Raw genomic sequence first — 72,089 nt, forward strand, 5'->3', positions numbered from 1 at the left:
TCATTAAATGACAACCTCAGCTTTTCTTATGTGACTTGGTTTTCTCCTTTTATAGAAAGTATAGGTAGATTGTTGCAACATCGTGAAAAGTTATATGTGTTACCTTCTTTGATGGGAGAGTTGCATTTTAGGTTTGTGGTTTATTTTTATTAACTGTAGTTTAATTTGATTATGAAGAAACAAGTGTTGATAATGTTGATAGTTTTTATTAACAGTCACATTTTAAAGTATGTTAACATCCACATTGATAGTATTAAATTAAATGCATATACACAGAAAGATATAAATGCATAAACTATTACACACTACAGTTAACACTTGTAAGGATTTCGTATACTCTCGCCTTTCTCCATGTGATTTCATTCTCTCTTTTGTTTTTCAGATAGGTTAGCATGTCGCAGATTTTCTGATCCTGTTTTAGTAGTTGTGACAAAAACTCTTCTGCATTCTTCGGGAAATCTGATGGAGGAGAGTGGAGGATTTCATCAAGTAATGCTATGGTATACCAGGTTTTGTTGTAATTAATTTCACTGATTATGCCAACTTTTCTGTTTAGTTCCTCATCTAATCTTTTTTTCTTTGAGTGACCAGATAGAGAATTGTGTTTTAACATCGCTGGTGTCTGACCAGTGGTAGAAGCATCTGTTTGCCATCTATATTTTTGTTGGATTTACTGATTTTGATTTGTTTTTGACAGACAATGATTTGTAAGACAATATATTAATGTTTTGAATCGAACTAATCATCGGTGTTTTATAGTGTATAAAACGCGTCTATGTGGTAAATGAAGAGGTTAACTCTAATTATGATAGCCTGTTTTTTTCTTTGAAGCTTTAAAATTTGTCCCTTAGGTTTCTTGATATTTAATTTTATAGTTTTCCCATAAAAGCTGGGGTTTGAAAAGGTTTTTGCATTAAAAGGCAGGTGTTTTGAAATATAAATTTATATGTTTATATTAAAATTACACGGTTTGCTTGGTTGGATTCTTAAATGTACAATGAGTTTAAATCTGATATCTTGGGCTGTTAGATATTTCACTATATAAACACATTGCCACTTCACCTGTTTTTCATTACGTTTTGCTACGAATATAAAATTCTTTCACATTACTTGAGTAATATATAAGTTAAAATGGAGTTATACGCTTCTGCAGGGTCTGATGATCTAAAGCAGCGCTTTATCAGGCAAATTGAGGAACAGGTGTATGAGGATAGGGCTACTCTTCAAGCGCTGAAGAGATGTTTTGATGGACTGCATGTTGGTCTGTTTACGAGAGAGCAGGTTTCCAGAAACCTGATGCGGATGCCTTCAACTTCCGTTCATGACCTTTGTGTTGTCGGTAATACAGAGTGCAGTGATAGAGACGTGGAGTTCATGGCAATGCTCAAGGATATACATCGAGAGGTTTAGCAATCGATGGAGTTGAAGCTAAAATTTCTTAATTCTTTCTATTATTGTTAGATTTGAAAGTTTCGTTGTTCAGTATGTTATGTAATTGTTGATATTTTAATGTCATGAATAAATGAACGCAATTGTTTTTCCTATTAATCTTTGTTGTTGGTTTTTTACTTTTACTTATTTAGTGTCTGAGTTTGATTTAGATTATGTTGATGTTTAATTGTGTGTGAACAGATGTTTGGTAAGTCAACAGAAGTTTAATAGGATTAAAGGTTGGTTTAAGTTGAACAGATGAGTGCAATGACAAAATAATGTATAAAATTTGATCATCAATAAGAGTTTTTTTTTTTTTTTTAAGAATTTGCTCCTCAAAATTACAAACACATCAGTATTTATTGTTGGAAAAGGTCTGTTGTAGCTATAAAAGGTAAAAGAGAACATTTGTTGATGAAGAAAGTCTGAAGAAGAAAAGGTCTGCTATAGGCCAACAGATGTTAAAGAACAACAGATGATATTCAAATTATGCTGCTCAACAGAGGTCTTTATAGTAACAATGGTTAGGATAATAGCAGATGTTGGGAGTTTGTTAGATTATGTTGATGTTGAATTATGTGTGAACAGATGTTTGGTAAGTCAACAGAGGTTTAATAGGATTAAAGGTTGGTTTAAGGGTGAACAGATGAGTGTAAAGACAAAATAATGTATAAAATTTGATCATCAATAAGAGTTTTTTTTTTTGAAGAATTTGATCCTCCAAATTACAAAGAGTTAATTCTTGCTGTTGTAAAAGGTTTGTTGTAGCTAAAGTCTTGCAAAAGAGAGCATCTGCTGATGAAGAATGTCTGAAGTCGCAAAGGTCTGCTATGGGCCAACAGATGTTAACGAACAACAGATGATATTCAAAATACGCTGCTCAACAGAGGTTATCATACTAGCAGTGGTTAGGCTAATAGCAGATGTTGAGAGTTTGTTAAGCTATTAGATGTTGCTCACTAGGTGAACATTGTAATTATAATCTTTGTATAAGCATGCTGCTGACATCATTCTTCTCATTCTTACGAAACAACTGTTTATCCTAGTGACTTTTGATTTACCACTGCTGAATAAATGAATAAATTTTAATCCTATTAGTCTTTGTTGTTGCATTTTACTTTGTAAGACCCGTCTCATTTTAATACAATTATAATATTAAATACGCATTTTATGTAAAAATGCGACCTTTCAAAAACTTTGACAAGTTAACATTCATACAAAATTAGAGTATTCAAAATATAGTATCAAGTGTTTACAACTTTCATTTATAAACTAAACAAAAGAAAAATATCGCGGAAGCTTCATTAAGTATGTGTTCGGTTCACCTCGTTGCTTGATCGGCATCCGGATGGTAACGGCATTCACCTAAGGTCAAAACCAACTTAAAAGTTAGTTTTGATAATCATAGAAACAAGAATAAACAAGTTCCAATATCAAACAAACGAAATCAAAAATAAAAATTCAGATCTAAGTCTCTCGTGCCACGCGAGAGATTTCTTTAATCCATTCGCGGGCCGCGACAGGCCCCGCGCCAGCATTCACTCATCCCCTCGCGTGCCGCTGGGGAGTCTGTTTTCTAGCGGGTCCATTCTCTGGACCTGCATATTTGCCCAGCTCTATTTTTACAAAAATAACAAACTTCAAATTGTCATAACTTTTTATCTACAAGTCCGTTTTGCGTGATTCTTTTTCCTACGTGTCTGTAATTAAATTATGGATCCGTTTATCACCTCAGTTTGCTAAAAATATGAATTATAAGCTATTGGCTTATAAATCCTTTATATGATTATTCGACCCGTTTGACTATAACATCACACACTTGTTTCTAGTTAATCATAAATCATACACCAAAGTATTTAACTCAAAATCTTTATTTCAGATTTGTAACTTTTGTGAATTACGCAACCAATACCCAGGTTATGCGCGTAATTCGTTTTGACCCGTTTAGAGAATTTAAACTTTTAAATTTAAATTTCGCTTATTCTTTTCACCTATCATTTTGCCAAATTTGAATTATCTACTTACATTTCACCACAATTATACTCGTGGAGGATTTAGTATATTTGACCAATTTTCCCGGATTCTACACTTCGGTTGATTGTTTTACGAAAAGACCCGTTTATAGGCACTTGACCCAAAAAGGCTTATGTCTAAAATGTATAAAACTTACCAAACATTATTTATCTTTTTAAACAACTTCTGGCCAAATATCATGTCAAAACTCGATAGTTAAGACATCGAAATAATTTCTTCAAGTAACGGAACTGTTCCTGTCAACAACTAATTTATTGACAAAACATCCGCAAAAATCTCGTCGAACAACTTTAAAAAATCTATAAAAATTACTAAACATCCTTTATGTTGTAAACCAACTTCTGGTCAAATATCGTGTCGAAAATCGAGTGTTAAGACCTCGACATAATTTATGCAAGTAGCGAAACTGTTGTTGTCAACAACGTACTAATTTATTGACAAAACATCCGCGAAAACCTCGTCATACAACTTTACAAAAATCTATAAAAATTACTAAACATCCTTTTTGTTGTAAACCAACTTCTGGTCAAATATCGTGTCAAAACTCGATGGTTAAGACCTCGAAATAATTATTCAAGTAGCGGAACTGTTGCTGTCAACAACTAATTTATTGACAAAACATCCGCGAAAACCTCGTCATACAACTTTATAAAAATCTATAAAAATTACTAAATATCATTTATGTTGTAAACCAACTTCTGGTCAAATATTGTGTCAAAACTCGATGGTTAAGACCTCGGAATAATTTCTGCAAGTAGCGGAACTGTTGCTGTCAACAACTAATTTATTGACAAAACATCCGCGAAAACCTCGTCATACAACTTTATAAAAATCTATAAAAATTACTAAACATCCTTTATGTTGTAAGCCAATTTCTAGTCAAATATTGTCAAAACTCGATGGTTAAGACCTCGAAATAATTTCTGCAACTAGCGGAACTGTTGCTATCAACAACTAATTTATTGACAAAACATCCACGAAAACCTCGTCAAACAACTTTATAAAAATCTATAAAAATTACTAAACATCCTTTATGTTTTAAACCAACTTCTGATCAAATATTGTGTCAAAACTCGATGGTTAAGACCTCGAAATAATTTCTACAAGTAGCGGAACTGTTGCTGTCAACAACTAATTTATTGACAAAACATCCGCCAAAACCTTGTCGAGCAACTTTAGAAAAATCTATAAAAATTACCAAACATACTTTATGTTGTAATTCTATTCTAAGATTTGTAAGATTTACTTACATTTGTCAACACGTGACTAATTTACTATTTTACCCTTTTTTTACAACCATCATAGTTTTCATCACTTTCACTTGTTCCAACTCATATTATTCACGTCGGAACATCAAAATTCAATTACGGATTTTTCTCTATTCATTTTCAATTCACATACTAAGTATTCTATAAAATAAAAAGGGTGTAAGCAGTTACTTACTTCTCATCCAAATTTCGCTTTTCTTCTCATAATTGTTTCGTTTGACCCGCTTTCTCCCCAAGCTTCCACCTAGCTTTTTAAGCGCCAAACTATCATTCATCATTCACAAGGTGGTTAGATTAATCATAATTCAATACGATTATTCCACCTTACGCATTTCATAATAAAATTATCATTCATCGTATTGTAGGTCAGTTTGACTTTTTAAAAGTCAAATGCCCATTAGTATATAAAATGCACATTCAAGTTCATTAACTAGTTTAGGCATTCACAATTTACCCGGTAGGCGTTCTTTTTAAGCTACCATTTTAACTAATCGTTTAACCCAGTTCATTATATTTCCAATACTTCAATTAGTTCGAGCGATTATTAAAGCTAACTTATTTATTCATTTCACAAGAACTAAGGGTCCTCATCTATTAGTGAGACCCTTTTCGTCATATCATTAGCATTCATCCGAACACCTAATATAATCGAGTTCTACATGTCAACTAGTAGATATTATGACTTCAATCATCCATATTCATGAAATAAATTACTAATTTCGTTACGACATTCAAGACCCATTTCGAATCATGTATGGTCAAGTACTCAAACTTGAAATTCGTTTAAGTACTTTGCCTTTACTATCAAATATAATGATCCTAATCACTAGTTAGGCACTATCATCATCATATTACAAAAACCCATTTAGCTCATACTTGATTAGTTGACTAATCACTAGTTTATGACACAAATTCAACAAGTTTGCACCTAGGGTTTTGTTTCTAGACCTAAATTCACATCAATTTCACTAAAACATTCAAATTTCATACAAGTATTTTGTTCATGCATGATTGTCAAGATTTCAAAATATCACCAAAATATAAATTTTGACATACCTTACGATCCCCTTGACTTGGTGATCGTTTATATATATTCAAATCTGAATTTGGCCTTCGATTGATCCTCCAATTTGAAGATATTGTTGAGCTAGGGTTTATAAACCTTTTCTCCTGGCTCCTCCTGGTCGATTGAACACACACACACACATGTGCGTGTTTTAATTTTTTTTATATAAATGTTTTAATTAAAACACTTTCCTATTTGCCCACATTTAGTCCCTCGTGTTTTAGAGGTTTTTATAAAGAGGGTTATAAGTCTTGATTTTTATTTTTTATTCCTTCACTTAGTTACCCATTAATAACTAAGTTAATTATTCCTAATTAACTTAGTAGGTTCCAGGGTTTATAACCTGTTTTACTTTAAGTCTCGTTAACTCGGGCCCTTTTATAAACTTTGTTTTTCTCAAAGTATTTATCCTCCTTTTAATTAATATTAGGTTTATTTATTTAATTCCTAATATTTATCGGGTTAATTTCACCACTAACGGTATTCTACCCGTTCATAAATGTTAACGTGGTTTGATTACCAAACTCGTTTTCGGGGTATTACATACTTTTACTTATTTTAGCAAGCATAAGTATTATTATATAGTTTTGAATATCATCTGAGGATTGTAGACCGATATTGATGTAGAGGTGTAATTGTGTCTGAGTTAGATTTAGATTATGTGGATGTTGAATTGTGTGTGAACAGATGTTTGGTAAGTCAACAGAGGTTTAATAGGATTAAAGGTTGGTTTAAGGGTGAACAGATGAGTGTAAAGACAAAATAATGTATAAAATTTGATCATCAATAAGAGCTTTTTGAAGAATTTGATCCTCCAAATTACAAAGAGTCAATACTTGCTGTTGTAAAAGGTCTGTTGTAGCTAAAATCTGGCAAAAGAGAGCATTTGCTGATGAAGAATGTCTAAAATAAGCCACAAAGGTCTGCTATGGGTCAACAGATGTTAATGAACAATGGTTTATCCTAACGACTGTTCATCATTCTTTTCATTCTTATGAAACAACTGTTTATCCTAACGACTGTTCATTTACCACTGCTGAAAACAACAGCTGAAAGGTATCATCTGTTGTCATAATTTTTCTTTATCCTAATGACTGTTGATTTACTATTGTTTCCAACCTCTATTGTTGCCCAACAGAGGTTTCCAAACAATTTGTCATCCATTATTAGAAGTGCTTAGGTTAAAAGCATGATCACAAAAGCATGCCTCTCACTCTTATGAGAAAAAAGTTTGTTATTCTGCTGCATATATTTCCAAATATGTTGCTGACATCATTCTTCTCATTCTTACGAAACAACTATTTATCCTAATGACTGTTGATTTACCACTGCTGAATAGATTTTAATCCTATTAATCTTTATTGTCGCATTTTACTTTTACTTATTTTACCAAGTATAAGTATTATTATATAGTTTTGAATATCATCTAAGGATTGCAGACCGATATTGATGTAGATTTCTAATTGTGTCTGAGTTTGATTTAGATTATGTGGATGTTGAATTGTGTGTGAACAGATGTTTGGTAAGTCAACAGAGGTTTACTAGGATTAAAGGTTGGTTTAAGGGTGAACAGATGAGTGTAAAGACAAAATTATGTATAAAATTTGATCATCAATAAGAGTTTTTTGAAGAATTTGATCCTCCAAATTACAAAGACTCAATACTTGCTGTTGTAAAAGGTCTGTTGTAGCTAAAGTCTGGAAAAAGAGAGCATCTGCTGATGAAGAATGTCTGAATAAGCCACAAAGGTCTGCTATGGGTCAACACATGTTAATGAACAACTGTTTATCCTAACGACTGTTTATCCTAACGACTATTCATCATTCTTTTCATTCTTATGAAACAACTGTTTATCCTAACGACTCTTCATTTACCACTGCTGAAAGGTATCGTCTGTTGTCATAACTTTTGTTTATCCTAATGACTGTTGATTTACTATTGTTCATTTACCACTGCCCAACAGAGGTTTCCAAACAATTTGTCATCCATTATTAGAAGTGCTTATGTTAAAATCATGATCATAAAAGCATTCCTCTCATTCTTATGAGAAAAAGTTTGTTATTATGCTGCATATATTACCATTTCTATTTTATCTTCTTCCATTGTGATCATCTTAACTATCACAACAATCACAAATTCTGTTTATGCTAACGACTGTTGACTTATGTTGTTCCTAACTTCTGTTGTTGGCCAACAGAGGTTTCCAAACAACTGTCATCCATTATCACAAGAAAGGTTCTGAATAGGACAGATATTAGCCATCAGATATTTGTAACTACTGCCACGTCAGCATTCACTTAGTTACAAAAGTGTTGGTTATATAATTATTTTAAAAATATTTAATTTTAATATATTTATATATAGTATAAATATTACAATTTTATCCCTTAATTTTAATATATTTAATTGTAATTAACTACACATTATGTTACCCTTATGTAAATATCATAAATCAATGAGGGGTGTTTGTGTACTATATGTTAAATCAGTTGAAATTTGGGGGAACTAACAGTTCTGTGCATACAGACCATCATTACACATCAACAACTATCATCTTTCAAATCTTCATCCAAAAAACTTCTTCATCACCGTGTTCATCTAGGGTTCAACATTCATCGTCTTCTTCTTCTACGACTGACTTCAATCGACAAATTTCATTGTTGATTTACTAAGATCAGGTATGTACATCAACTTATGATGAAGTTTGTAGTCTTTTTTCAATCTTAAATGAATCGAATCATTGTAGATATACCATTATAGACAGTTACGAATACAAATTGAAAAAGGATTTAGTTAAGTAGTTGTATTATTTATGGAGAACATGTCAAATGATCATTATTTGGAAAAAAATTCAGTAGATAATCTCTATTTCAGGCATAGATATTAACCGATGTTAGTGTTTATCATAAAATCCAGATTCTCAGTTATATAGTATTTTTAAGGTTTATTCAATGCAGTTTTAGAAGTTTTCTTTTTGTGCGAGTAATATACTCTGTTTTAATAGATATTCTCTGTTTCAGGGATATATAGAATCCCGATTTTATGTACTTTGTTTTCAAAATTTACTGAGTAATACTTACAAGGAATTCTTGGTACTGTTTTAATGTTTATGCTTTAAATTCATGTTTAATTTGTCTGACGAATACATTAGTGAAGAAACAGTAGTTCAAATGACCAGAATCAATTGGACCAGGGGTTTAGTTCTGCATAAAAGGAGTTGGTCCTCTCGCTCGATTCGGGGTTTAACTGAACTTCTTCTCCGGTGATTTCTGCAAAACAGAAAGCCATTAGACTCGCCATGGGGAGAATGGGGGTTCTCTCCGTGACCACCCTCCGGCGTGAGAATAAGTACAGATCTTGATGAAGAAGAAGAAGTAGTAAAAGTGAAGTGAGTGTAACTTGTGAGATGATACCTGGCCTGACTTATTTATAACTGGATTTGGGCGGGAAAACTTGTTGACGGAGATAGCAACGGAAAGTATTTTTCGTGAGCGGTTACGGCCTTTTCCGTCAATCACTAACGTCACATCCATGCACACGGATCATGAGCGTGATCGATGGCTGGGGAGATGCCACGTGGAAAGTGGGTTTGTGTGGATCCTTCTCCAAGTTAGTGCCATCATTGTGACTTAGATGAGCGTCCAAGATGATGCCACGTCACCATTCGGTTATAACCGAATGATTGTGCACGATGAAGTCTTCCAGAAGGTTTACAGCTGTAACCCTTTAGGCCCTTGCCACGTGTCAATTCTGTTACAACAAAAAGGAACACTTTTGTTTAAGTCTTGGTTCCAGGTGCGTGGAGATGTTTAGGTTCTTGACTTCAAGTCTAACTGTACCCTTGCGCAAGCCCGCGCAGGGGAGTTAGTTGAATGTTGGTTTTATCCTTCCTCTGGTGCACGGTTATCGAAGATTGTTTTCTTCTATATCTTTGTTTAGAACCAGTGCATAGCCGCACAGGGTTCTGTTAAAGATGTTTATGTGATGAGGTTATGGTATGGTCCAATACGCCTGCGCAAGGTTTTTGGGACCATACCCCTTCAAGTCCCCCTAGTCCAGTGTTGCTCTTATGCAAGTAAGTGGAGCACTAGACTATATAAAATGAAGTGTGCGCTTTTTGATTTGAGAAGTTTTGGTGCGAAATATGGAGAATCTTCATGTGGAAGATACTTTTTCTTCAAGTTGAAATGCTCATGATTTCAATTTTTGAAAAAGTTGACTCCTGGCAGGTGAAAGGTACTGTTCTGACTGTTGACGTGTGACAGTTTTGGTGACAGGCTGTCAATTGTCAGTTATTCATTAAATGTGCGTCGTCAAACGTGGCTTGCACGCACGCGTGAGGTTGTTTGTTGTTCCCCACTCGCCCCTGATGCTTCGATAACCGTGTTTTCCTGCAAAAGGGTCTATTACGGTTTCCGAGGGCTTTGATGGCGATGAGTATATAAACCCCTTTAGTACCTTCTTTACGTTATTTGTTCTTTGAATTCCACTCGTCTTCCCCAATATTCCTTTGAAGAAAACCTGCAAGTTTTTCCCCTTATGTCTACCGGAGAACGTCACGAGGATTCTTTAGAAGAAATGTCTGTCGGCCTTCCACCATTGAAGTGGTCGAAAAAAGTGTTTGACGGCCTAGTTCAAAACTTTAAATTTCCTAACAGTTGGGGTGTCCGATACCCAAATGACGGTCAAACGGCTGCCGACGCTCCAGCTGGTTATATCACTTTATTCTGGGATTATTTTACTGAAGGCAACTTCCGATTACCGGTGACAAGGCTTTTTCTTGATATCCTTGCATATTACAAGTTTCATATTTCTCAACTACACCCCATCGGAATGGTTTGGATTCGTCACTTCGAATTCCTTTGCCGGTCCATGCATATTGAGCCGACGGTTAACCATTTCCGGGTGTTTTACCAATTCCACTGCTCCCAGGGCTTTTATTCCTTTGCCCAGCGTTCATCGGCGAAGAAAATCTTGTTGGACCCCCCAAAATCCTTTCACGATTGGAAACCGAAAATTTTCTTCATCAAAGTTGGTGTGATTTCGATGAAAATGACCTTTAGGGGTACAGAAGACATTGTGGTAGATAACATGAAGACTCCACAATCAGAGATTTGGTACCAGGATCTGAAAGATGTTCCGTCTATTGAACTTCCGAAGAGGGCCCTGGTTGCTGCTGGTATGAGTCTTTACTGGAAGATGGATCGTGAAGACAAACCAGTGTACATGGAGGGTGATAAAAGTAAGATTTAGGATTTTCTTACCTTTTGTTTTCTTGTTTTTGTAAATAATATGAATTTGTTCCTGTGTTTCCCTTTGTAGTTGTTTCCTTGTATATTGTTGCATACAAGAGGGAAAACGGGAGGATGGCCACAGTCCCGAAGAGAGCTGATGAGGAACTCTGGTATCTACAGATAGTCAGGAATTTTGCCCTTCCGCGGGATGAAGATGTGGCCGCGCAACCTTCGACTGTTGCTGGTAAATTTAATTTTGCTTTTTGATTAATATTGCAATATTACTCTTTGCTGTCTTTGCGCGTGAGGTAATATTGCAATATTTTCTTTTAAATAGGTGAGTTGACTAACCTGGGCATAGGCCCTGAGAAGAAGAAACAACGTGTACCGGCTGTTATCATTGCGCCGAAGAAGACTGGCACGCCGAAGGCACAATCTTCAAAGGCTAAGAGTGTCAAGGGAGAGAAGAAAGGTATGCGCCTGTTACGCCCAAATTACACATTCCAAAATGTAATATTATCATACTATTATTTAACAAAATTCGGGCATGACCCGTTCGTAATAAGAACAATTCCCTGTAAGACTAACGCGTAATAACTTAAAATACGACGCAGCGGAAAACAAGAGCCCAAAAATTTCGTTCTTTAATAGACATATCAAACACATGAAGGTTCAAATGCGAAATGCCATATATTCATTAAAACGGATTTATAACGTTTTATAACATTAATACTTCAAAACCTATATGAGTTACACTATGTGACCATTCTACCCCGTACAATCCTTGCTCTCAACTCGAACTAAGTCCGCTTCACTTCAATAAATGTAGAGAAAACCCAAGCGATACCTGTGGACACCACGTACAACCAAACCATTAGTCATTAACATACCATTCAACATTAAACTATATAATAAAATTTCCTAGAGCATTCTATAAAGTAGTCGTGCAATTGTCCAAGCGCTTTCTTAAATACTCTTATCCAAATCCAGCTCCATTTCTTCATGAAGCCAACGATCCCATACCTACATTACATTCCAACTCAACGCACATCATTAGTATCCATAAATACTCGAACACTTTGATACGTTCATGCATATGTCTTAAGCATTGAACATTCATTCACACATACATTCACACCTACGTACTTATTATCATACATGCATACATATATATATATATATACTTATATATATATATGCGTACCTTCATACATGCCAATGTTCCTTCCTACGCACAATCAATTAATCACGAATATATACACAAGCTTCTTTTACATGTAGGTTTATGCCGGAATGTCACATTCACAACTTTACATAGTATAGACAATCTATGATTCAACCCACGTGGCCTTTGGATTCCTATACACATATACTTACAAAATTTCCTACACTAACACGAAACAACCCGTTCATTCACTAACCGACAACCGAATCATATAAAACTTGTTCCTAATGGTCCGGGAAATGTTCCCCTTACATAATGACTAAAATTCTTACCCAAGGTCTTAACCATAACGAATTTCATTACATTACGCAACATATGCACATAAAATTCGACCCGTTTAAACCCACCAATTTACTTTCGGCTTAAATACAACCTTCTTCAATAATGAGGCATTATTGGCTTTGTACTTCTGATTATTACATGTTCTTTCATGATGTTTCGTAAACATAAGTATTAAAATCTATTAAACCTACTAAAAAGTGAATCGAAATTCACTTACCTCGAGTACTCCAATAAGTGTTTTTGTCACCTTGCCTTATCTTGACCCGTTATCCTCCTATGCTTGACCTCTCCTTGACACGTTCCTATTATCTCATTCCATTACATCCATTCAATAGTTAGTATACATAATCATACGCATCACTAATCACACTTCTATTCACGTGTCAATCGCTTAACGAGTTCAACATGTATCATAATACTACAATGCTAATCAATCTAACAATTTATCATTCCATCATCACAACAGTCATACATGAGCTTCTAGCATGCATAATTATGTATTTACATCATGTTCGTTATTCTTTCAAAATTCCATACTTAGAATGATAACCTTTTCTAAGTTAGGCAACTTGCTTCATATGTTAAACATTTCATACCATTTCTTAACACCTTGGTTTTTACACATCCATTCTACTATTTTCTATCAACAACCCGTTTCGACCCGTTGGTGCAATTATATGCATAAACTAGTTGGTAAGTGTTTTAGACACTTAAAACAATCAAATAACTTACTAATAATTTATTAAAATCAGTAGTTCATGATTCATACAAGTGTGCATAACAATACAACTATTTTTACTGAATATTTATACTAAAATTTGTGCAGCAACTTTCTGCGCAGCAGCTGTTCACGACACATTTTAACCCATTTATCTTCTGATTCAGTTCTTCATGTTCAAATATGAAATGATCTACACTCAGAGATCTTTCTAAGCATATAAAGATCGTAACAATCGGACATTCCTATGATTTTATATGATTTTTACAAAATCAGCACAGAAGCTGAAATGCTTCCAAACAGCTTGCTGTCAAAACGAATTTACTAACTTTTCATGCTGTTTTGACCCACTAAATCTCATAACCAGCCTCTTATGACCAAATATGAAATGTAATATGCGAAACAACCTTTTCAACGATATATCATATGCCTTAAACCGAGCTACGGTTGATTTTATACGAATTTTTCAAAACAGGTGCGCAACAATAATTACTTCCAATCAGCTTTGTAAATCTTTGGAATTATGAACTAAATCTCGACTTTAAATCATCAATTCATGTTCACAATTTATGCTAAGCATCATAAACATGTTAAAGACCATATGATACAATAATTCTCACAAATTCTTACATAGAACATGAACCACATTGAAACTACACATGCGTGAATGTATGTGTGCATTAGCTAATGATTCAAGCATTTCATCAAACGCTTGGTGTGCATACAACATTATAAACACATTGTACAAGCTCTTAATACATGAATTCAACCAATTCACATAATCATCTTCAACCATGACCAATTTCAACATGAATTCCAACCAACATACATTCATACTTCAATTTCACATAAATTTCACTAACATAAAATTATTAGATTCCACCATACAACTAGCACAAATGGGTTTCACTATAATTCTTCATTCTCATCAAATTCAAGCAAGATTCATATTCTACATGATGATACTAGTTCACCCATTGATTCACATAAGAAATCCCAACTTCACAATTTGCCACCCTAGCCATATGCATATTGTTCTAAATCACCTATTAATCATAATATCATCAACATTTATCTAAATTGCAAGTAGAATTCCACAACTTTTTAACCATCTTTTAACATACAAGTGGGTTTTGCCTAATCCATGCTCATATTCAAAATTTAACATCTCTTGATGTTTTAGCAACCATAGCAACCATTATTCATACCAATTTTTGCATTACATACCCGAATTATACTAGACCCACAAAATCAAACATCACAAAATTGAAAATTTCGACTTACTTGATGTGAGAAACGCTTAAGGGATCATCATTCTTGGTTCATGCACACAATCAACCCGCGATTTCCTTTTCAATTGATGATTTTTTTGTGGTTAGGGTTTACACCCCCTTTTCCCCCTTCTCCTGCGATCGTACGCAGACACACACCCTGTGTGTGTGATTTTTTTTTGTTTTTGTTTTAATAAAATATATTTCCTTTTTGGCAATCTAAGTCCCTCAAGTTTACCATTCCATTATAGTTGCCACAAGTTTCATTCCTTAACTTGTTTATTAGGCATTTAACTAAGTTTAATAACTTAGTTATTGTATTTTATTTAATTACACATGGTGACATTCCTACGAATTTAATAATTCGAGTTTTGGGGTGTTACAAATCTACCCCCCTTAAAGAAGGTTTCGTCCCCGAAACCTCTTTCTTTTCTTCTACAACCCGTCTAGTTTTATTCTTCGTTCCCTCACTCATTCAAGTTACAATGGACGACTTACATAAGCATATTGTGAGAATTTGCCTAATCACAGATCCCATAGTCCATAATTTGAAACTAGCATCCTGATATATTATTCATACTTATCAAGATTTCAAACTTCCTTGCGAAAACCAATCCCTAGTCATCATTAATTTATTCATTTCCGCATACAATCTCGTTCATTCGTACATATTAAACATATCATACCTATTCATATGGAGGTACTTTTTCAATGATAGTGTAAAATTTTTATAAACTCATCCAATCTTTCTTTACAAACCTTCTAGACGTGTTACTTATTTCATTCATTCGCATACATAACTTCCCGCACATACATCATTAAAACATGATAGTTGTCTTGAATTTCTTAGCTTCATAATCAAATTGGGGTGTTCCTAATGTTTAATGAATGCTAGAACTGAATTAAGGACCTTAGCCTAATAAACAAACAATTTCAGCATAAGCAGATAAGGGGGACCCGTCGCAGACGGCACATGGTGCGTCGCCGACGGGCTCGGGAAGGTCCCGTCGCTGAACATTGCCCGTAGACAGACAGTTAGCACGTCGGGTGGAGGGGTGCCGTCGCCGACGGCATAAAGGCCGTCTCCGACGAGCTCTCTGGTGTGCAGACGCTGTTTGACCAAATTTTTTTTTTTGTTCCCGGGTCCTTTTTCCAACCTGAAATGGTCTCGGGCAGTCCCGAAACCTTCCATAACAACCCATAACGTCCCAACCCAGGTTATAATAGTAATTTATCCATAACCCATTTCCGTTTTCATCTAAAAGCATAGCTCGAAATCCTTAAATCACTTACTTGCGTGGCGCTTAGAAACGAACACACTTTCACGAGAGCGTAGGTTTGAGGGATTCGAGCATCGTACATTCATATATTAAATAATTTGCTAACCTTACTACCTTGGTGCAGTACTTGAACATGCAGCAACGAGTCGGTCCTCTTCGTCACCATCCATACCATGTTTCGTATTGACCTCATTCATCCGTGTGACAAGCTTTCGCTTATGAACATTCTTCCACTGACCTTGATAGGTTTATCACATTATGATATCTGCCATACTCATTATAAGATTGGGGATTATCACATTTCATTCAAGTTCATTTAAACATGATGTTTATTACTTCTCCTTGTTTACATATTACTACTTCCAAGATTCTTTTAAAAGCACTAGTGTGTTAAACCTATTCATAACGGGTCAATACATGACCATTTCTTAATATATATATCATTCTTATTGTTTGACCCGTTCTTGACGGGTAAACACATAATCATTATTTCGTAATTATTTAACTCATTTGGTGTACTACACGACACATTTCCTTTCTTCTCTAGCACTCCCTTGGTTTGAAACCAAATTATTCCTCAGCTTCTGCAGTTTGACTTTTCAAGGTCAACTGCCACTTATTTCTTATTATATACATGCGTATCGAAGTACACGTTTGCACTCTTTTTCAACTCAAACATGCTTACGACCTCATAGCTTCACTGTTCCAGTGTTTTCTTGCAAATTTTTACCCTTCCCGTTTTAAAGGTTAGTCATAATACTTATTTCGCTTACAACACCAACATTTTAGTTCCATTCGCTTATATGTCACACCCCCAAAATACCACCTAGGGAGTGTCCCTGTTAGGCGTGTGACGTACCAGCACTGAGCCACTAATCACATTGAACCCATACAAGTTTCTAAATAAAGTTCTCAATTATTAATAAAATACCATCAATATGTTTAAATGAAAACCAATATGTTCAGCGGAAGCAAATAGTAAACCAAGTTAAACTGTTTCAAAACCCAAGTATAGTTTCATGAAATCAATCGCATAAATCCTCCCAGTCGACCCATGACCACTCCAGCTACTCCAGACAGCAAATTCCCCAAATCCAAGATACCTAACGACCTGCGAGCATGCAACAAGTGTATCAGACAACGCTGGTGAGTTCATGGTTTTACAAAAACGTTGGTTACCAAGTGTTTAGTTAATCCATTGAATTTAATTCCGAAAGTAATGTTGAAAACAATGTTGATAATACCCCAATACAAGACGGCTTCTGATTGTTTTGCCCTTTCACCAATGCTCCTATCAAAGCATTGGTCATGACTAGGTCATTAGTTCAACACCCGTCCTCCCATGAACGGGGTGAGGTTGCCAAACCTAAGTAGCTCTACTAACTAATACCATGTTACCTCCCAGGTAACCAAACAACACGGAGGGACTTTAAAGGTGATAGGAAGAGTATATTATCCAACATTCCCGTTTTTACCCAAAAGACTTTTCCCTCCCTGGGATACCCACTGACTGTCCCAACCACCGGGACGCATGCTCAAGAGAGATGAACTCACCTTTGGTTTGCTCGGTAAGATTAATTACTTGTTCAACAAAATTGGTCAATCAAGCCCTATGATAGTTACGTATAACAATTAGTTCACATACACTTAACTCGCATGATAAACACCTTGCATATTATGCATAAGATCTCAATATACACCCTAGTCATTCAGTGCACATAATGGTTCCCCACCCAGATTCATGTTTCCAACTATCAACTTAACATGGCATGTCCTGACGTTCATCACATATTATGTCACGATAAACATTCGGGGTTACGCATAACACATCGATCACATATTGTTCGTTCACATTTCACAAGTAACATACCAGTAAGACATATAGCTACACTCGTATTCTAATTACCAACAATACAAATAACAACCTAACATAATATACCTACACATATACTACTCAAGCATTCATCAAAGCCCAACTCTCTAACTCAACCCGTGGCCCTTTCATTACCGGCCCAGATTATTGATCACATGTTTATATCTTATGTTTCATATGTGATAAGTCCCCTGTTTGACCTAATAAATCAAATGGTGTTTTATACTTTTAGAGGGGAATACCGATGTACCAATTTTCTTACTGGTCCATCCACAAAGAAACTGGTCAACCCCCAATCTGTGACTTAGCCATTTAATGATACTCATCGTATGAATATTATCATAACATTCCAGTAATAATTAATCCAACTTATTTAACAAACATATGTCTGCATACCCTCAAGCAATAAACACACACACACACACACACACATATATATATATATATATATATATATATATATATATATATATATATATCACACTCTTCAACCCAATGATCACGGCCCAACCTTCACAACCGGCCCAACCAATCAATTCCCTCTATTGCAATTTAGTTATCATGTACAAGCAGGCTCTCGTTTACATGAACCATCACAGATTCTCGGCCCAAGTTAATGCATAAATGTTACTGTGATTTAATTAATTTTTTTGCTAAATTATTGAGTCAATGCTCCAGCCCAATATCCAGCCCAAGTGCATGCCGCCCCCACTAAATTGTGCAATTATTTACAGGTTGTTCGACTCCTTGTTGCACCATGTCTGTTACAAGGTAACATACTTTATGACAACTTCCAGTATTACCCTCCCATTTACTCGACTAACCTACCCTTCAAAAATACCATAACCATTAATTGCCATAATTATTTTAAATATCAATCAGTTTATCCTAACACATAACCAATATCCCGAAATCTTGCCACAATAATTATTTCTTGTTACCTGTCGTTATTTAATCACATAAAGTCAAAGAATATCATAAAAACCATTTATTCTAAAAATCTCATACCCCTTTCCATGTACGAACATAATATACTAACATCATCAATCATCACTATAATCAAATACTCGAATCAAAACAGTCATTACACTTGAAATCGTTGATTACTCATCATCATCCACTCCAACTCTAATGCATATTCCAAACAATTATAATCATATGTTCTAATTATCAATCTATATTCTAATAATTTCTGGATTCATGACACCCTTTCTCACCAAAGCCGACTCTTAATCATCTTTGTTACCACACCATACAAGTCATGTATTTGTAATGAAATCATGTTTCCAGCATCATATTAGATGGACAACCATTAATCATATTCAAGTTTACATTTAGCATCAAAAGATTCATGCATACAATTTAACACAATCCCACAGAATTAAAACGAATGATAGTAATACTAACCGAAGAGTGAAACGAGATGTACTAGCACAATAATCTTCGAGGGGGGGGGTCTGCTACTGTTCGCGAGTCAGGGGGGGGGGGGAATTAGGGTTTTGTTATGTTGTAACTTGTGATATACAAACATGATACGTATAGTAGATATAGAACTAACTAACACAAGCCACCTAGTTCGCATATTAGGTATACTAGTTGGGCCAAGATCCAATTGAAACAAGTGGGCCGAGAAGTACTAGCTTCAAGTATAGTTCATAACATAGAAAATACATAGGAAGGTCCATCCATGTAATTCTAGTCTGAATAAGTGGGCCGAGCCCACTTGGATTACGGTGCTATTGGGCTTCGGTCCGGATTGCATTTGACGGCCCAAGGGTTAGTGCGTGACCCAAAAACTTGCGGCCCAAAGGTGTTAATATGTTAATTTAGCAAGATAACACACACGCTTAACAGATTTACCAAAGAAACGAATAGTAAAGATCATCTGATTAACCGTTACAAACATTGTGAGTTCGGGTTGTCACATCATCCCCAACTTGAAAGAAATTTCGTCCCGAAATTTGACAAGTAAGCACAGAAGAGTGAAGCGATTTGAAAGAAATTTCGTCCCGAAATTTGACAAGTAAGCACAGAAGAGTGAAGCGATAGAAACTCTAATTAAACTATATGTAATACTACACAAATAATAATCACAAATAATAATCACAAATAATAATCACAAATAATAATCACAAATAATAATCAAACATTACGCGCAATCACTAAGCATCCAGATAATTGCACAGACACCACGTTAACCAAATTGTAAAACAGGATTGCGAGGTCAGTTGGGTGCCACATCATCCCCAACTTGAAAGGAATTTCGTCCCGAAATTCGCCAATGATATTGAAAGTTAGTCCCACCGTTTGAACAATCGGGGATAACAGAGCTTCACCTGATCTTTGCGTTCTCCCACCGCGAATTTCCACTATTTCTTAAGCTTAACAGCTTCCCAAGGGGTTCAAGTACAAATCCTGGATCTGTGACTAGGTTCTCATTTCCATATATGTGTTTCTGGTTGCTAATATCCTACCTTGACTTTCCCACATGTCAAACTTCGTTCCCATGCGTGGCTATCTGGGCCTTCAGGCCCGGTCACCCACATATGGTCTTCAGGTTTCAATGCATCCTATCAAAACTCAGGTGAATAGGATATCGAGGCCCATGTGCTTCGCCTACCCCACCTCCCTAAGCTGAGAAAGCTGAGAAGACGTCCTCCTAATTTGGTTCCCAAGAGTTCACCGCTCTCCGCAGTGCTAACGAGGTTAAGGCTACGCAATCTTCGAAAATCCCGTGATGAATCTGTGATAGTATCCAGCGAATCCAAGGGATTGCTGTATCCCAGAAGGAAATCAGGATTTGCATAAGGTCAATTCTGAAATTCCACCTAACGATGTGGAAGTAAACCAGGTAACTCTTCAGAAGACACGTCAGAAAATTCACGAATAACCGGAAGATACTCTATCTTCCTTTCTTAAAGTGGCGAATCGGTGACAAGAGCTAGTATAGCAGAGTAGCCCTTCCGTAGACACTTCTGGGCTTTCACGACTGTGACAATGCCAACAACGGCACCACTACGATGATCTTAAACTGATAAGGATTCCCCACTGGGGAGAGGGAACGCACGATTTTCTTTTTACAGAGAATTTTCTGCTTGATACATAGATAACCAAGTCCATGTCAACGACCATGTCAAAACTTACAAGAGTATTGGGAAGTAGGTCAATGTCGAACACTTGACCCACGAGATCAAGTTTACAACCAAAAAGAACATGAGAAGCTTCTATCGATTTACTATCAGTTAATTCTACTACATGCTTATTTACAAGAAAGGTGGGAGTCAGTCCTAACTGACGACTGAACCCTAAGGCACATAACTCCAATCGAAACAAGAGTCAAATAAAACAGAAGCAGAAAAAGATCATTCAAAGAAGACGTACCGGTCTCAACATTGCCATCATTGCGAGTCTCCCCCAGCGCCAATAGTAAATACTCTTCCACGTGCTCCGTTCCCACCATTGTTCCCATTGTTGTCGCTCCCAGTATTGTTGTTGTTGCCAGCATTCTGATTAAGCTGAGGGCAATCCCTCTTAAAATGACCCTCATCACCACACTGAAAGCACCCCTTTTGATTTCCCTGGTTCTGTTGAGACTGTTGCCTCTCCTGTTGTTGTGGCTGCTGCGGCTGCTTTGGAAGCCAGACCCTGCAATCTTTAGCCATATGACCCACCTTGTTGCACCTATGACATACCCGGGTGCACGGCCCGCGATGGTGAAACATACACTTATCACACTTTGGTAACTTTCCCGCGTAAGAACCCTGATTTGAATTGTTGCTCTGATTCTGGTTCACAGAAGACGACTGGCTAAAACTACGGTGGATGCTGTTGTCTGCCCTTTTCTGAGATTGGCTGGCACTGGTAGCTTTATCAGTGTCATTCCATTTCCGCTTGTTAGCACTAGCAGGTGTTGTAGCTGTAGCAGTCGAGGTGGTAGCAGAAACACGTGGAGGCAGGTTGCCACGTTCGACCTCTTGGTCAGTAATCTTATGTGCCAAACGGACGATTCGGGGCAGATTATCTAAGTTTGCAGCAGTAACGTACCCCTTAACAGCTGGTGCTAAACCCTTGAGATACAACTCAATTCGCCGAGGTGGGGGTCGAGACATGTTAGGGCACAAAGTTGCTAAATCATTAGACCTCCTAGTGTATGCTTCAATCTCAGACCCCTCCATTTTCAGGTTGTAGAACTCGTTCTCCAGTTTCTGAATCTCATCACGAGGACAATACTCCTCTCGCATCAACTCCTTGAAATCATCCCAGGTAGTGGCATTCGCCATCTCAATACCCAACATTTGTACTTGGGCATTCCACCAAGTTAAGGCACCATCCTCCAAAGTGCCTGTAGCATACTTCACACGGTCCCCCACGGGGCAGTTGCACATAGCAAATACTGATTCAGCCTTCTCGAACCAACGCAAGAGTCCCACAGCCCCTTCAGTCCCACTGAAGGTCTGTGGCTTACAATCCATGAAGGTCGTAAACGTGCAGGCAGGCGGATTGTGTTGATTCGCAGGTTGACCTAAAACGAAGGGACATACAACACACAAGTAAGATTCGAGTATACGTCGCAAGGATAGAGAGTAATTGGCAACATATCGTACCAGCCTGGTAAGCCGCTAGGGCTTCAGCTACACGAGTGTTGATCAAGTTGGTTAATTCGGCCTGGGTCATAGCAATGTGACCACGTCCACGGCCTCCTCCACGTCCACTCATGGTTCTATATAAGAGAAGGGAACAATCTTAAGGGTCGAAATGAGGTAAAAGTCGAGTATCACATTGAAATCTACAAACTACCAAGTTTACACACAATAGGGCAGAACCCTTCTCACGCTCATTAAGCCTCACTGGGATTTGCATGCACCTCGCGTTATTATTATGTGTGCACCCATAATAATAAGGCGATTTGCATGCTTATCTCAGCGCCTCTTAACTTGCGCTAAAAGGTTCACATTCAAATAGCAAGCGAAAGGTTTTATATGATCAAGAATCACAATAGTCGAAGGGTAGTGTCACACTAACAGTTCAATTAACAGGGGTTGGTAATATAAGGGCTCATGCTGTTGGGCCAAGTGTGCATTCACGTGCAATGTCATACATAAGTGTACACTAGATATACTATGCAATCGTAAATGAGAAACGAACCTTGCAGTCTGGAGCTGAGTGTCATGGTCGATTTCGGTACTCTTCGGTTATAGTCTGGTTTTATGAAAACGTTTTAAAACCAAGTTCACTATAACCAGTGGCTCTGATACCAAACTGTCACACCCCCAAAATACCACCTAGGGAGTGTCCCTGTTAGGCGTGTGACGTACCAGCACCGAGCCACTAATCACATTGAACCCATACAAGTTTCTAAATAAAGTTCTCAATTATTAATAAAATACCATCAATATGTTTAAATGAAAACCAATATGTTCAGCGGAAGCAAATAGTAAACCAATTTAAACTGTTTCAAAACCCAAGTATAGTTTCATGAAATCAATCGCATAAATCCTCCCAGTCGACCCATGACCACTCCAGCTACTCCAGACAGCAAATTCCCCAAATCCAAGATACCTAACGACCTGCGAGCATGCAACAAGTGTATCAGACAACGCTGGTGAGTTCATGGTTTTACAAAAACGTTGGTTACCAAGTGTTTAGTTAATCCATTGAATTTAATTCCGAAAGTAATGTTGAAAACAATGTTGATAATACCCCAATACAAGACGGCTTCTGATTGTTTTGCCCTTTCACCAATGCTCCTATCAAAGCTTTGGTCATGACTAGGTCATTAGTTCAACACCCGTCCTCCCATGAACGGGGTGAGGTTGCCAAACCTAAGTAGCTCTACTAACTAATACCATGTTACCTCCCAGGTAACCAAACAACACGGAGGGACTTTAAAGGTGATAGGAAGAGTATATTATCCAACATTCCCGTTTTTACCCAAAAGACTTTTCCCTCCCTGGGATACCCACTGACTGTCCCAACCACCGGGACGCATGCTCAAGAGAGATGAACTCACCTTTGGTTTGCTCGGTAAGATTAATTACTTGTTCAACAAAATTGGTCAATCAAGCCCTATGATAGTTACGTATAACAATTAGTTCACATACACTTAACTCGCATGATAAACACCTTGCATATTATGCATAAGATCTCAATATACACCCTAGTCATTCAGTGCACATAATGGTTCCCAACCCAGATTCATGTTTCCAACTATCAACTTAACATGGCATGTCCTGACGTTCATCACATATTATGTCACGATAAACATTCGGGGTTACGCATAACACATCGATCACATATTGTTCGTTCACATTTCACAAGTAACATACCAGTAAGACATATAGCTACACTCGTATTCTAATTACCAACAATACAAATAACAACCTAACATAATATACCTACACATATACTACTCAAGCATTCATCAAAGCCCAACTCTCTAACTCAACCCGTGGCCCTTTCATTACCGGCCCAGATTATTGATCACATGTTTATATCTTATGTTTCATATGTGATAAGTCCCCTGTTTGACCTAATAAATCAAATGGTGTTTTATACTTTTAGAGGGGAATACCGATGTACCAATTTTCTTACTGGTCCATCCACAAAGAAACTGGTCAACCCCCAATCTGTGACTTAGCCATTTAATGATACTCATCGTATGAATATTATCATAACATTCCAGTAATAATTAATCCAACTTATTTAACAAACATATGTCTGCATACCCTCAAGCAATAAACACACACACACACACACACACACACATATATATATATATATATATATATATATATATATATATATATATATATATATATATATATATATATCACACTCTTCAACCCAATGATCACGGCCCAACCTTCACAACCGGCCCAACCAATCAATTCCCTCTATTGCAATTTAGTTATCATGTACAAGCAGGCTCTCGTTTACATGAACCATCACAGATTCTCGGCCCAAGTTAATGCATAAATGTTACTGTGATTTAATTAATTTTTTTGCTAAATTATTGAGTCAATGCTCCAGCCCAATAGCCAGCCCAAGTGCATGCCGCCCCCCACTAAATTGTGCAATTATTTACAGGTTGTTCGACTCCTTGTTGCACCATGTCTGTTACAAGGTAACATACTTTATGACAACTTCCAGTATTACCCTCCCATTTACTCGACTAACCTACCCTTCAAAAATACCATAACCATTAATTGCCATAATTATTTTAAATATCAATCAGTTTATCCTAACACATAACCAATATCCCGAAATCTTGCCACAATAATTATTTCTTGTTACCTGTCGTTATTTAATCACATAAAGTCAAAGAATATCATAAAAACCATTTATTCTAAAAATCTCATAACCCTTTCCATGTACGAACATAATATACTAACATCATCAATCATCACTATAATCAAATACTCGAATCAAAACAGTCATTACACTTGAAATCGTTGATTACTCATCATCATCCACTCCAACTCTAATGCATATTCCAAACAATTATAATCATATGTTCTAATTATCAATCTATATTCTAATAATTTCTGGATTCATGACACCCTTTCTCACCAAAGCCGACTCTTAATCATCTTTGTTACCACACCATACAAGTCATGTATTTGTAATGAAATCATGTTTCCAGCATCATATTAGACGGACAACCATTAATCATATTCAAGTTTACATTTAGCATCAAAAGATTCATGCATACAATTTAACACAATCCCACAGAATTAAAACGAATGATAGTAATACTAACCGAAGAGTGAAACGAGATGTACTAGCACAATAATCTTCGAGGGGGGGGGGTCTGCTACTGTTCGCGAGTCAGGGGGGGAATTAGGGTTTTGTTATGTTGTAACTTGTGATATACAAACATGATACGTATAGTAGATATAGAACTAACTAACACAAGCCACCTAGTTCGCATATTAGGTATACTAGTTGGGCTAAGATCCAATTGAAACAAGTGGGCCGAGAAGTACTAGCTTCAAGTATAGTTCATAACATAGAAAATACATAGGAAGGTCCATCCATGTAATTCTAGTCTGAATAAGTGGGCCGAGCCCACTTGGATTACGGTGCTATTGGGCTTCGGTCCGGATTGCATTTGACGGCCCAAGGGTTAGTGCGTGACCCAAAAACTTGCGGCCCAAAGGTGTTAATATGTTAATTTAGCAAGATAACACACACGCTTAACAGATTTACCAAAGAAACGAATAGTAAAGATCATCTGATTAACCGTTACAAACATTGGGAGTTCGGGTTGTCACATTATATACTTTCATTTCTTTTACGCATTCAAGTATCTAATTAAATGGGTAATGGCATATATTCTCATAATGAGATTCAAGCATACCACTTACGCCTCAGTAAAAATCGAGTTAATTGTGTTCAACATAAATATTCCGTTCTATCCGTATAACGGGTTGAGCTTCATACATTTATTATTGCATTCACGACCACCCGTTCTAAACGGATGGTACCCTATCCTTACTCGACTTGTTCAACTTGAACCGGTCGATTTGCATAGCTTATCATAACCTTCTTTAGCATAACCAAATCCGCAAGGGATTTGCATCATTCGTATCTTTCGTTCTTTGAATCCGTTTCGCGGATTCAAGCATTGCATTCACATCTTTCATCCTTGAATCCGTCTCGCGGACTCAAGCATTGCATTCATATCTTTCATCCTTGAATCCGTCTCGCGGACTCAAGCATTGCATTCATATCTTTCATCCTTGAATCCGTCTCGCGAATTCAAACATTGCATTCATACATTGTCAATCCATACTTTCTTATGGACTCAATATTTCATTCTTATCACTTATACCTTTCACCCTTACATAGTACTCTCAACCTCCCGAGAGTCTTACTACCCATTTCACCCACACACCCAGCCGCTACCAAATCCTATCGGACATACCTGTAACAATCATTATGGTCTCACGAACGTCTTATGTTTCTTGTGTATTGGCCAGGTACACAATCCACATACTAGTTTCGTGTCTCCGTGTAATCGTCACCTTATGTCCGAAGAATTAGGTTTCGGCACGTGTAACATTTTCATAACTTCGTTTCCATTATATTATTATATTTCATTAAAATTTTCCTTCACTCGATAACTTTTAGCATTACATGCACCCTTATGCAAAATTTACGTACCTGGGCAATGGTCTTATTACATGCCTTGGTGTCAGTCCGAGACCACAGTCGTGGATCATCCTCATCCAAACAACTATGCTTATCTTACACACAACATAATGTTAGTTTCTTCATAAACATACTTAAATTCATACTTACATTTGCTTCTACCTTTAGATCTTGATCGAGTCTTGGATTGTACGGGTTCCTCGTCACAAGAGCACACAGGTTTGAGTTCAAGTATTTGCCTCCTCATACTTGATTTCCCTCAAACCAGGGCTCTGATACCAACTTGTTACGCCCAAATTACACATTCCAAAATGTAATATTATCATACTATTATTTAACAAAATTCGGGCATGACCCGTTCGTAATAAGAACAATTCCCTGTAAGACTAACGCGTAATAACTTAAAATACAACGCAGCGGAAAACAAGAGCCCAAAAATTTCGTTCTTTAATAGACATATCAAACACATGAAGGTTCAAATGCGAAATGCCATATATTCATTAAAACGGATTTATAACGTTTTATAACATTAATACTTCAAAACCTATATGAGTTACACTATGTGACCATTCTACCCCGTACAATCCTTGCTCTCAACTCGAACTAAGTCCGCTTCACTTCAATAAATGTAGAGAAAACCCAAGCGATACCTGTGGACACCACGTACAACCAAACCATTAGTCATTAACATACCATTCAACATTAAACTATATAATAAAATTTCGTAGAGCATTCTATAAAGTAGTCGTGGAATTGTCCAAGCGCTTTCTTAAATACTCTTATCCAAATCCAGCTCCATTTCTTCATGAAGCCAACGATCCCATACCTACATTACATTCCAACTCAACGCACATCATTAGTATCCATAAATACTCGAACACTTTGATACGTTCATGCATATGTCTTAAGCATTGAACATTCATTCACACATACATTCACACCTACGTACTTATTATCATACATGCATACATATATATATATATACTTATATATATATATGCGTACCTTCATACATGCCAATGTTCCTTCCTACGCACAATCAATTAATCACGAATATATACACAAGCTTCTTTTACATGTAGGTTTATGCCGGAATGTCACATTCACAACTTTACATAGTATAGACAATCTATGATTCAACCCACGTGGCCTTTGGATTCCTATACACATATACTTACAAAATTTCCTACACTAACACGAAACAACCCGTTCATTCACTAACCGACAACCGAATCATATAAAACTTGTTCCTAATGGTCCTGGAAATGTTCCCCTTACATAATGACTAAAATTCTTACCCAAGGTCTTAACCATAACGAATTTCATTACATTACGCAACATATGCACATAAAATTCGACCCGTTTAAACCCACCAATTTACTTTCGGCTTAAATACAACCTTCTTCAATAATGAGGCATTATTGGCTTTGTACTTCTGATTATTACATGTTCTTTCATGATGTTTCGTAAACATAAGTATTAAAATCTATTAAACCTACTAAAAAGTGAATCGAAATTCACTTACCTCGAGTACTCCAATAAGTGTATTTGTCACCTTGCCTTATCTTGATCCGTTATCCTCCTATGCTTGACCTCTCCTTGACACGTTCCTATTATCTCATTCCATTACATCCATTCAATAGTTAGTATACATAATCATACGCATCACTAATCACACTTCTATTCACGTGTCAATCGCTTAACGAGTTCAACATGTATCATAATACTACAATGCTAATCAATCTAACAATTTATCATTCCATCATCACAACAGTCATACATGAGCTTCTAGCATGCATAATTATGTATTTACATCATGTTCGTTATTCTTTCAAAATTTCATACTTAGAATGATAACCTTTTCTAAGTTAGGCAACTTGCTTCATATGTTAAACATTTCATACCATTTCTTAACACCTTGGTTTTTACACATCCATTCTACTATTTTCTATCAACAACCCGTTTCGACCCGTTGGTGCAATTATATGCATAAACTAGTTGGTAAGTGTTTTAGACACTTAAAACAATCAAATAACTTACTAATAATTTATTAAAATCAGTAGTTCATGATTCATACAAGTGTGCATAACAATACAACTATTTTTACTGAATATTTATACTAAAATTTGTGCAGCAACTTTCTGCGCAGCAGCTGTTCACGACACATTTTAACCCATTTATCTTCTGATTCAGTTCTTCATGTTCAAATATGAAATGATCTACACTCAGAGATCTTTCTAAGCATATAAAGATCGTAACAATCGGACATTCCTATGATTTTATATGATTTTTACAAAATCAGCACAGAAGCTGAAATGCTTCCAAACAGCTTGCTGTCAAAACGAATTTACTAACTTTTCATGCTGTTTTGACCCACTAAATCTCATAACCAGCCTCTTATGACCAAATATGAAATGTAATATGCGAAACAACCTTTTCAACGATATATCATATGCCTTAAACCGAGCTACGGTTGATTTTATACGAATTTTTCAAAACAGGTGCGCAACAATAATTACTTCCAATCAGCTTTGTAAATCTTTGGAATTATGAACTAAATCTCGACTTTAAATCATCAATTCATGTTCACAATTTATGCTAAGCATCATAAACATGTTAAAGACCATATGATACAATAATTCTCACAAATTCTTACATAGAACATGAACCACATTGAAACTACACATGCGTGAATGTATGTGTGCATTAGCTAATGATTCAAGCATTTCATCAAACGCTTGGTGTGCATACAACATTATAAACACATTGTACAAGCTCTTAATACATGAATTCAACCAATTCACATAATCATCTTCAACCATGACCAATTTCAACATGAATTCCAACCAACATACATTCATACTTCAATTTCACATAAATTTCACTAACATAAAATTATTAGATTCCACCATACAACTAGCACAAATGGGTTTCACTATAATTCTTCATTCTCATCAAATTCAAGCAAGATTCATATTCTACATGATGATACTAGTTCACCCATTGATTCACATAAGAAATCCCAACTTCACAATTTGCCACCCCAGCCATATGCATATTGTTCTAAATCACCTATTAATCATAATATCATCAACATTTATCTAAATTGCAAGTAGAATTTCACAACTTTTTAACCATCTTTTAACATACAAGTGGGTTTTGCCTAATCCATGCTCATATTCAAAATTTAACATCTCTTGATGTTTTAGCAACCATAGCAACCATTATTCATACCAATTTTTGCATTACATACCCGAATTATACTAGACCCACAAAATCAAACATCACAAAATTGAAAATTTCGACTTACTTGATGTGAGAAACGCTTAAGGGATCATCATTCTTGGTTCATGCACACAATCAACCCGCGATTTCCTTTTCAATTGGTGATTTTTTTGTGGTTAGGGTTTACACCCCCTTTTCCCCCTTCTCCTGCGATCGTACGCAGACACACACCCTGTGTGTGTGATTTTTTTTTTTGTTTTAATAAAATATATTTCCTTTTTGGCAATCTAAGTCCCTCAAGTTTACCATTCCATTATAGTTGCCACAAGTTTCATTCCTTAACTTGTTTATTAGGCATTTAACTAAGTTTAATAACTTAGTTATTGTATTTTATTTAATTACACATGGTGACATTCCTACGAATTTAATAATTCGAGTTTTGGGGTGTTACAGCGCCATTCCTCTGACTCCTGGTGTGATTATGTAGTTGTGTCTGATACGTTGGAAGGACTTACGCCTGTAGTGGTAAAGAGACCGAAGGCGGAGCCTCGGGATACCGCTGATATCCCAGCATCGAATCCTGATGACCCCATTGATTTGGAGTCGAGTCCGGAGCCTTTAGCGAAAACGAAGGCGGTGAAAAGGAAGCAGGTTGAAGTTGAGGCTGAGGCGCAGCCTACTAAGAAGGTGCCGAAAAGAAAAATTGGCAAAAGAGGCAACCTAGATGCCTTTATTACAAAACCTCCCCCAGGTGAGTATCTTCTTTATTTGTTATTTATGTGTACTGTATGTTAATATAACCATTGTTCTTGCAGAAAAGCCAATTCCTTCTGCTCGCGCGGAGCCATCATCTATTTTTAATGATGATCTCCCTCCTTCATCACCTCGTGCATCTATTAGGGAGCAGCTAGAAGGTACAAAAGCTGTTGAAACTGAGGTGGAGAAGGTTGTTGAGGTGGAAAATCCTGAAGTTGAGAAACCTGTTGAGGTTGAGATGGAAACGGAGAAGGTTGTGGAACCGGAGACGGCGGATGTTAATGTTGCTCGTCCCAAGTCTCCTGAAGTTGTGGCGTGTGATCCAAAGAAAGGGAAATCTGCTCATGAAGACCCTGTGGTAACTATCCCTACCTCTGTTTCTGCTTCCGCGCCTGTAAACATTGAGAGGAGCCCAGTTGGTGATCAGGGCTCTTTTGCCCATGATGAAGAAAACTCCTCCATCCGCCCAGAGGAAACTCCGGAGGATTATTATTACAGAACTTACTCAGAGAAGAAGGCTTCTGAGATTCATGCTCCAGTGTAGAAGCTGAAGAAAGGCGACACTTTTTCGGACTGGCGGGTTTGTCATGATTGGTTACAAGGTACCTTTCCGCCTGCTGAAGTGAAGTTTCAAGAAGATCGTTCTCACGACCAGTCTTATCATTTCTACCTTGAAGAAGCTGCTAGCTTTACTTCTACTACACACTGTATAGTGCGCGAGTGGCGCAGTATGTATAAAGAATGGTCTACTGTTGAAGCATCCAAGAAAAAAGCTTCTGAAGAGGAAACCCGAGTTGCCCTGTTGAGGGCTAAGTTGGAGGCTGATCGGGCCAAGTTTGAGAGCGATAAGAAAACTGAAGAGTGGTCTACCGCGGGATGGAAAAGAAAAGAGGAGGCTGAAGCCGCTCTACTTTCAGAGGAGCATAAACGTTGGAGGGAAATCTGAAAGAAAGACAATAATGAAAAAATGGGTCTTCGCAATGTCATCAATAATCTCAAGGCAGAGGTTGAGAAGCTGAAGAAGCAGGATGCGGAGATTGAGAAGTTGAAGAAAGAGAAGGCGGAAGACGAAGCGGCCCGCGATGAAGCGCGTTCTCATCGAGAGCGGAGTGAACAGAGAGAGGTACGAACTTGTGCCACACTTGCCCTTAAGAATAAGGAGATAGACGAACTTACCTCTTTATTATCTGACCAGGAACAAATTAAGGCGGAGCTCGAATCTGCCAAAAAAGATTTGCAGCTTGAGCGAGTTGAAAAAGCTGAGACTTCCCGCCGCCTGAGTGAAACCGAAGAAAAGTTAGAAAACTCTGAAACTACTCGAGTGACAGCGAAGAGTCAGGTTGAACCGTTGAAGAATGACATGCTTTGGATGAAGCATCACGGGATCATAAGTGTAAGCGTGTCAGCTCTTTGCGATATTTTGATGTAGTTGTACATCTTTTTATTTGTTGTATTGCGCACGTTGCCAGTTCTGTCCTTAACTCCAATGATTTAGATCAAACGGTTGCGCATCTGCTGATTGCTGCGCGTAATGACAGATATGCCCAAGGATACACATAATGTACCTAGCATGTTACTAATGCATTAAAGGTTGATTGGGATACCAGCAGGTCCGCTACGCACGGAGTTGATACTGAAGCTGCTCATGCTACTGCCAAGGCTGAATACAACACTTTGCACCTTCCTGTGATGGACCTAGTCACTGCTGCGCTACAATCTGAAGATTTTGTGGCGCAATTAAAGGAAGTGTTTCTGGATGAAGAAGATGATGATGAAGACCTAGATTAGGTTCTTTGTACTTTTGTGGTTGTTAAACATTTGTATTTTGAATAGGTTTGGGATGTGGATCCCTTTTGATTGTTTGTTTATGCGCTGTAGCACAAGTAACTTGTTGATGCACTGCTGTGGATGTAGATATTTGCTAATGCGCTTACTGCGCAAGTAACTGTTTTGAATATATGATATGTTTGAATTACAATGTCTTGCATGGGTACAATTACTTTGTTTAGGTAAGGCGAATAAAGATGGTATAAAGCTCATGTGTGAACGTAGGGTTGGACCTTGCGCGTTACTTGTGACTGCTGACCGTTCATGAGATTTGTATTGGCTTACCATAGTGTTTTTGCGCTTACCAAAAAAAAATTGCATGCGTTTTGTAATAAACACAAAAATAATGTACCGAACTTTGTATTGATTGGATAGGGCGCAGAGGCCGTGAGTTACAAAGTTGTGTTAGGATAAATAGTGAGACTTAATTTACTGCGCATGCAAAGAGTCCTGTGTCATAAGTTGGTAAGTTGAAGAACTTAACCAAATATGAAGGAAAGCTATGATTGCATGGGTGTTGATCTGCCTTGGGCTTAAGCTTGTTTAGCTTTTGTGCTCGGCCCTTCGCCCCCGCGCGTGATCTGCTTGATGTCTTTACGCACATTTTAAACCAAGTGGGTGAGTTCTCCACTCTTTAATGCTTTCTCTATTTCCGTGTGGGAACTTATGCAGTTGTTTGTGGTGTGGCCATTATCTTTATGGTACTCGCAGTAAAGGTTTGGGTCTTGTCCTCTTTTATTCTTCATCGGCGGTGGTGTTTTGAATTGATAGTCCTCAGTGCTGAGTACCTCCGTCGGTGTCTTTGTGAGAGGAGTCCACTGCCTCTCTCGGTTCTCTTGTTTAGCCTCCTTTTGTGCTGCGAGCTTGTTGATTTTTGCGCGGGCATCTTCGGATGAGTATGCACCTGAAGCTTAGTCCTTCCAGTTTTTCTTGAATTTTCTACCACTGTTCCTACTCATGTCTTGCGGACGGTTCTGTGGTAGTGGTGGCCTGTTGAAGCTTAGATTACGCTCTGTTTGAGCATGGACTTTGGAAGCGGCCATAAGCTTTTCCCAGCTTTTTGGCAGGCCTTCTGTTCCTGACAGGACTTTTATCATATCATCACACCTTACCGCGTATTTGAATTGCGCGCGGATTAGGTGCTCGTGTACATCGCCGATCTCCAGTACCTCTTTGTTGTACCTTGTTATGAAATATTCCAGGCTTTCATCGTCTCTTCTCCAGATGTTCATAACATCTGCCGAGTCTCTAACGGATTTGCGTTGTTGACTGAAATGGACCAGAAACTTCTCCCTCAAATCCACCCAAGATGTTAACTTACCCACTGGCAGGTTGTCAAACCACAATCATGCTGCGCTGGTCAAAGTTTGGACAAATAAATGGCACCACATGGGTAGTGTCCATCCTCCGACTAACCCTGCGCCGGTGAACACGCGTAGATGGTCGTCGGGATCTGACAGTCCCCTGAACTTCCCAACATTTGACGGTAATTTCACCCTCTCGAGGGGAGCTAGAGCAATCTCGCTAACAAACTTTGAGTTCTCCGCGGCTTCTGCTGGTCGGTAAATCAGATTGTAATCATACTCCGCGTCTGGGTTGTAAACAGCATGGGTTTTTGGTTTGTAGTTTGCATGGTCTCGCTACAATCGACTAAAAACGCTTGTGTTGTCACCTTCCTGATACGTCCTGTCATATTCATCGGTTTGGGAGTCCCGCTTCTGGTAAGAACTCTGGCCCAGCCGAGAATGGACTAACTGACGTTTGTGGGAATACTGTTCATCACGGTGATCTCTTCGCCTGGATTCGGAGTGAGTAGATTCGTACCTAGTGGGAGATCTGGAGTAGACTTCTGTATCGTCCCCGGACATTCGTGATGGTGCATCATAGTGCAATGTACATGGTGCAGACGGGGCTCGCACCTGAGATGCAGATCTTCGTGATTAAGTTGCCGGTTGAGCAGTCTGTGCACCGAGTTGTGCATAGACTGCGTTTAATGCCCCTGAGATCTTAGGTACCATGAAATTGGAGTTTCACCAGGAGGTAAAATCGAACTTATCGGGATTTCAGGTTGTGTTCCTGGTGTAACAGGATCATTCTGATGATTAACATTGTGTTGGACATCGTTATCATCAGAAGCTTCTTCCACAATCCCCTCGACATGAGGATCATGAGTAAATTCGCCGGTCGAGGGCCTGATGGACGATTCGATGGAGTTTCTGCCATGGAAAATAGAAAATGCAAAGAAATGAATCGAAACGAGAAGATGGGTTTGAAAATTTGAAGAATCGGTGGGCGCCAATGAAGAAACAGTAGTTCAAATGACCGGAATCAATTAGACCAGGGGTTTAGTTCTGCATAAAAGGGGTTGGTCCTCTCGCTCGATTCGAGGTTTAACTGAACTTCTTCTCCGGTGATTTCTGCAAAACAGAAAGCCATTAGACTCGCCACGGGGAGAATGGGGGTTCTCTCCGTGACCACCCTCCGGCGTGAGAATAAGTACAGATCTCGATGAAGGAGAAGAAGTAGTAAAAGTGAAATGAGTGTAATTTGTGAGATTATACCTGGCCTGACTTATTTATAACTGGATTTGGGCGGGAAAACTTGTTGTCGGAGATAGCAACGGAAAGTATTTTTCGTGAGCGGTTACGGCCTTTTTCGTCAATCACTAACGTCACATCCATGCACACGGATCGTGAGCGTGATCGACGGCTGGGGAGATGCCACGTGGAAAGTGGGTTTGTGTGGATCCTTCTCCAAGTTAGTACCATCATTGTGACTTAGATGAGTGTCTAGGATGACGCCACGTCACCATTTGGTTATAACCGAATGGTTGTACACGATGAAGTCTTCCAAAAGGTTTACAGCTGTAACCCTTTTGGCCCTTGCCACGTGTCAATTATGTTACAACAGAAAGGAACACTTTTGTTTAAGTCTTGGTTCCAAGTGCGCGGAGATATTTAGGTTCTTGACTTCAAGTCTAACTGTACCCTTGCGCGACCCCGCGCAAGGGTATTAGTTGAATGTTGGTTTTGTCCTTTCTCTAGCGCACGGTTATCGAAGATTGTTTTCTTCTATATCTTTGTTTAGAACCGGTGTGCAGCCGTGCAGGGTTCTGTTAAAGACGTTTATGTGATGAGGTTATTGTATGGTCCAATACGCCTGCGCAAGGTTTTTGGGACCATACCCCTTCAATTAGGATCTGTTGAACATGCTTTGCTTCAACAAACCTTATCATCTGTTGATCATGATCTGTTAAAGCTCTTTTGTTAAACAACCTCTGTTGAACTGCATCGTTTGTTCATCCACAGCAGACGTTAGCTTCATCATAGTTTTGTATTCATCAGCAGAGGTTCTCTTTGGCAGACGTTTGGTTGAACAGTCTTTGTGTTTCTCAGAAGAGGTTGTTTGGTTCAACAGATATTCTCTGTTTCAGTAGATATTCTATGTTTCAGGGATATAAAAAACCCTGAATTTATGTTCTTTGTTTCAGTAGATATTCTTTGTTTTAAAATGATTTTGTGTTATTATTGTTTTTTGTTTTTTGTTTTTTATTTTCATTTTATTTGTTTCGGGATTCATCATTGTAACTTTTAAATATTTTGAACTTTGTATCATTATGGATGTCTTCTTTTTTCAGATTAACAGGAAAACAGGGAGAATGTCTTTCTACAAGTGTTTTTCATCAGTCACCAAGGAATTCTTGGTACTGTTTTAATGTTTATGCTTTAAATTCATTTTAATTTGTTTTATTAATACGTATTTTGAAATGCTTATCATTGATTGATTGCGTATGTGTTTATCTTACAGGTTATACCTGAAATCTTTTGCAAGATATGGTTATCATCTGTTGTTGATAATAACAATGTTGCCATAAGGTGTGTGAATGATAAGACTTGGTTGGTTAATTTTGCCGGACACAATGGTCGTTTTACTTTCATGGAAGGCTGGGAAAAAGTTGTTGCTGGTCTTTCTTTATCCGAAGGAACGGTGCTTGTATTTCGGACCATATACTTTTTTGTTGACACCTTTTATGAAGTTGCACCTTATGAGCATTGTCAGCAAAAGTTTGTTATGTTCAGCGCTATTTCATCTTTTGTGCATAAAAAGTATATTGAGTCTTTCTACCATTTTGTTAATGAAAATACAGTTGAACGTTTGGTAAGTTATAGTCATATTTATTTCTTCATGTTTTTAAATAAAGTAGATTATTTTTAAGGATGTTAATGCTAACATTTTTTATTGTAGCTTCTACCCACCGATTTTGTGAAGAACACTATTAGTGTTTCTAAGCTGAAGGGAGCGATGAAGGTTTATATCAATGCATGGAATTGGTTTGATGTTTTTATTGAAAAGGATCGTATTAGCAAGTGTTATTTCTTTGGTGATGGATGGAAAAAGCTCGTAGGTTTTTAGGTTTTGATGAAAAATGTGTTGTTGCTATAAGATACCTTTTTTACTTCAACTTTCATTTGACTCTCTTGGATGTAAATCGATGTGAAGTTTTGGTAACTAAAGCTGCAATGGAAAACACGGTTGGTGGTGTTGATAAGCCTGCTGGTCAGACATCTAATGTTATTCTTGTAGTAGTTGAGTTACCTGATAAATAACCAGCCTTTGATGATGAATGTGATTCACTGGACAAGGATAGTGATTATCATGACTCAGGTGATGGTTCTTCTGGCAGTGACGTTTCTATGGATGATGTTTCTAATGATGAGGAGGATGAAGATAGTGGTGGTTCTTCTGATGATGATAAAGATGATCCTGATTATCATTCAGTACAGTTTGTATGGAAATTTGATCGCCGCGTTGTAAGTTATGTTATCTATTCATTTTATGCATCTGCTATACACGTTTAGTAGATTTGCTAAAGTTATTTTAAAAACATGTATATCTTCATATTGATTGTTGTATTTTTTTTACTTTTAGCGCCTTAATGCAACAGTTGCCGTGATGTCGCGTATTGACATGTCGTTGAAGTTGATCATTCAGAATCTGCATGGAGTAGACACTGTCTTTGATTTCCGACCTGAGAAGCATGGTTAAGGCTTCAGATATTCCGCAAGTCAATGGCGAAAAATTTCCTCATTCCGAACGATATCAAGGCACCGCAGAAATGCACATTCGTTTACGAACCTGATGTTGGCAAGTTGATTCTGAAGAAGGTGTCCATGTAGTTTGTGTTGCGGTTGTTGTTACAAACTATTTTAGTATTTTCTACTAAGCTTATCGTTTGTGATTTTAAACAATTATATATATGGGTCTTTGTAATGGTTGTATCTAAACAGTTTTAATATAAATAATTATTCTTGTACTTGCAGCTTATCGATAGATTTTTTGTTCATCATGAGTTGAAGAACATACTACCTACGAAACATGTTACTATAAACGCTTTTCCTAACTGTACATTGTTGGTTGTTATGTAAAAACATGGTCAAAATTTTTATATGACTACAGGATGGAACTCTTGTTAACCATTAGTTTTTATCAATTTTGTAAGTCTGCACTAATTATTTTTTTACTTTCTATTAAAATGTGTTATGCATGATTTTCTAAAAACCACCCGTGTTTGCACACGGGTCTTACCGCTAGTTAATATAAATCAATACTAACATATTAAACAAATTAATATAAATCGATACTAGTTTGGTAACCTTAGAAAGATTATTCTTTATACAGGGATATTGGATTTAAATTACCTAAACTTTTATCAATTGATTGATAACATTCTTAGCTTTCGACTTATACCACAACAATCCCAACTTTTAAGTAATAACCATGCAATTACAAAAGTACTAAAAATGACAAACGTAAACTACCTATAAGATAAGATGATAAATAACTATAATAGTAACAGATAGAGCAAATGAACAAAAAATGTTGCATGAACCCAATCGAAAGTACCTATTCACTCCTTGCAAATCCTTTACAGTATGACAACGCTAAATCAAGTATAATACTTAGACCATTGCGTATGGGGATCGGCTGAGGGCCGTCCCCCTAGCCTCGTCAAACACCGCCCCCTTGGGGCCCGGCACGGCAAAAACGTCGGAATTGTGACGCAGGAGACGGAGCAAAAGTGGTGGCCCCCATATTACTTCTCTCTCATCCTTTATATATATATATTATTAATGGTGGGGTAGTCTTGGCTAGTCCCCACACCCTTGAGTAGTCCCCAAAGAGACTATCCTCCTCCCGTGATTACGTGGCGCCTACGTGGCGGGTAGTCTCCAAAGAGACTATCCTCCCCATACCCACCGGTCTTAAGCAAACGGAAGTATAGGAAACGCTATTGCCCCCGGACAAATCTAATTAATATAGGTCTACACATTCTAATAAAAGTCCATAACTTTAACTCGAAGTGTTTAAGAACTCGTATCTCCGATCATGTATATTGTTCATATGAATTGTATATTATTTTATATTATATTATATTACTAGGTTATAACCCCGTGTATTACACGGGTTGAATAAATAAATTTTATATACTAAATAATAAAATAAAATATCTCTAAAAACCTTCTTTATTGCACGGGTTGAATAAATATAATTTTATATACTAAATAATAAAAGTTATATCTATAAGAACCATATTGTACGGGTTGAATAAATGTAATTTTATATATCAAATAATAAAAAAGTTATATCTTTAAAACCACATGTATTACATGGGTTGAATAAATGTAATATTGTTTACCAAAAAATAAGAAAAAATATATTTAAAAAAACTAATGGGCATACTCGGTACACGATAGATATGGTGATTGCGGAGATAATTATTGAAAAGAAAATACAGTGGTCAAACATGTTATTCAAGAACCAAATAAGCAGCCATTTGAGTGATAAAATATAAATTATATTTAAAAAGCCCGTAATAAATATAATTTTATATATAAAGTAATATTGAAATTATATACATTTGTTTAAAATTATGTAATAAAATAGATATGATAATTTTTAATAATGAAAATAAAAATAAATAATATATTAATACAAAGTTTTATTTTAGTGATAAATAATTTGGTTATTTAAAAATATCTTAAATTAACAATTTAAATTTAAGAATGATATTTTATTAGAAAGATAGAAGTATTCTATTGGACATTTAAAGTAGAATAAGATTTAATATTAATTTTTTTATTTGGTAATCGAAAAGAATAAAAGTAAATTTGTATATTACAAATAAAAAGTATGTGTTTGTCATATGATATAGAAAATCAAATAAATAATAATTATTTATAGTTAAGTAGAAGAGATTAAACAAAATAATATTTAGTAGAAGAGCTATCTATAATTATTTAGAAGAGATTAAACTAAATAATAATTATCCATAAAATATGAAACTAAACATATTTCGTGGGAGTGTTATCTATAATTAACAAGAAGAGATTAAACTTAAATGATAATTATCTATAATACATGGCCTAATATGATGACAAGTGTCTCAAAGTTGATTTGTTTTATTATATACTAGGTTATAACCCCGTATATTACACGGGTTGAGTAAATAAATTTATATACTAAATAAAAAAACATTATATCTTTAAAAACTTCCTTTATTGCACGAGTTGAATAAATATAATTTTATATATTAAATAATAAAAAGTTATATATATAAGAACCATATTGTACGGGTTGAATTAATGTAATTTTATATACCAAATAAAAAATTCCATCTTTAAAACCACATGTATTACATGGGTTGAATAAATGTAATATTGTTTACCAAATAATAAAATAATACATATTTAAAAAACCTCATTTATTACACGACTTAAATAAATGTAATTTTATATACCAAATAATAAAAAAGTTAGTAAATGTAATTTTGTATAGCGAAATAAATAATTTGTTTTATTTAAAATGTTTTAAATTAACAATTTACAATTTCGGATAATATTTTATTAAAAAAATAGAAGAATGGTATTCGAAATTTAAAGTAGGATAAAATTTAATATTAGCTCATTATTCATTTCTTTATTTAATTAACATAAGATAAGTTTGGAAGTGAGGCGAGAAAATCATAAAATAAATACCTACAATAAACGACATATGTCACACATTAATGTTTTATTATATATTATAGTATAGATAAAAATTTAGATTTATATATAAATAGATTATTTTGTTGTAGCAAAATTTGTTAACGAAGTCTCAATAAATTTAACCCATTATTTAAAACTCTGTAAATGTATAAATGATAAATAATATTAGTTAGAGTAAATTACGATTTTGGCCCCTATGGTTATATCACTTTTACCCTTTTAGCCCAAAAAAAAAATTAACATCTGAGCCCACAACATCTTTTTTTCTAACCCCATAACATTAACACCATCCATTAAATGTTAGGGGCCAAAAGGGTAAAAAAAAGACGTTAGGGGCCAAAAAAATTAGAAAAAAAAACGGTGGCTCAGATGTTAAAAATTTTTTTTGGGCTAAAAGAGTAAAAATGTTAGGGGCCAAAAGAGTTAAAAAAAAGACGTTAGGTGCCAAAAAAATTAAAAAAAAAGACGGTTGCTCAGATGTTAAAAATTCTTTTTGGCCTAAAAGAGTAAAAGTGATATAATCACAGGGGCCAAAATCGTAGTTTACTCTATTTGTGAAATAAATAATATTATAAATGAGAAGGAGATTAAACTAAATAATAATTATCCATAAGAAATTATACTAAATAATACTTAGTAGGAGGATTATCTATAATTAATTTGAAAAGATTAAACTAAAATAATACTTATCTGTAAAACATGGCTTAATATGATCACAAGTGTCATCAAAGTGGTTTCTTTTATTATATATTATAGATATATTATATTATATTATATTATATTATATTATATTATATTATATTATATTATATTATATTATATTATATTATATTATATTATATTATATTATATTATATTATATTATATTATATTATATTATATTATATTATATTATATTATATTATATTATATTATATTATATTAAACATTTTGTTTGAAACTAATAATGTGAACACTTTTAAACTGATTTTCTAATAATGATATCACTAGGTTAGAACCCCGTGTATTACACGGGTTGAATAAATGTAATTTTATATATTAAATTAAAACAATTAATCTTTAAAAATCTCGTTTATTACACGGGTTGAACAAATGTAATTTTATATATTAAATAATAAAATAAATATATCTATAAGAACCTCATGTATTGTACTGAATAAATTTAATTTTGTATACCAAATAATAAAAACCCGTGTATTGTACGGGTTGAATAAATCTAATTATATATACTAGATAATATATAAAAGTTATATCTTTAAAAACACTGCGTAATACACGGGTTAAATAAATGTAATTTTGTAACCTTACTGAGTATTTTTTTTTCTGATCATTTTGAACATGAGCAAATAGAACGATAGCATCTTAATAAAAAAATAACTAATTACAAAGGTGAAACCCAATAATTTTAATTCTGTCCCATTTGAACGGAAAAGATAAGTACAAATTAAATTTAAAAAAAAAATGCAATATGAAGTCACGTGAAGATATGCATGAACAATATGTAGTGACTCACACCCAAGGATATGCATGATATTTAAACAGTGATAAGTTGGGTTATAGAAACCAAGATATTTGTTTTATCTCAAACTTTTATAATAATAATAATAATAATGATAATAATAATAATAATAATAATAATAATAATAATAATAATAATAATAATCTATACTATATAATAAAATAAACCACATTTGGGACACTTGTCATCACCATATAAATGCAATATGAAAATAAGAGATAGAATAATTCATATTTTTTTTTATAAAATAAGAGATAAGGGTAAACTAAATAAAAAAAGTGTCAATTTGGTAAATAATAATATTAAGTATGAAAAGGTAGGAAATTACAAATGTAGACATCTTCAATGAATGACACGTGTCCAAAATCAGGTTTCTTTTATTATATAGTATAGATTTGTCGACCAAACAGTGACTACTGTTGGGTGATGTTAATTCAGAATAAAGAGACCTGCCATCAGTTATGGTTTGAAATACAACACATATAATTTATTAAAAATATATTGATGCATTTTATGACGGATTATGCATTTACATGTGGTTAAAGAAACAAAGTGACTTGATATTTTTAAACTATGAAATTGGAATTTGGTGTTATGGCGTACGGGTTTAATAATTAATAAACATAGCTGTATGGTTAAAACCAAAGCCATGAATGATTCCTATAGAATATGATAATGGAGCCAGATTAATGTACAATCTAACACAAACCAAATTTAGACATGATTACTCAATCGATCAAATAATAACGAGGCGTTCTTCTTACGATCAAGTAAGAATCTGTTTGATTATTTGAAAGGATTTCTAACACAAATCAAAGCCCGTTCCTAGTTGCTTGTTAGGAGACATTTTCTAATGAAAGTTGCCGTTCAAAAAAAAAAAAAACAACTTAGCTCTAAGCCTCTAAAAGCATTTTGAAAAAAAGAAGAAGATTAATATACATGACATTTGGTCTATTGGATTGAATGAATGAGAGAAAACCTCATTCCATCTAACATATAAATGATTACAATTCAATGATTTTGGTTCAGTAATTAGACTTGGAACACTTTCGCTTAGTAAACGTGTAAAAATTATCCAGATTTTGATCAGTATGGTTGTTGAAGGCGTATGGTCCTAAATTATGCGCCGATTATACGAGTAAGCCTCAGATCGCGAGCGAGATCATACCCAAATTAAACCAGATTGATAACTTCCTCGACCTCGCGCCGGCTAAACAAATGTGTTCCAAGCCGCGCGCGAGGTCAGGGCCAAGACAAGATCAGTTTTGACACTTAACTCCTAGGATAAAAGATAGGCCTTCCTTACCTTACGACGACTGCTCAGATTATACCTGTGTCACACCCCGATATTTACACGTTTCACCGGTGGGCCCGGTGGGGGATTATCGTGACGTAGTTGGTAACATTACAGTCAAACAACACAATATTTAAATGCACAGCGGAAGCAAAAGATAGATATATTTCAACCCAATATAATTGTAATATCAAGTATCACAAACAGTTGAAAACAATCCACAGGGGATCCAAAATAAATAGGAAACACGTTCAACAGTTTGACATCCAAGCTTGCGAGACTTATTGTGGACGCTAGGAGAAAAGCCAGCCTAGTTCGCTTAGTACCTGCACTTAACCTTTTTGAGAAAATACGTCAGTTTACACTGGTAAATATATTCAACCGATTCAGTTTAAAAAGTTTAATAAAATTGATTTGAATGCACGTGGCACAAACTTTTATAACTTGGGATAATTATTTGAATATAATACTTGTAAACGAATTACATGTTTCTTATGCATTCAGTAGCCCGATCCGTAGACCGGGTTAAAGATCAATAGACACACCACATTATTTATTCATTTATGCATCAACGGGTGTACGCCTACACCCCGTGCTCAAGTCGTGGCCATCTCGTAAGATGATGCCAAGGATATCCGGGACATGGTCATTAATCCCCCAAAGGCTTTAAGCAAACAAAACATTTCAAAACAAAGCATATCAATGATTTAATCTCTATTCGATTAAAGATTCAATGCTGGACCAAGCGTTATTCTATATACCGTACCTCAAGCCCGTATAAGGGAAATTAAGTTAAAAGTATTTACCTTTGCAAGTATCAATCACAATTAGCAAGTGCGGGTAGCTTTTACCGGGTCTCCTATTCTGGAACGAAGGTTTATAATAACCTATTAGAATCTTAACGGGTCTTTAATTTAGCCTAAGCTTAGACCGGTTAGTTTTAACGAAAGATACGGTTCGAACGCACGATTAGGCGAAGACCGGAATAGAATGTGTTTTAGTCCCGACAAGTTTAAAGACTTGTATAATATGGGTGAACTAAACACCTTCTGGATTTTGAGATAAAAACGATAAGATTTGACCCGTTTCGGCTAATTTATGTAAACTAGTTACATAAACCGAACCGAACGCGTAGGAAGCGTAACGGGTAACCATGAGAGTCCTATACAGGTTTCCTAAGCCAATATGCTCTAAATATGTTGTGATATCAGTAGGATACCTTCCATTATGCCCAAAACGAGTTAATCACAATATACGTCTCGTAGGAGTATTTTGGTCATTTTAAAGATTATAAAAGCGATTTCCGGGTTAAACAGGAAATCTGAGTTTTCTGATCAGGTTATAAAGTTCAAAATACTTTATTTGTTATTTAAAATCAGTAGCAATTGGATTGGCGTCAAAATACTATGTAGAACTCATTTTATGTCCGAAAAGGGTATAATAGGTATTTACCGAATCAAGGTCATAACCTTAGGTTATGAGCAGGTTAAAAATAATTAAAAATCTTAAAAGTCTCAAAATATTATATTACATCAGTGTGTAAAAGGTTTGGTGTCGAAATTTGGGTTTAGATAGGATTTATGCTAAGTGCGCCGTTTAATTAACAAAAGTTTTCTTAATTGCGCTATTTAGCATAACTCCTATTCTAGACCTCGAATTGACATGAAATTTTAGGGACATGTTTAGAAATCAGGAACTAAGGTTATTGTCCTTTCACATCTCCAAAATTCTCGTTTTAAGGTCAAAAGGGCATTATGGTCAACTTTTAAGCATATAACGGAAATGTGTAAATGACTCGGACAAACAACGAACCAGTCACAGAGGGTCATACCATCATGTAACCTGGTCCTAAGGAAGTCCTAAGGCATATCCAAGTCATACTAAAACGGGTCAGAACTAAAGTCAAAGCAAAAGTCAAAGTTTTGCGACTTTCGGTTCCGAACCGGGTCAAAACAGAAAATGGTCGGATCAAACAAGCTTAGAGCAGTTCTTATACTTATTATCAAGTTATATGAGTGATAAAATATGTTACATGCCTTCTACATTGTTAATTATGCGTTAAATCGAAAATTAGCATTCTGTTGACTTTTTCTAAGCAACTTTGACCCGATATTTGAACTAGTTAGGGTGGGAATCAGAGGGTGCCCTTTTAAGGGTTTAATGCCCACATGATTACCAACTTATAACTACCTTTGGTTTGACTAATCACTGGACCATTAGTGATTAATCGCTAAGTCAACCGTTAATTACGACGGTTTGACTTTTAAGCTAAAACTAAGCAAAAACTTAACTAAGAAAGGTTAAGCATACTTACTGAAGTCTAATGCATGACCAGAGAGGCTTAGAGAAGGCTCTTGAGTTCCAGAGATGATCAGAAATGCAGAAATGAGGTGTGATCAAAATGGTTGCACTCATTGGCCTTATATAGTGATCTTTGATGCATAAGATCATGACAACTAGGTCTACTAGTATACCCAGATCATTTACAAGTGCCCCTAAGGCCTAGGAACAGTTTAGGGGTCGCCCATGCTGAGCAATAATGGTTTTAAGTCGGTTAAAAGGCTGAACAGTGCTGCTGTGCGATTTTTCTGTATCTGGGCGTCTCACGCGGCCCACGTAAGATCTTAACAAGGCTTACGCAGCCCGCCTGAATCTTTCTGACAGATATCAAATCTTTCTACTACCGACGCGGCCCGCATAAGCCCTTGCTAACTCTTACGCGGACCGCCTAAGACCTGCTGTAAGATTTTCAAATCTTTTCAATTATTACAGCTTGGCTCTTGGCTTTTCGGAGGGGTAACTTTGCATTATGAGCCCTTCTTATTTACGTATAAGGGCCTCGAGACTTTCACCCACTTTGCTTAGTCCTCGGTTACTTTGTTACTACCCGAAAAGTGGTAACTTTCAATGTTGACGCTTTTAACCCCTCATGTATGAATTCGATCATAACTTTCTCATTTTATAACGAAACTTTATGAAATTTATATCGTGCATTCTAGTGAGCATAATTTACTGTTACAAAGCCTCGGGTTTGCTAAAGGGTCACTCAGAGGTATAACTTAAACATGTTGACACATTTAACCCCTGTAGTTTGTAATCTCTCACTTTCTTCCACATTCAGTTCTGTATGATCCTTGATTCATTCGTTTGAAGGTACGAGCATCATGTAGGGTTACTGTAAAGTATATTTATCCCCTGTTGACATTTTTAACCCTTGAATTCACATACTTTCAACGTTTGTCAACTTTAGTCCCTCTATGGTATTCATTAACACGTTCAAGCTTATGACACGTGTCAATACATTATAGGACGTAAATTTTCGAGGTGTTACAACCTGGTGTTGCGCAGAGGTAAGAAGCGCAAGTAGACATCGGTCAAGTACAAAAGGTACAAGTGGCAGAGCAGTGGGCCAATAAGCGTACAACAGGCTGTACCTGATCGTGCTGCACGATGGGCAATCGTACAGGAGACAAAAAGGTACACAAGGATGTATACGTGGCACCAATCAGCGTGCGCCGACCACTGCTCCATGATCTCCATTTAGCTGCTGATGACGGACCAGACAACAAGAACAATCGTCAGAACACGTGGATCCATTCAGCATGCGCCAACTACCCTCTCGCTTTGAATCACTAACGGTCGTGGCAGAGGGGACAAAATGGATATTTCTTGTTGTCGTCTACAGTCCCAAAGCTCATCAGCCCATCTTCTTCACAAACCATCTCGGCTATAAATATGGAACTTCACATTCAGATTTAAGGATCGCTCTCTCACTTAATACACACACTATTATCCTTTAAACAATTACTTATTCTCTGTAGAGTGGTTACAAAGAGAACCCCCTATTCTCCTTCTTGTAACGAGCTTACGGTGCGTTGATTGTTTTGCAGGATCTTCATGGCTGTTCTTGACGAGATGAAAGAAGATTAACCTTATTTTGTCGATGCATAGACCACAAACTAATCACCAGATTAGTTTGGTGTTTCTTCAATTGTAAAAGTGCAAAATTTCTTTAATTATAGGCTAATTGAAGCAACAAATCAGAGCTGAAGTTTTATTAAAAGTTAGTTTTTGTTAATAATTTAAATCTTTTACAAACCTTTAGAAGCTTCATATCTCTCGTCAATCAAAGTTTTTTAAGAAAGCAGAAGCTTAATCTCATCAAAATTTCTAACGTTAAACACGATCGTTGTATTTCGTTGACCTTTTTTCTTCATAGCCAGTCTACTATTTCAAGGGGTTTTACACTAGCCATGTTGCGTTGTTTCCTTCTGGAGCGAGCCGTGGTGAGAATTAAATGTCTATGATATCCATTCTTAGTGGTGTTCTATCTACGGGTGAATTGAGGGCCAGGATGCACCCAGGGCCGGCTCAAAATTTTCTAAATTTTTCTAGGCCTAAAGCGGATAGCAAAATTGAGGCCTTTTCTGTAAAGGAAATAAATTGCTATGGATCCTATTATTCATATATTATATTTGTATACGTATAATTATAGATCATAAACCTCAATGTTAACAATCTCAAAGCCAAAATTACCAACATATAATATATTTTCTTAGAATTTGAGGCCCTAGGAAAATGGAGGCCTAAAGCTCTTGCTTTATTTCACTCCCCCTTGAGCCGGCCCTGGATGCACCTAGCCCAAAATGAAGGGTCACCTGGTTTTGAATCCGGATCTTTCATGTATCATTGAAGTTAATGCCAAAATGAAGTGTCACATGGTTTCGAACCTGGATCTTTCATGTATCACTGAATTTAACGCGAAAACGAGTTGATCTACTAGTCGTTCAAAAAAATAAATAAATAAAATAAAGAGTTAATTACTGTTTTCGTCCCTGTGGTTTGTCAAAAATCAATATTTTAGTCCATTAGTTTAAGAATTGCGATTTTAGTCCCAGTAGTTTCACTTTCGTAACCATTTCAGTCCCTGTATTTAACAGAATAAATGGATTGAAATGGTTATGAAAGTGAAACGACATGCACTGAAATGGTTACGGAAGTGAAACCATAAGGACTGAAATCATAATTTTAAACTAATGGACATAAATAATGATTTTTGACAAAACAAATACACGAAAACACTAATTAACTCATAAACAAAACATATGGCAACTTGTGAATCACGTGGCGTGGTCTACATAATCATATTTTAAACGAAAATTCAAATGATACACATACCGTCGCGTGGTCCACACATATAAAATCATATTTTAAACGAAAATTCAATGATACAATTATACAAGATAAAATAACATTTTAAACGAAAATTCAATGATACAACATTGGAAAGGAAATACTAAAGAAGAAATATTCATAAATTAAATATTAAAAAGAAAAATAATAAATAGTTAAGAAACTTTCACGTCAACTAACTCGGCGGAGAATTCGTTCTCTTACTCATTGCCAACCAGTTACTCCACTGCCTTGGCATAAACAGGCTAAAGGGTTGTTTGTTTAGCTCTTAATGGGCTCTTAATGGTTCAAAACTCTTAACTCTTACTGGTTCATAACTTAATGGTTCAGGCTGTTTGTTTTGTGAACAGATGTCTGAATGGTTAAGCATTATACATAGTCTGAATGGTTAAGACTACTAATTTGAATTGGTCTGATATTTGCCTCTGAACAGTGACTCTTAATGGTTCAGACCTCTTACTGATTCGGCACTTAACCATTCAGAAGTTGCCAAACAACCCCTAACTTTCCTTAAGACTGCTTCTGGAACATCTCTATCCTTCTATGGATACTGTCGACATTACTTGTTGTGAGGCGAGGATTGCTACCAGATGACTTCACTTGAGACATAACTTCTTCCGATAACTAAACTTCAAGTCTTAGCTACCCGAAATAAAATAAAATAGAATAAGGCATAAAGTTTTATTTAGTTACTATCAACATTTCTTATTTTAGAATAGTTACATTAATTTTCGACCTCTAAATATATATGTTAAACTAACCAATATTTTTTTGTTAGATTAGGTATCCTAAATTTTCCTATAAAATCAACTTTCACCTTAAACATTTTAATTTATAAGTTATAATGATATTTTTTATTTAAACCTTTCCAAAGATAGATTTTACGAAAGTGTTATATTAGATTTATAATGATGGTTATATCTTTAAATTACTTTACAATTTAAACATGATTATCTGTTGTTTTAAAAAAACGTAAATAAACAGTTTTTTATTATTGATTTCGTCCGTACAATACACAAGATTATACCCTATTATTTAAGAAAATGGAAAAAAAAAACTAAGAACCTAATTATGTATACAGTTTCTTAAATTAAACTAACAAACAATAAATAAAAATCTAAAATTAATTATGTCATGTGTCTTATGAAATCTTTTAATATTAATTAAATTTAATATTTTATATTAAAAAAAAGAAACATTAGAGATTTTGTTGAAAAAAAAGTATATAGGCGACTTTAGTATATTGAATTGAATATTTTATACTCAATGTGAAGGATAAGTTTACGATTTGAAGTTAAGTTTATGCCAATAATTTAGGGTTGATAAGATTTATATTAACTTAATTGGTATTTAATAATTTAAATTAAATAATAATTATTTACAATTAAGGCTGCTCTAGAATAATGACAAGTGTCCCAAAATTGGTTTCTTTTATTATAGAGTATATTTAAATTAAATAATAATTATTTACAATTAAGGATGCTCTAGAATAATGACAAGTGTCCCAAAATTGGTTTCTTTTATTATAGAGTATAGATATAGATTTAAAAAGCACTATATATATAATTTTTTAAATTGGTTTAAATTTTGCTTGTTGTTTTTTAAACAAAATTTTCATTTTTTTTAATTTGTTTCGAAGCTTTTTTTTAATAATTGTTATATAAATACATTTTGATAATTTATTAAAAACATCTACCTTTGTTCAAAACTTTTTAAATTTAATCTAAAAACATCTAAAACATTGTTTATTAAAGAGTAAAATGCACAAAACATTCTTTAAGTTTCCTCAAACTTGTAGGTTCCATCCTTTATGTTTAAAACTTGCTAAAACTAACCTTTAAGTGTATCTTTATTACGTGTTCAATCCTTTATAACTAACCAGCTTAATTTAGTCAGTTTAATTCCCTCACATGCATAACATGTGATGGTAAACTTGTCATTTTGGTTTCCCTTGTTATAAAACCCACAAAAAACACTCAGACATTCGAACCCCACCCCCCCCCCGGTCGATCAGAATTCTAATCACCCACAAAATTCACGGAAATCACCCTAATCGCTCACAAACAAAGTCAGATCAATCCTGATCGGGATGTCGCGTCCCGGTCAAAGGTGTACGCGTGGTTGAGTGTGTGTAAGAGTGTGTGTGAAATGGGAAATGAAATTTTTTGCTCTTCATTAAACTGAGGTTTTTAACTGGGTTAACTTTTTTGACTGAAATAGCACGTTTCTAGAACGTCGGGGAGAAAAATGGTGCAATTTTGAAATTTGACCTGAAATGGCAAAAGTGAACAAAACATAGGGACGTAAATGACACTTAACTCTTTAAACTAGAATGCGTCACACCACCACATATTCAAAGTTCTCTTCGTAGTGGTGCTTGTAGTCGACTAGTGCCACTATAATAACTTCGTATTCAGAGAGCTCGTTGTGGGGATTTGGGACATTCAAAAAGAAAACGTGGAAAATATTAATCTTGTATCGGAGATGAGCGAAACGTGAATCTATTTCGTCCACAATATGATTGGTCTGACCAACTTGAGCATGAAAGTCACGTAACATCCTATTCCAAAAACCAGTACGTCGAGACGGAGATGTCGATTCTTCCTGGATTGCGACATAACACAAAGCCAAGGCTATGTCTTCTTCTTCGGTCCATGGGCTTGCCATTTTGGAGGGGACAAAAGGTAAAGAATATTATGAAGATGCTGTTAAATGAGAAGAATGAGGTAAAGGATATTGTGAATTGGGAAGATAGAAAATGTTATTGAATGAAAAGAATGAGTTGTTTAAATAAGGGAAGAAGGTTGACATAACATAAACATTTAGATTATTTTTTACTGATTATTATACTTTTAAACTTGTTTTTTATTACGTATTTTTCTAAAATACATTGTTATGAAACACCAAAATTTATTCTTTGACATGCAAAAATACAAATTTATACAAAAAATACAAACCTACACAATAGGGATAAATTGTGATACAAAATTTGTGATAAATTTTGTATTATTATCTATAAAAAAGTTAAAAAAATTTAAACAATCTTCAGGGTAAGGTTAGTGTAAAAAAGACATTTTTTGTACAAAGTGTAAAAAGTCTATGTAAGCATGGTGTATTAAATTTTAGGTATGGTTATATTCTTTTGATATGGTGTAATATAGAAAAACATAAAACACAACAATTTATAATACAATAATATATATTGTAGGCATTTACTTTAAAACACACGGATTTAATTCTTCGCATGGTGTTTTAGATTTCTTGCATAGAATACAGTTAATTATGTTTTAAATTGTTTGTGTTTGGTGTTTTTCTATATAATACCATGCCAAAAGAATATAAAACATTATACCTAAAATTTAAAACACCATGTCTATATAGACTTTTTACACTTTGTACGAAAAATGCCCTTTTTAGAGGAACCCTTACCACAGTCTTCATATCCATCTTTGTTAAAAAAAAAGAACCAAAAGAGAACCGTTATATTCTCTATCTCCCATCCCGTATAGCCTCGTTTAATGATTCCTACAGTTACGTAATAATAACAAAATTAACTATAGATATGGGGCCCCATTTTAGATATTATAAAATAATAAAGACGAAATTAACTTTAACTTGAAACTTAGTATTATTTCTTTGTCCATGAGAGATAAGATGTAACATTCTGAAGGAATACTTCAATCCGAGAACAGATATTAAAAAATTATTGACAAACACATCATTTTTTCTTTGATCTGAACTGACTAGAAAGAAATTGAACATCGAAATTTAAAGCTCAAGAACACGTCATTTTGTAAAAATAAGAGTATGCGTAGATATTTTTTTCTCAATATATATAACAACCCTCCCGAATATTTCCGACACCCTATTATATTTTAAAATATCCTAATATGTCCTAAAATACCCCCCATACGTGAAAACGGGCTCCGAATACCTTAAATATTATTAAAAATAATTAAAAATCAATTTTTGGGTTTGAGGCGGGCCACGTAAGCCAAACCTCAACCCTTACGCGGGCCGCGAGAAAGTGATGGCTGGCACGACCCTAGGCCGCCACGTGGCCCAACACACGGCAACCCTATACCATGACCCGGACAAGCTAAACCCTACCCGGGCTACTACGCGGGCCACGTAGGCCCTGGTCTTGTTTTACGCGGGCCGCGAGAAAAGCCAATCAGGCCCTATAAATTGCAACGAAGGGCCTTCAGTCGAAATTCGTTCATTCACTCGATCTCTCTCTCAATTTCTTAATAGTAGGCATTATACTCGGGTCTAATACCCCCCTAAATAGCGAAGTTCTGCTCCGTTGTAAGTATCATAACCCCTGGATACGTATTAGATACTCTGCCCGATTGATCTAGGGTTCCGTAACGGCTGTCGTGGTTCTGCCCGACGTAGTCGTTGGAATGTCGTCTCGGGGAGGGTATTACTAATGTTAAAATGGGTTATTATACTAACACGCGTGCATTTGTGTAATTTATAGATTATTCCCAGGAAATCCTTACTGATAATCCTAAGAGAGCAATGTGAGTAATCTCCTTTTTGCAAACTGTTTTTACAAAACCTCACTTAATTAATTATATATTAAGCAGTTATTGAGTATTTGTAAGGATACAATTATCGTCGGTAAATTTGGGGTTTTGTATACAAAATTTGTTACTGCCTTACGAGGAGTAACATGACCATAAGTCGGAACGACAGTACCGTGGGTGTTAATTGATATGACTTGGAAACATATGTAATTGCGGAATCGCCCTCAATACTGTACAATGGTTTTTATTAAAACTTGATTGAACTGGGATTCACTCACCAGTATTTCCCACTGATAAAATGTTTTAAACGCGTTTTAGGTAACAAAATGTGAAAGCCAATTAGAAGCCAGCTGGACAGCACTGAAGGCTTGAAAAAGTGGCCATAAAGTTACCTAAAAGAAATAGATGTTTTTACTAATAAAAATAGGATTTATTCCTATGAAAATGTGTGTACTGAAAACTTGGGTTTTATCCCATGTGTTTAATATTGAGGAAGTGTGGTATTTTACTCTGATAAAATATTTCCTAACTACGGTCCTGATGTAAAATCCGCTGCCAAAATAGACAAAAGCAGGATACCACCAAGACTGGCCGCGGCCGCCCGTTCCCGGGTTTGTAATAGGGGGACGGGGGTTGCGACAGAAGGTGGTATCAGAGCTAAGCCACTGATTCAGCCACAGAAGTGTTCTACTGACCCCAAAATTCAATTTGTTAGGAAATGAATTATGGAAATACGTGTATAATTGTATTTTTTGTTATGTGTTATTTGACTATTTGTTAGTTTACAGTATGAGCGACCAAGGACCATCTGACGCGTACCGTCAATTGTCTGGTTTGCCTAGAAGCGAAGGTGCCTCTTCTCAGCCTGCCCTCTCGGGGTACTCTGCTGATACGGAAGAAGGAATATTCGTATTTAAGGCTCAATCTGAAGAGCCATTTCCTCAGAAAAAGAGGGGATGGTTCAGTAGGGGAGCACACGAGCGTAGGAAGCGTATGAAAAAGTTACAAGAACAGAGAGCCCTAGCTGCAGCTAAAAGAGAAACCGATGTATATGCCCAGGATATGCTTAATAGGGGTATAGCCAATATCCACATATTAGCAACCACTGCAACTGACCCTAACCTGGAGCAAATGTTAGCACCCCAACCACAACCACCAATTCCTGACCAACTAATGGAAATAGAAAACCCGGAAAACCAAGTAGAAATGCATGATTTCAATCCGGAAGAAATACCTAGGGTACCCGCACCAAATCCCTTATACCCAAATTACGACCCATGGTGGGACGACAATAGGGACTATGTGCAACGTTACCCTATTCCAGAAGACATGCCCATGCAAAACCTAGGAGCCTACCCAGGGTTAGATCCTCTAGATCCCTATTTCGACAACGATGTGTACATTAGGGAGATCTTAGAGAATCCTTACCCATTTCAGGCCCCTACACCTCCATACCAGGAACCCGCACCCTAGATTCCGAACCCAGTCCTAGAACCTGCACCCCCAATGAGTGCAGAAAACGTACAAGAACTTAGGACATTTGGTGAGGAAATTTTAGAAAATAGTGAAAGGATGAGACAGGTGGGATAGCGACTCGTTTGGAAGTACGACGAGCGCAATATGGATTTTTGGATGAATCCATATCCATGAATGGGATGGTGAAAATGGTAGTAATAATAATAATAATATACTAATAAAATATATGTGTATGTGTATGAAAAAAAAACTACGGATGCCTATTACTAGTAGTGTAGCTTTAAATTCAGTCGGTATTGTAATTTTAATTTCAGTACTGGTGTGTAATAGATGCATACTATATGAATAGAGTAAAGTCGCAATGCTCGACGCTTTTGACCAAAGTGCGTGACATGTGATTGGCTATATTTAATATTATTTGTGATATTAATATGTGGTAAATGTTTAAAATTCAGATGGACAACGAAGTGAACCAGGAAAACCAGAGTGATAACCACCCAAATAACGATAATCTGAATAATGAGAATCCAAACAACAATAACCATGGAAACCAAGTGGATAATAGTGCCATCCAACATATAGTGGCACAAGGAATCATAGATGCAATGTCATTTATTATCCAAACTGTTAAGGAAGTAGAAAATAAAAGTAAGCATAGCAGTAAGCGACCAACTGAACCTGAACACAGCGTAAACAATGGACCCGTACTTCAAGTGCCCATTCCCAAAAGAAGAAGAACCATGCCATATGGTTGTTCTTATAAAGAATTCTGGTCCTGCAAACCAATAGAATTCTCGGGCAATGAAGGACCAATTGCAACTCTACGCTGGATAGAAAAGACTGAGGCTGTTTTAAAAATAAGCAAGCGTGCAGAAGAAGACAAGATAATGTTTGCTTCCAACCTGTTTAAGAACTCAACTTTAGAACGGTGGAACATTATCCTTCAGTCTAGAGGAAGTGATAGGGTTTATAACATGGAATGGGAGGAATTTAAAAATATGGTAGAAAGGAAATTCTGCCCTCCCAATGAAAAGGAACAGATAGTAAATAAGTTTCTGAACCTTAGAATGACTGGGGTAGATAGTAAGGGTTATACTACCACATTCTTCGAATATGCTAGAATAGTGCCAACCCTTGCATCACCTGAACCGGTATTAATCTCTCGTTACATTTGGGGATTAATTGGAGAGATTAGACATGTAGTCAAGGCAGCTAGACCTCAAACCATTGAAGAAGCTGTAGAACTAGCCAATACCTTGACAGATGAATTAGTACGTACTAGAGAAGAAGACCAGAGGAGAAACTTAACCCAAAGGCTTACCCAAGAATTCCGTTTCGGGAATTCCATCCGTAGGAATGTAGGTTCTACCTCTGCACCATACTGCAAAACTTGTAGGAAGAAGCATTCAGGAAGATGCTCCACTTACTGTAATTTCTGCAAGGTTCCAGGACACAAGGAAGAAACCTGCAGAAGGAAACCTACTAATGGATTGTGCTTCAATTGTGGAGAAAAAGGTCACATCAAGCCAAATTATCCGAAATTGGCTCCAGCTGCAAACAACAAGAACACTAAAAATGCTAGAGCCTTTGTTCTGACTGCAGACGAAGCCAAGATGATTCCAGATGTGATAACCGGTACGCTTTTAGTTAATGATATTTTTGCTAAAGTATTACTTGACTCTGGTGCAAACCAAAGTTCTATTAGTACTTCGTTTTGCAAACTTCTAAATCAATCATTAACTAAACTCCCACAAGAATGTTTAGTCGAGACAACAAATGGAGAAACTGTTAGTGTCACACCCCCAAAATCCACACGCGGAGACCACCGCTTGGAGGCGTGACATGACCAGGATCAAGCCACCAATCATATTGAACATTTCAAGTATTAAATAAAATTCAACCCATCAATATAAAAGATGGTCAAAACCAAACATAGTTAAAGTATAGCGGAAGCATAATTGTGAAAAACCCAAACATAAGTAATAAGTTCATAAAGTGTAAATGTTTAACATGGAACTTAACAGTCCATGTTCCCACAACGATCGCGCCACCGTGCAAGCTCCATGAGCACCTAACGTCCTGCAAGGCATGTAGCAGAGAGTCAACAACAAAGTTGAGCGAGTTCACAGTTGATTAATCAGTTAATATGTATTCGTTCAGGTATCGTAAGTTCGTTTCATAAACATGCGGGATCTACTAGGCCAATAGTATGTTCGGTTAGTGGGGGCTTCCCATGTTGTATGTACTAGACTAGTTGTAACCATAAGTGTTCTTCTTAACCCGAGAACAGGAGTACGTACGAGGTTTACGTAGGTTTTACGTAAGTGCCCTTCTTAACCCGAGGACAGTTGTACGTGTGAGATTTACGTAGGTTTTACGTAAGTGCCCTTCACAACCCGAGGACAGTAGTATGTATGAGTTTATGTAGGTTTTACGTAAGTGCCCTTCGCTATCCGAGGACGATGGTAGATAGTCTAGTAATAGTGAAAGTACGAGTAATTGTTCAATCCCATTCCCTACCCACCGGGGAATCCCATGCCTTGGAAGAGTGTGAACTCACCTTGGTTTGCTCGGCAGATACATAGAAAGGTTACTTAAGTTATAAGGGGTCAACCACGTCCTAACATGGTTACCATACAAGTTAGGTCTAGGTTCGAGTAATGCACATATGTTTACACATAAACTAACAGGTTTCAAATACGTTTTGATCATGGCAAACACGTAGAGCATGTTAACAGTCAATTACACATGATACCCACACTGTGCAACTCGGATGATTGGGCTGGTGAACCTTTGCGAGCCCAATCATCTTGTGCGTTTAATAATGAAGCCCAAAGATAACCGGCCCAACCTATTGTGCGATCTGCATAGCTTGTGCGATCCACAATGGGTTATGCGATCTGATCCAAATCCGGCCCAAGATGATAATACAATCCAAAGACTTGTGCAGCCCAAATAGTTAACAGTCAATAACCTTGTGCGGTCCGGATGGACTTGTGCGATCCGGACGACTTGTGCGACCGGGTATTGGGCTTTAAGGCCCAACAGTCCAAACGTTAGTGTGTAGCCCAAGCCTTGTGCGATCAACACTGTCTTGTGCGATCATGAAGTTCTAAGTTATACATTGTGCTTCTAACTAGTTGTACCTTAACTTGTGCGAATAGCCCTTGTGCGATCCATGGGTTTGTGCGATTTAACAACTTGTGCGATCAGAACTCGTATGTTCTGATCTTGTGCGATTGGTTATAAATTCCGAATTTCAAGCATATCAGTTACACAATTATCTTGCAAATCAATTCCAACAGTTTCCATTTTCTCATCCATTCAATCAAATCATCACCAACAGTTTCTATTCCAACTTTAATCAATCAAATCATGGTTTTATCAGTTAATTCATAGGAACCCTAATCGTGTTCAATGCATAACAACAACACTTACATTAAACACACTAACACGGCTCATATTCTCGATCTCTAGCATGCATCCTATCATAACAACACAACAATCATCCGAATATGAACACATCACAGCCGACTAACATGTATTCGGTTCTACATATATCCAAGCCGATTAGCATATTACCACACCATGTTTCTATTAACAAGAACTCTAACTATTGTATGAGATCATAACAATCACCATATTAATTAACATACAATCATAGTAATTATAACATCATGTATCATACAAACAACAATGAAACACTAACCGGATTAGGGGTTTGGAACGAAGAAGACTTCGAGTGAGGAAGGGGCTGCCGACTTCGAGTTAGAGGGAGAAGAGAACTAGGGTTTTGTGTGTGTGTTGTGTTTTGCAAGTTATGAGGAGTAAACCCTTTCTCCTAAGTGTTATGTGTGTAAAAGAGAGTGGGCCGACCCATCATGGGCTGCCCTTAGTCCGAATACAAGAAATACGGCCCAAATGGGCTTGTGCAATTGGGTTATTGTAATGTTGTCATATACATACGTTCGTTACACAAAGTCACATAACACGCAACATTCAATTAATCAACAATTTCACATAATCACATTATCAGAGTACAATAAGAGGTTTGAAATACGAGTTGTCACATTATCCCCAAGTTGAAAGAAATTTCGTCCCGAAATTTGGTACGTACTCACTGAGGAAGCTAGTTGAGTTGCATGGTTTCCTGGTTTTCCTGGGGTGTCACATCCTTCCCCCGTTGGTTTGGAATTTCGTCCCGAAATTCCGCAGTAGCTTCAGCCTCAGTAGTGGTTGTACTATTTGCGAACAATTGGGGATACTTGAGTTTCATTTGGTCTTCTCGTTCCCAGGTGAACTCTGGGCCACGACGGGAGTTCCAATGAACTCGAATGAGCGGTATTCTGGTGTGCTTGAGGACCTTAACATCCCGGTCCGTGATTTCAACTGGTTCCTCGACGAATCGCAACTGATCGTCGATCGTGAGCTCCTTCAAAGGAACTATGAGGGTCTCATCTGACAGACACTTCTTCAGATTTGACACGTGAAAAACGTTGTGAACTCCACCAAGTTCTGCTGGTAGGTTCAGTTTGTAGGCCACTTTGCCTATTCTTTCTATGATTTCGAACGGTCCGACATACCGCGGATTGAGCTTGCCTCGCTTACCAAAACGAACTACACCTTTCCAAGGTGAGACTTTGAGTAGCACTTGATCCCCAACCTGGAACTCGAGTGGTTTCCTGCGCTTATCAGCGTAGCTTTTCTAACGGTCACGAGCCGCCGCCATTCGTTGCCGTATCTGAGCAATCCTTTCTGTTGCGTCTACCACAAGTTCTGGACCAGTGATCTGACTATCACCCACCTCTGCCCAACAAAGAGGTGATCGGCATTTATGCCCGTACAATGCCTCAAATGGAGCGGCTTAAATGCTGGTGTAGTAGCTGTTATTATACGAAAATTCTACTAATGGCAGATGCTTTTCCCAGCTATTGCCAAAGTCAATCACACATGCCCTAAGCATGTCTTCGAGGGTTTGAATAGTGCCCTCAGACTGCCCATCCGTCTGAGGGTGATAAGTTGTGCTCATGTCCAAACGTGAGCCAAAGGATTTGTGTATCGCTTGCCACAATTCCGAAGTAAAACGTGCATCATGATGTGTGTAAAATGCAACATATAAATTACATCAAATAAGGCATAAAACTAACCCTTTTTAAGTACTAATGTTGGAAAAAGAGTGTTTTTGTCTTCCATTTGTATTTTCAGGATGAAATGAGCTCAAAGTCACAAAAGAAGCAAAAAGACAGCCAATTCTAACACAAATACAAGAAAAGGAATAAAAGTAGACTGCCCGAACCCTCAACGGCATCTTCCCAAGCAAAGAAGAGAAAACAGAAGCCTGAACACGCCCCGTGCTCAGCCAGCACGGGGCCGTGCCCAAGAAGCAGCAGAAAAGACAAACCTGTAGAAGCTTCTATTGCCCACCACGGGGCCGTGTCCAGTGAGCACGGGGGCGTGGCGAAAGTACAGCAGGCGCATTAATTGTAATTGCAAATTACAATTAATGAAGAGAGATAGTGTCAGACGGGCACGGGGGCGTGTCCAGCGGACACGGGGCCGTGCCCAGCCTTCTGTTCAGCCTATAAATAGGAGTGCTTGGCTTCATTCCAATCCATCCCTTGGCACACCACCTCTCTCACACTTCATCCACCACCCACCACCATCATAACACCATCATCCACCACCATCATCCATTGTCCATCATAGAGTGTGTGAGTCGTCTCGGGATCCAAGATTCATCGTAAGAGTTCTTGACAATCAAGGCCATGTTTGCCTAAGTCTCTTACATCACTTGGTGAAGACAAGTGTTTAGTATAATACTTTTTATTTTTAATCTTTTGCACTTTTTATTTGGTTTTGTATTAATGACTTTAATAACTAGTTACTTATGTTGAAGGTAATCTTTCCTTATCGTTTGTCCGTGGTGTCTTGGCATTATTTTACTGTCTATATAAAATAAAAGATTTTCACCATTCATATCTCCACGGTCTATATGGAGGTATGTTGGCTACCTGGTCGGGGGTTAAGGGAATGGTTTGGTAAGGGTCTTGCCCTTGTTCAGCGTTTAGAGGTCCTGCAAGGGACCTGGGTCAAATTTAGTAGGATCTCCTTCAATGCCCATAGGTATTGGATGGCGGGGATCCAAACTCTTTGACCCCCTCATAAGTTAACTATTATTAATACTATAACCCGGCTATTTAGGACTGTATCCCTGCTGACTCAGACTACTTAGTCGAGGGTAACGTCACCGCCAAAAGCGGGGCCTACCATAATTTGCATTAATAACTTAATTCATTATCTTCCAATAATCCAACCTTTTAGGATTGTATCCTTGCTGACTCAAACTACTGGGTTGAGGGTAACGTCGCCTTCAAAAGAGGGGCCTACTACAATAACTAAGATAATCTCTTAAACAAGTGCAAAAGTGCGAAAATAATCAAAGGTTATACTAATACACGAGTCGGATCCAAGTGATTCATCTTGTCTATCTGTTTTTATTTATTTTTATTTTTCAGCATTTAGTTAGTTTTTATTTTCTTAGTTTAAAATCATTTTTCTAACTTTTTTATTTGATTAGACGTTGAGGATAAACCGGTATTAAAAGCTCTTGTGTCCTTGGACGACCTCGGTATCTTACCAACACTATACTACGTCCACGATGGGTGCACTTGCCCATATGTGTGTTTAGTGTTAGTAAATATCGTGTTTTATAAATTTAAAACTTGGCTAAAGGTGTAAAAAAGGGCTTAATTATATTATAAAAATATATTACACTACACACGCATCAAGTTTTTGGCGCCGTTGCCGGGGACACAAGGATTTTAAGAAAGCTTAAAATCGACTGCCTAATCAGTTTTTCAAAACCTTTTTAAAACGCGCGCACATTTTTCTGCATTTTAGTTTAGTTTGCATTTACAGTAGCCTGAACACGGGGCCGTGCTCGCTGAACACGCCCCCGTGTCCAACGTGACCAGTAACTTTAATTAAAACGCCCAGATACAGACCCTGAACACGGGGTCGTGTTCACCCAACACGGGGCCGTGTCCAGTCTCTGTTTCCGTCTTTATTTTTGTTTTCTGGTCCCGAGACTCAGTTGTGGTCTGTTGAGTGATTCTTATGGATCAATACTCAGGAGGTTACAACTACACCTATGATAAGGATGATTATAGGGGTAATTATTGCACTAATTGTCGTAACGCACGCTCGGTTCAATATAATAACTCATATCAACCATCCAATTCATACAACCACTATGAGGAGCCCAGGTACGAGCCATCAACTTCATACACATCCTATGAAGACCAAAGGTATGAACCTCCTCCCTCATACTCATATTTTGATAAACCAAGGTATGAGCCCTCATACTCATACTTTGAAGATTCAAGATATGAACCACCACCTTCATACTCTTATTATGAGGAACCATGGCGTGAACAACCCACCTCATGTGAGTACTATGAAGAACAAAATTTCGGCCCTTATCCATCATATACTTACAATGAAGAACAATGGTGTGAACCATCTACTTCATATGAGTACTATGAGGAGCCAAGGATCGAACAACCGGATTCAAGCTTAGAGGATCCAAATTCTTTTTCTCTCACCGAAGTGACCAATAGGATATTGGAACACATTAAAACTATCGAACGTTACATGAAAGAATCTCGCGCAAGGGAAGAGGAGTCCCACGCAAGAGAAGAATTAAATTGTAATAATAACGTAGAGATAGTTGAAAATGTAAAAATGGAAAAACAAGAAAGTGAAAAACCGACACATGAGTTAAACAATGAAAAAGGTGAATCCGATAACGTTAAATTACAAGAAGAGTCTAATTTTGAAGAAATTAACCTCTTGTCACCTACTTTCGAAAATCATTGTTTAGTAACCCCTCATGCTAAGTTTTTAAAAGAGTTAAACACTAGTGCTAAAATCAAAGAAATAGTGAGTGTTAAGTTAACTAATGATCAAACTTCGCTAATAAAAGAAGATCCTTTTGAAATTAACATTACACCGGTTCCGTGTTTCTTTCAAAATTCATTTATTAGTAATATCACCATTGATAAAGATCTTTGTGTTAACATAATGCCTAACTACATTTTTGAAAAATTAAGTATTAGTGATTTTACTCCACTTCGAATACCCATTTTTCTATCCGATCGAAAAGTGATAAGATCAATCGGTGTAGTTGAAGATGTTTTGGTTCAAACAAATCAAATGGTAATCCCAACCGACTTTGTCATCCTTGATGACGCCCCTCTAGTCTTGGGAAAACCTTTTGTACAAACTCATAAGGCTTTGAAAAACCGGAAATTCAACAATCTACCTCTTCAGTTAGGGGCATTCAAAAGAAGCATAGATCTTGAGCGTTCAATGAAATATCCTTTTGGCAATAATGACCCCCTAATTGAAGATGAAGCAGAACCACCCGATACAACTCAAGAAGATGACCACTTTGTCGAAGAAGAAATCGCCATAGAACAAACCTTTAAGGTTCTTGATCTAGATGAGCCACAAAATGAGGTGTCTTCTAAAGACCCACCCATTGAGCTCAAAGAACTTCCTAAAGGTTTGGAATATGCTTTTCTAGACAAAGATGGTGGTTTACCTGTAATTATTTCTTCTAAATTAAATAACATAGAAAAAGAGAAATTAGTTAATCTACTTAAAAAACACAAAAATGCGATCGCTTGGAAGCTTGTAGATATTAAAGGAATAAGCTCTTCCATGTGCACGCACAAAATTTTAATGAATGATGACTACAAAACAGTGATTCAACCACAACGAAGAGTGAATCCTAATGTTCAAGAAGTGGTTAAAAATGAAGTCATCAAGCTACTTGACGCCGGACTAATCTACCCTATCTCCGATAGTCCGTGGGTAAGTCCCGTCCAAGTAGTCCCAAAGAAAGGAGGTATGACGGTAATAACTAATGAGAAAAATGAGTTAATACCAACAAGAACCGTCACAGGATGGAGAGTTTGTATAGATTATAGGCGATTAAATGAAGCGACAAGGAAAGACCACTTTCCTTTGCCTTTCATTGATCAAATGTTAGAACGACTATCCGGTCATAAATTTTATTGTTTCTTAGATGGTTTTTCAGGTTACTTTCAAATACCGATAGCACCAGAAGACCAAGAGAAAACAACTTTCACATGCCCCTACGGAACTTTCGCATATCAACGCATGCCATTCGGTCTATGTAATGCACCTGCAACATTCCAACGTTGTATGGTAGCCATTTTCCATGATATGATAGAAAAGACAATGGAAGTCTTCATGGACGACTTTTCCATCTTTGGAGACTCATATGACCAATGCCTCGATAATCTTGAACGAATGCTATCCCGATGTGAGGAAACTAACCTCGCCCTTAACTGGGAAAAATGCCATTTCATAGTAACAGAGGGAATAGTACTCGGTCACAAAATCTCAAGCGAAGGAATGGAAGTTGATCGAGCAAAAATAGAAACTATTTCTCGATTACCTCCACCATCCTCCGTAAGAGCAATCAGAAGTTTCTTAGGGCATGCCGGATTTTATAGAAGATTTATCAAGGACTTTTCAAAAATTTCAAGGCCTCTAACAAAATTACTTGAAAAAGATGCGCCTTTCATCTTTGACAAGGAATGCAATCAAGCATTTCTAACCCTCAAAGAAATGCTAGTCAATGCACCCATCATGATAGCGCCCGATTGGAAATTCCCTTTCGAAATCATGTGTGATGCAAGTGACTTTGCCGTTGGAGCAGTCTTGGGACAAAGAAAAGAAAAGCATTTCCACCCAATCTATTATGCTAGTAAAACGGTTAATGATACACAAGAAAATTATACAACTACAGAAAAAGAATTACTAGCAGTGGTGTTTGCTTTTGATAAATTCCGTTCTTACCTTGTTCTTTCTAAAACTGTAGTCTATACAGACCATGCAGCCATCAGATACCTCTTCAAGAAACAAGATGCAAAACCCCGTTTGATCAGATGGATTCTACTCCTCCAAGAATTCGACATCGAAATCAAGGACAAAAGAGGAGCAGAAAACACTGCTGCAGATCATCTCTCGCGCCTAGAAGACCCAGCTTTGGAAGCGACCATGGACGAACAAATCAACGAAAAATTTCCCACCGAGTCCTTGGAGATGATGGAGAGTAGACAAGAGCCATGGTATGCCGACTATGCTAATTATCTAGCTAGCGGTATAGTCACAAAAGGATGGCCGCATCATCAAAGAAAGAAGTTCTTTGCTGATGTAAAGCATTACTTTTGGGAAGATCCTTATCTTTTCAAAATATGTGCCGACTAGCTCATCCGAAGGTGTGTCCATGGTAATGAAGCACGAAGAATTCTCCGTCACTGTCATGAAGGTCCATACGGAGGACATCATGGTGCCGCGAGTACCGCACGAAAGGTATTTGATTCAGGGTTTTATTGGCCAACCATTTACAAGGATGCACAAAACCTTGTAAGGACATGTGATGCTTGCCAAAGATCAGGTAATATTTCTTCCAAAAACGAAATGCCCCAAAATGGCATTCTCGTTTGTGAAATCTTTGATGTGTGGGGACTCGATTTCATGGGACCTTTCCCACCGTCAAAAGGAAACAAATATATACTTGTGGCAGTCGATTATTTGTCTAAATGGGCGGAGGCCGAAGCTCTTCCAACAAATGATGGAAGAGTAGTTGTAAAATTTCTGAAAAAATTATTTTCTCGTTTCGGAACACCAAAAGCTTTGATAAGTGATAGGGGCACCCATTTTTGCAATCATCAACTCGAAAAAATATTAACAAGGTATGGGGTCTATCACCGGGTCTCAACAGCGTATCACCCTCAAACAAATGGGCAAGCCGAAGTGACTAATCGAGGTTTAAAACGAATACTTGAAAAAACCGTAGGACTAAATAAAAAGGAATGGGTCGACAAATTAGATGATGCTTTATGGGCCTTTCGAACTGCTTATAAAACCACTATAGGCACGACCCCATATAAGCTCGTCTATGGAAAGAGTTGTCACTTGCCAGTAGAAATAGCTCACAGAGCCTACTGGGCAATAAAAAATGTAAACTTAGACTTAGAAACTGCCGGTAAAAATCGATTTTGTCAAATGAATGAATTAGACGAACTAAGGAATTATGCATATTCTAACTCCGAAATTTATAAGGAAAGAATGAAGAATTTACATGATAAATATATTAAGACTAATGAATTTCGGATAGGAGATCAAGTTCTATTGTTTAATTCACGACTTCGATTATTTCCTGGTAAACTAAAATCTAGGTGGTCAGGGCCTTTTTCCGTCACCCATGTTTTTCCTCACGGTGCAGTAGAAATTAAAGCTCGAAATGGGATACCATTTAAAGTCAATGGCCAACGGCTAAAACTCTACCGAGGATCCATTGAGGATGAGGAAGAGGAGATCTCGCTTCAAACGGTTAACGAATAAACTCAACATCGTACCTGACATGTTACGAACAGGCAAGTGTACGTCAAAAACGACCGGTAAGTCTTCTAACCATTTTCAAAAAAAAAGGGGCATGCACACGAGCACAAAAAAAAAATTAAAATTTTGCTCGGCACGAGGCCGTGTCCGCTGGACACGGGGCCGTGTCGAGGCGACTGTCAGGATAAAACCCTCTTTTCACAACAGTTACCTCAATCCACACGCCCCGTTTTGCCGAAAACGCTCTGGTTCCAGGCGATTTTCCGCAGATTTCCGACGTCACTACCACGTTTAACAACATCAAGGTATGATTCTACCATCTTTAGTAGTTAGATTAGTTACTTGCATGTAGTTAAAACATTAAAAATTGGGGGAAAATCTAGGGTTCTTCGTGTTCATCCGGATCGAACTTCAAATTTTTGATGCAATCTGTTAGTAGTAGTTTAGATTAGTGTAGTAGAAAGTAAATAAACATGTATTGTTGATAGATTTGTTCGATTTCCTACTAAAACCCCAAACCCTTGTTTTTGAACCGAAAAAGACGAAATTGGAAGGGTAAACGGTTTGCTTTGGGAAAAACGACACTTAGGGTTTCATTTTCGGGGGAAACCGCAACTATTGGGCTAAAAATTTTCAGGTTTTCGGAACCGGGACGAAAAAATGAAGTTTTTGGGTTACAGACGCCTGGACACGGGGCCGTGCCCACTGAACACGGGGCCGTGTCCAGCCCACTGTTTGCAGTTTCTTTTAAAATTTCTTTGTTTCGTACTAATTTTTGGTGTATTCTTTCAGATGTCAAAGTTCACAAGGTTTAACGCAAGCGAACTCGATGCTAGGGCACGATATGAGATACTCCAAACAAGACCCGAGGAGTACCCTAGGCGAGCATGTACGGACTTGTTAACCATGGTGAACCAACTAGACCGATTCAACAACATCGTGACAGGGCCACTAGCAGTTGCATTGAACACTCGGCTTCGGTCGGTGCCTCAATGCACAATGGAGTTTTACAGTACTTTCGCTTTCAAGTCGAGGGTTGACCCGTTTGACAATGAAGGGGTCGCATTTCGGTGTGGCGGGACACAGTACTCAATCTCCATGGCACAGTTTGGATCTATAATAGGACTATACGGTGAAGAAGAATCGGGAAATGAGGAAAACACTGGGGGATTACGAGACTTGGACGAGACCGAACGTCAAGCCGCATGGGCTCAAATAGGTGAAGGAATCTACAAGCCTAGCAGCACTAAGAGTACCAAACTGAGGGACCCGCTATACCGCTACATTCACAGGCTCCTCACCTACTCGCTGAACCAGCGTCACGATAGTAGTGGCGTTGTGGGGTTAAAAGATTTGGTTGTCCTTCACCGCATCCACAACCGGAAGCCTCTCGATGTTCCATATCTCCTGTTGTGAAACATGCATCTCAATCGCCTTGCTCGAGCTCCAACACCTATCTTCTTTGGGGGATGGGTGTACCGTCTTTTCAAGCACTTCACAAACATTCCAAGGTCCTTTGAAAGAAGTCCGTGGTCGGGACGAGTTGACTACCACATTTGCCGAGCCATGAACTTGCTTTATGAGGCGGAAGACGGGACGGTGAGCTTCCAAAGAACGCAAGGTTATGCATGGAACCCACAGGAGGCCCTAGTTCTTCACGCACCACCTCCCCACTACCAGTACCAACCCCATGGCGATCCGGGTCAATCCTCCTCACAAGGAGGCGGTTTTCCTAACTTTCAAAGTTTACATGATCTTTTGCAGGAAAACCTCATGTGTACCAGGAACACCTACAATCTCGCCAACAACACATACCACCGGGTCGGAGCTATTGAGCGCAACATCAACGATATACAAGATGATATCGGTAGCATCCGGGAGTATATGGCGGGGCATGGGGGTGGAGGTGAGGATAGCGATGAAGACATGGAGTAGGAGGCTTGAAGGAACAAGGAGCGGGTGGGTGGTGAGCCCACAGGTTTAAGCACCCTTTTCTATCGAACAATTTATGGCCTGCGTGCCACTTGTTGAACAATTTACTTTCCTGAACTACTTTTTATTTCCGTTTTATTTTTCTACTTTATGCTTGGGGACAATTAACTGTGGTAATGTAGGATGTTTTATGATTGCTTGGTGTGGTATTGAGTGATGAAACAGGTACAATGCAAGGGTTAGAGTGCTAAACCTTAGCGCTTACAGGCCCAAAATGGAGAAACCGGGAAACAAAACCTGTTTTTCAGGCTCACAGACTGTCTACACGGGGATGTGTCCAGCCGACACGCTCCCGTGTTCATCTCCCAGACCTGCTGTTTGGCTACTGACCTGCAATTATTTGCCAGACACGGGGCCGTGTCTAGCCAACACGCCCCCGTGTTCACCTTCTGTAAGTTTCCGATGCTGGCAGTTCACCACGGGGTCGTGTCCTGCGAACACGGGGCCGTGTCCAGACTGCCAGTAACATAAATCTTTGCTTTTTAACACCACATTACACATCCAATCAACCTAAAAATTTATTTTTGGGACACATTGAGGACAATGTGTAATTTAAGTGTGGGGGGGGGGAAGCTAACACTTTGAAATTTTGCAAGTCCTAACAACAAGCCTTACACAAAACTCTATTGGAACCGTTAAACACCCCAAATTTTTTCAAAAATTTTCATTTTTTCTTACTTGTCTAAAGTTTAAGTTGGGAATCATAAGATTAATAAGGTTATATTTTTATAAAATTTACAACCGAAAGCGTCATGATAACAAGAACCAACATAAGAAAATTATGAAACGGCATAACAAGTCTAGTTAAAATTTGATTATATATACTTGATCACATTAAAAACCCATTCCCACAAAAGTGAGTTTTGAGCCTTTATTGAGCATACAAATTTACATCTTTAGACTAAATGCTCATTTTTCGTTTCTTGTGTGAATAGCCGCTTGGTTCTTACAACTCTAGAACTTGCCACGACGATTCATTCCCGGTCCTTAACAACTTAAACCCAAGTAAGTAAATGATGGAGGCATTAGGACTAACCATTTTTCTTTCTACACCATTATTTTTCATTTTTTTACCACCTACCCAAAATCCCCCTAGTTAACCCCTTTGAGCCTAAACCTTTCGTTTCTTTACCCTAAACCCTTTTTACCGACCAAAAACCCTTTTTATTTTTCACCCCTTATTTTAGTAACAAGCTCGGTTTTTCGCAAGCTCGTTCTTTTATGTGACTAAAAAAAAATTTTATATGATGATGAAGTTAAAAACAAACAAAGTTATATAAACAAAAGCTTGTTTGGAGAAATACTTCAAAATAAAAAATCACTAAAAATTGTGTTACGAAAACCGACGCTTTTTACGCTTTTCGCCCTTTTACTAACCACTAACCCAACCACCCACCTTTAGCCCAAGCCTAACCCTTCACCCAAAAAGTCCTCTTGATATTTACAAAGGTATAAAGTTAAAAAGGAGGAGGATTGATTGCTTGGCAAGCCTATGGAAGGCGTAAGCTCCATGCCGCTCTCGAGTGATTCACTAAAAAAATACACCTTCGGCCGAGTGTTGAGTGATTTCTCCCGTGAGGTATGTGAACTTGTATATAAATAAAATTTTAAAAAGGCATGTTATGCCCAAATAAGTAATTTATCCTATGAAACGTTCTAAATAAATCATAACGAATAGGATTGTAAATAAATAAAAATAAAACCCAAAAAGATCTTGGATTCCCGACACTCTATGACAAGCCAAAAACCTTCTCTTCTACCTATTCCATTTGGGAGTGTAAGCCACATTTAAAGAGTTTTGCTTGAGGACAAGCAAAAGTTCAAGTGTGGGGGTATTTGATGTGTGTAAAATGCAACATATAAATTACATCAAATAAGGCATAAAACTAACCCTTTTTAAGTAATAATGTTGGAAAAAGAGTGTTTTTGTCTTCCTTTTGTATTTTCAGGATGAAATGAGCTCAAAGTCACAAAAGAAGCAAAAAGACAGCCAATTCTAACACAAATACAAGAAAAGGAATAAAAGTAGACTGCCCGAACCCTCAACGGCATCTTCCCAAGCAAAGAAGAGAAAACAGAAGCCTGAACACGCCCCGTGCTCAGCCAGCACGGGGCCGTGCCCAAGAAGCAGCAGAAAAGACAAACCTGTAGAAGCTTCTATTGCCCACCACGGGGCCGTGTCCAGTGAGCACGGGGGCGTGGCGAAAGTACAGCAGGCGCATTAATTGTAATTGCGAATTACAATTAATGAAGAGAGATAGTGTCAGACGGGCACGGGGGCGTGTCCAGCAGACACGGGGCCGTGCCCAGCCTTCTGTTCAGCCTATAAATAGGAGTGCTTGGCTTCATTCCAATCCATCCCTTGGCACACCACCTCTCTCACACTTCATCCACCACCCACCACCATCATAACACCATCATCCACCACCATCATCCATTGTCCATCATAGAGTGTGTGAGTCGTCTCGGGATCCAAGATTGATCGTAAGAGTTCTTGACAATCAAGGCCATGTTTGCCTAAGTCTCTTACATCACTTGGTGAAGACAAGTGTTTAGTATAATACTTTTTATTTTTAATCTTTTGCACTTTTTATTTGGTTTTTTATTAATGACTTTAATAACTAGTTACTTATGTTGAAGGTGATCTTTCCTTATCGTTTGTCCGTGGTGTCTTGGCATTATTTTACTGTCTATATAAAGTAAAAGATTTTCACCATTCATATCTCCACGGTCTATATGGAGGTATGTTGGCTACCTGGTCAGGGGTTAAGGGAACGGTTTGGTAAGGGTCTTGCCCTGTTCAGCGTTTAGAGGTCCTGCAAGGGACCTGGGTCAAATTTAGTAGGATCTCCTTCAATGCCCATAGGTATTGGATGGCGGGGATCCAAACTCTTTGACCCCCTCATAAGTTAACTACTATTAATACTATAACCCGGCTATTTAGGACTGTATCCCTGCTGACTCAGACTACTTAGTCGAGGGTAACGTCACCGCCAAAAGTGGGGCCTACCATAATTTGCATTAATAACTTAATTCATTATCTTCCAATAATCCAACCTTTTAGGATTGTATCCTTGCTGACTCAAACTACTGGGTTGAGGGTAACGTCGCCTTCAAAAGAGGGGCCTACTACAATAACTAAGATAATCTCTTAAACAAGTGCAAAAGTGCGAAAATAATCAAAGGTTATACTAATACACGAGTCGGATCCAAGTGATTCATCTTGTCTATCTGTTTTTATTTATTTTTATTTTTCAGCATTTAGTTAGTTTTTATTTTCTTAGTTTAAAATCATTTTTCTAACTTTTTGATTTGATTAGACGTTGAGGATAAACCGATATTAAAAGCTCTTGTGTCCTTGGACGACCTCGGTATCTTACCAACACTATACTACGTCCACGATGGGTGCACTTGTCCATATGTGTGTTTAGTGTTAGTAAATATCGTGTTTTATAAATTTAAAACTTGGCTAAAGGTGTAAAAAAGGGCTTAATTATATTATAAAAATATATTACACTACACACGCATCAATCACGATCAGAGATAATAGAGGTCGGCACCCTGTGCCTTGAGACAACTTCCTTGAGATATACGTCTGCTAGAGTGGAGAACTTATCCGTTTCCTTAATAGCCAGGAAGTATGCAGACTTAGTGAGTCGATCCAGGATCACCCAAATGGTATCATTCCCACGTTGAGATCTAGGCAGGCCAGTAACAAAATCCATGGAAATCTCCTCCCATTTCCATTGTGGTATCTTTGGTTGCTGGAGTAGGCCTGATGGTTTCTGATATTCCGTCTTGACTCTCGCACAAGTCAAACATTTGCTGACGTAAGTTGCTGTGTGGGCCTTCATGCTAGGCCACCAATACGTAGTTCTAAGGTCGTGGTACATCTTATCTGAACCAGGATGTACTGAATAGCGAGACTTATGAGCTTCATCCATCACAAGTGCTCG

General features: G+C 37.1%; 2 long non-coding RNA genes across 2 annotated transcripts; both read right to left on the reverse strand.

The window, feature by feature from the left end:
• Positions 1–11,659: 11,659 nt before the first annotated feature.
• On the reverse strand, positions 11,660–14,700 carry LOC110876557. The gene is made up of 3 exons (XR_002556669.2): positions 14,543–14,700; positions 12,008–12,842; positions 11,660–11,880 (listed from the first exon to the last, which is right to left on the reverse strand). It is a non-coding gene; the product is annotated as an uncharacterized LOC110876557 (long non-coding RNA).
• A 954-nt stretch (positions 14,701–15,654) lies between these two features.
• On the reverse strand, positions 15,655–28,838 carry LOC118479735. Its single transcript, XR_004860338.1, has 2 exons — positions 26,848–28,838; positions 15,655–16,074 (listed from the first exon to the last, which is right to left on the reverse strand). It is a non-coding gene; the product is annotated as an uncharacterized LOC118479735 (long non-coding RNA).
• Between the last annotated feature and the right edge of the window lie 43,251 nt (positions 28,839–72,089).

This window comes from Helianthus annuus, chromosome 1 (genome assembly GCF_002127325.2).
Source record: "Helianthus annuus cultivar XRQ/B chromosome 1, HanXRQr2.0-SUNRISE, whole genome shotgun sequence".
NCBI classification, from domain to species: Eukaryota; Viridiplantae; Streptophyta; class Magnoliopsida; order Asterales; family Asteraceae; genus Helianthus; species Helianthus annuus.